This window comes from Notamacropus eugenii, chromosome 4 (genome assembly GCF_028372415.1).
Source record: "Notamacropus eugenii isolate mMacEug1 chromosome 4, mMacEug1.pri_v2, whole genome shotgun sequence".
Taxonomy (NCBI): domain Eukaryota; kingdom Metazoa; phylum Chordata; class Mammalia; order Diprotodontia; family Macropodidae; genus Notamacropus; species Notamacropus eugenii.
In genome coordinates this window covers 242,668,207-242,740,295 of record NC_092875.1, presented here as the reverse complement: position 1 = coordinate 242,740,295, position 72,089 = coordinate 242,668,207, and positions in this window count along the sequence as shown.

Below are 72,089 nucleotides of genomic sequence, written 5' to 3'. Positions count from 1 at the left end.
ATTAAAGGAAAATTTTTAAATCATATTACAATCATCTGTCTTCATTTCTCTAATCTTTAATGTTTGTCAATCATGAAGTTTAGGGTAAGAGTTAGGTGACTATATGGCTAATATGGAAATATATTTTTCATGATTTCACATGTATAATATGTATCATATTGTTACCTTTCTCAGTGGGTGAGGAAAGGATGAGAGGAAAGGAGAGAATTAAAAATGTAATGTTTTTTAAAAAGAATGCTAAAAATAAATGAATATTTTTAAATTAGATGCTAGATGAAAAAGTGTAGTGTGTAGAATGCAAGACAGATTTAACAGGACCTTAATTAAAGTCTTACCTCAGAGCTTTATTATCTCTGTGGCTCTGGGCAAATCACTTTATCTCTCTCACTTTATCTCAGTTTACCTATTTTTAAATTGCTAATAATAGTAGTACTTAGCTCTAATGGTTGTAGCACTTTGAGATAAGTAGGGAAGTTTGATGGAGCAAGTGAATGCTGAGTTTAATATTGAAGAAAGGAAAAGATTTTGTCAAAAATAGAATGGAAATGTTATACATATGGGATACCACATGAGTAAAGACAAAAGCAAGGAAAAGGACAAGTTGAGAAGGGACAACCGAGAGTACCCCAGTTTTCCTGGGGTGAAGGACTATTGTCAGAGACTAAGTGAAAGATATATAAAAAGTAGATTGTGAAAAGCCTTGAATACCAGGATCAAAAGTTTAAATTTATCTGGAGGTGGAGAGTTATTGAAGTTACTTGAGAGGAAAAGTGCAATGACAATGGCAATATATTAGGAAAATAACTCAGTGATGATGTGAATGATGGATTGTAGAGGAACAATATTAAAAACAATAAGATGGGATAGAAAAACATTACAGTAATCTAGTTCATAATGAATGTGAATCTGTACCAGCATGTTTTAAGGGAAGATTTTAAAGAAGAGCCATATATTGTAAAAGCAAACTTTTCATAACTTTGTAACTGGAATACACAAGGGAAGAAGGAAGAGTCTAAGATATTCTATCAGTATTTATGATTTGACATGATTGGGAAGTTGATGATGCCATCAATAGAAAGGGAGAAGTTGGAAGGGAGAAGCAAATTTAATAGACAAAATTATGTGTTCATTTTAGGATCCATTGAGTTGAGGCAGAGCATATACATCACAGTGAACATGTTCATCGAGTAGTTAAAAATACAAGACTAGAATCTTCTGGATAAATGGAGAGTAGATATAGATTTGGGAATTATATTCATAAAAGTGATCATTGACGATATGGAATTCAATTCAGTTTAATAAACATTTATTAAACACCTTCTGTACGCTGGTCACTGTGCTAAATATTGATTATATAATTTAGAAAAAGATAGTAACTGCCCTCAAGGATCTTATAATGCAATGGAGGAAGGCAATGAACAAAGGAAAATGGGGAGGTATTTTTTTTTCCTTGAAGTTGAAAGTGGAGGCAAAGTGGAGTAATCTGGAGAGTGGAGTGACTTGGAAGTCTAATGTCCAGCCTCTAAAATGAAAAGCTTTGGGAGAAGTTTAATACTTCATTCTTTATCTTTCCAATCAGAGGGAAGAGGGGTTAAGGGAGATGGTATCCAAGGCTTGACTTGACAACATGGTGATGAGATGAGAAGTGATCAGTGTATCATCTTATTTCGTGGAGCTGACACATGGATAGGTCTGTAGTATTTCCAAAGCACATACATAAGAGACAGCATGGTGCAGTGAAAAGAATGTTAGATTTGGCATCAGAGCACCTGGCATTGAGTTAAATCATCTTAGTATTTGTGTGACCTTGGGCAAGTCACTTAACTGCATTGGGTTTCTTTTTTTTCCTACTGGCAAAATAAAGATTTATGAGATAAGAGGTCTTTTTTCAATTCTAAATCTATGAACCTCTTTCATTTGAACCTCATAGGAAACCTTTCTACTGCTACTAGCTCTAATCACTGATGCAAAAGAATCTCACTGTTCCTATTTTCCTACTTAGCTCAGGTATGAACTTTGGTTGTCCTTTCATGTAGGTCAGTCAAGTCCTTACTACTTTCTTCTTTCCAAATTGAAGGATCACAGCCCTATAAGTGCTACATTTCCCTGTGTCCCTTGTCTTTTCCAATTTGGAAAAATGTTTCTTTCACCTAACCCACTTTTCTCCAACTTCCTGGCCTTTGAGTCAGGGAATGGTGTAAGGTCACAATTTGCAATGAAAATCTGATTAAAAAAAAAGTACTTCCCTTATCAGTGTCTGAAGCAGCATTTCTTCCAATATGTAAGAGTCCTCTATAATATCTAGTCTTTGAAAGTCATTGCCAGTGTTTTCTTTAGATGATACTGAGTTATAGCAACTATTAGAGAATATAACAGTTGCTAAAATGGATGCCACCATTGCCAAGATTGTTATCTTTTTTTTATTTATTTAACTTTTAGCAATCATTTTCACAAAATTTTGGGTTCCAAATTTTCTCCCCTTTTGTCCCCTCCCCCCACCCCTAAACACTGAGCATTCTAATTGCCCCTGTCTGCCAATCTGCCCTCCCTCCCTCCCCACCCTTTCCCTTTGGAAGGCAAGCAATTCAATATAGGCCAAATCTGTGTAGTTTTGCAAATGACTTCCATAATAGTAGTGTTGTGTAAGAACTAATTATATTTCCCTCCATCCTATCCTGTCCCCCATTACTTCTGTTCTCTCTTTTGATTCTGTCCCTCCCCATGAGTGTTGACCTCAAACTGCTCCCTCCTCCCCATGCTCTCCCTTCCATCATCCCCCCCCCCCCCGCTTATCCCCTTATCCCCCACTTTCCTGTATTGTAAGATAGGTTTTCATACCAAAATGAGTGTGCATTTTATTCCTTCCTTTAGTGGAATGTGATGAGAGTAAACTTCATGTTTTTCTCTCACCTCCCCTCTTTATCCCTCCACTAATAAGTCTTTTGCTTGCCTCTTTTATGAGAGATATTTTACCCCATTCCATTTCTCCCTTTCTCCTCCCAATATATTTCTCTCTCACTGCTTGATTTCATTTTTTTAAGATATGATCCCATCCTCTTCAATTCACTCTGTGCACTCTGTCTCTATGTGTGTGTGCATGTGCGTGTGCATGTGTGTGTGTAATCCCACCCAGTACCCAGATACTGAATAGTTTCAAGAGTTACAAATATTGTCTTTCCATGTAGGAATGTAAACAGTTAACTTTAGTAAAGTCCCTTAGGACTTCTCTTTGCTATTTACTTTTTCATGCTTCTCTTCATTCTTGCTTTTGAAAGTCAAATTTTCTTTTCAGCTCTGGTATTTTCATCAAGAATGCTTGAAAGTCCTCTATTTCATTGAAAGACCAATTTTTCCCCTGAAGTATTATACTCAGTTTTGCTGGGTAGGTGATTCTTGGTTTTAGTCTTAGTTCCTTTGACTTATGGAATATCCTGTTCCACGCCCTTTGATCCCTTAATGTGGAAGCTGCTAGATCTTGTGTTATCCTGATTGTATTTCCACAATACTTGAATTGTTTCTTTCTAGCTGCTTGCAATATTTTCTCCTTGACCTGGGAACTCTGGAATTTGGCCATGATGTTCCTAGGAGTTTCTCTTTTTGGATCTCTTTCAGGCAGTGATCTGTGGATTCCTTGAATATTTATTTTGCCCTCTGGTTCTAGAATCTCAGGGCAGTTTTCCTTGATAATTTCATGAAAGATGATGTCTAGGCTCTTTTTTTGATCATGGCTTTCAGGTAGGCCTATAATTTTTAAATTGTCTCTCCTGGATCTATTTTCCAGGTCAGTTGTTTTTCCAATGAGATATTTCACATTCTCTTCCATTTTTTCATTCTTTTGGTTTTGTTTTGTGATTTCTTGGTTTCTCATAAAGTCATTGGCCTCCATCTGTTCCATTCTAATTTTGAATGAACTATTTTCTTCAGTGAGCTTTTGAATCTCCTTTTCCATTTGGCTAATTCTGCTTTTGAAAGCATTCTTCTCCTCATTGACTTTTTGAACCTCTTTTGCCAATTGAGTTAGCCTATTTTTCAAGGTGTTATTTTCTTCAGCATTTTTTTGGGTCTCCTTTAGCAGGGTGTTTACTTGTTTTTCATGCTTTGCTTGCATGTCACTCAATTCTCTTCCCAGTTTTTCCTTCACCTCTCTAACTTGATTTTCAAAATCCTTTTTGAGCTCTTCCATGGCCTGAGCCCACTGGGTGGGCTGGGATACAGAAGCCTTGAGTTCTTCATTTTTTCCTGATGGTAAGCATTGTTCTTCCTCATCAGAAAGGAAGGGAGGAAATGCCTGTTCACCAAGAAAGTGACCTTCTATAGTCTTATTTTTTTTCCCTTTTCTGGGCATTTTCCCAGCCAGTGACTTGACTTCTGAGTGTCCTCTCCACCCCCACCTCCCCTCCAGATCTGCCCAGCCAGCACTTGGGGTCTGAGATTCAAATGCTGCTTCCCAGCCTCAGGGCTTTGGGCGGGGGCAGGGCTGCTGTTCAGTGTGAGACTAAGTTCAGGTGCTCAGGTGGGAGCAGGGCCGCCTCACAGGCTCTGTTCCCTCAGGGGGTTTATGCAGAGACCTTCAACAATGGATCCAGGATCCTGCCTGCTTGGGGAGTCCTGGTCTGCTCCCGCCTCCGCCGCTGCCTCCTGAGGGGGCCTGAGCTATGGGGGCACCCCACTCCCCTCTCGGCCCACTAAAGAGACCCTCTCACTGACCCTTGTCACCTGTGGGTGGAGAGACCCACGTGGCTGCTGGAGATTCTGTCCCTGAAGCCTGCTCAGATCTGCTCCTTTTGGCACTGTGCTGCCGAGGCAAGGTTGTGCTCTGCTCTGGGTCCCGGACAGGAGGTACCTTTTGCAAGAGGTTTTCAGGCTCTCAGGAGCAGAAATCTCATCCGCTCCATTCTATGGCTTCTGCTGCTCCAGAATTTGCCGGTGTTTCTTTTCTCTACAGGTATTTTATGGGCAGTGGGTTTGGAGGTAGCGTGCGTCTTTCTACTCGGCCATCTTGGCTCCACCCCCCCAAGATTGTTATCTTGAGTGAAAAGAAAAGGTATACTATGGAACTTTGAATCATCTTCTCCTTTGCTGCTACTTCAAATAAGGACCAATATTCAACTCCTTACTGGAAATACTAATCTTTGTATTTAAAGGTAAAGATCATACTTGTCAATATGCAACTGGCACTCTAGTTTTGTTTGCTGTGGTATATAACTATTGAGTATAGGTCTACTAAAAAGAGATGTGAAATATAAGAGTTTAAGAGCTATTATAAATAATTCATATTTAAGGGAAAGAATGGGGTGTATGCCTCTAATATATGTTTAGTACAAAAATGAATCAATACTTTTTCCCCATATAATATCAGAAGGGGAAAACCTTTTACCTTAGGATTATACCTTGAATGAAATTACATGAAGATGTTATTGAGATCACAATATTGTGATGGGGAATAGCTGCAGCATAAACTTGTATATTATTAGTTCAAAGAATTTTGTTTCCTTGGAAACAACTATAGGCTCTTTTGTAAGTCAAATGACCCATGTGAAAATTGAGTGTCTCTGACATTTGGGGTAACAAGGGAAAGGGCATGGTGACAAGCCTATATAGTTGTGCAAACTTTAATGAGGTATGCATTCCTTGAAGCACTTTCTTTTGCATTTTTTTGGAATGTCTGTATACCTCTATGTGAACAAGTTGAACAGGAAACAGTCAGTACTTATCGGGAAACAAGTCAGGCCTTGAAAGTGGTTTTAACTATTGTTGCAATGAATTCTCTATGAATTTTTAAGGAATAAAGAGGGATTCTTATCATGGAAATGTATGTAAATAACCAGGGAAAGCCTGGATAGTCAGCATAGATTCATCAAGTGCATATTATATTCAAAACGCTATGCATGCTAGGAAGTATCTTCACTCACTGATTTTCTCAAAATAATAATAACCACAGAATTAGCAGTTCATATTATACAATACTTGAAGGTTTGTGAAGTGCTTTACAAAGTTTGTTGTATCATTTGATCCTCAGAGCAGCCTTGTGATGTAAAGACTACAGATATTATTTTCCCCTATTCAGAGATGAAGAAACCAAGTTCTGAGTGTTTAAGTGACTTTTCCACAACAAGCAACGAGACACAGGAATAATTTACATTTAGGTTGGATTAACTGTTGAAACCAAGAATTGTATCTTAATCTTGAATGGGCTAGTTTGAGTACTACACAGAGCAATGTTACACAGTGAAGAGACAAATAATTTATGACTCCCCTGGTTCACTTGATGGTCTATTCTTCAGAGTTGCCTTTCTTTTCCTATAATTCATTTACTTTAATATAGCTGTGCAATTGTTCCTTTACACTATCTGCTTTATTAATAAATCTATGATTATGCACAAATTTTATAACTTCTCAAACTCATCATTATTAGTAATTTAAGGTATACATACATTAAGTTCTTGACCGTATACAATAATATGTTCCATATTCATTAAAGGACATGATGTAAATATGTTGACAATCTTGTTACCAGAGGTTTTAGAGTTAGAAGAAATTTTATTTCTTTCAGTCTTATTCCATGGGGCATGCCTGTCTATTTTGAGGCAAATCCAAAATGTTGAGATCCCAAAAATGACCTTCTCATTTTCCCGTTTACTGACCGTTCTTTAATTTAGTTTTCTTAGAAATCTCATGGAAATTATGAGCTGGCTTAACTATATAGTAGGCAAATGGAGGTTAATTTTCTGAATAGCCTGGACTTTAATTACTCTATACCAGTAATTTGCAATGTTGACATTTCATACAAATTCCTCTTGTTAGAAAATGCTTTAAGTTTCTGGTAAGTTGATGAGACTACGAAAGTGGATTGATAAACTCTATTTTCTCCTTTTGTCCAGAACTGGCTGGAGAAGCACAAATGTTAGAAAAGTAGCATTTCAGTGTTAGCAGACACAATATAATGTAATGAGCACCAGGAACTTTGCTTGAGTCTTGGAGTGAGGAGGGGAAGAGTCTTTAAATTTATTTTAAAAGCCTGTTGTACTGATGCATATGGAAAAGAATGAGGTATTTCAGTTGATATGCTTAAATTAATGTGATTAAAGAAGTGGAACTCATTAACTGTGCAGCAAGAAGCATTTTGGCTACAAATTGGGCTGTTTAAAATTCAGCAGAGTTAAATCTGATCTCAGGGGAAACCTTGGGTTGTCATTTTGGGTAACTTTATAATCTTGCATCCTTTGGGTTTTGTGATGAGGATGGCATCAAGGGTGTCTCAAAAGACTAGGCATCATTAAGTTAGCAATTATGACTACCCAATGCCAAAAATTCCAGATGTATTCAGTCCATCATTCATTTATTCAATGCCCATTATCTTCAGAGCAAAGTCTAGACCCTGGTAGACATATAAGATTTTGATAATACTCACCTTTATGAAAATTATAGTGTAGAAAGTAGGATGAAAAACACGTTCAAATACCTGCTTTGTCTTAACAATCACCAAAATCTAACTCATCATTCATGTCACTGAGTGAATGGGCAAAGGGAAGGTAAGGGAATGATACATTATAGGTACTCTGTGTACCCCCAAATGGTTCTGGTGTCTATCAAGGATCATAGGGTCATAAGATTGTAGAGTCTGAGCTAGAATGGATCTCAAATGCTTTTTAGTGTTATAAGGCATGGCAGGAATTTTGAAACTCTGAGAAACTGTACTCTTTTAATACAACTTTTTGGCTTAGGACCTCCAACTTTATGATGCAACTTTTTCTATCACTACAGAGAGCATAAAATCTGTGACTTCATTTATCTAGGGAACTCTTATGCAAGAAATTTCCCTCTACCAATACAGGAGAGTACCCCCTTTTCAACTTCTTATCTTGGAGAATTGTCTAGAATGCTAAAAGTTTCAGTGATTTGTCTGGGATCACACAGCGAGGCTATATCAGAAATGGCACTTGAACCCAAGTCTTCCTGGTTTCAAGGATAGTTCCTTATCCTAAAGCTGCCCTGACCCACTTCCTAGCTTCCTTTACATTTTCTCTTCCTTTATTAGAAAGTAAATTCCTTGAGATTAAGCATCCTATTAGATTATTTGTTGCTGTGGTTTCTTTTCCTTTGTTTTATATTCATGTTTCCAGTTATTAGCATAGTGCCTGGCACATAGTAACTGCTCAATGAATGCTCTATTATCTATCTTTTTTATTTATCTTATATCATCTATCTGCTATGTCTCTATCATCTATTTATCAAATCTATCTATTTTCTGTCATCTATCTATTTGAAATAATGAATCTACTAAAATATGAAAAGAAGTGAGAGACCTGAGGTCACAGAAAATCTTTGCCAGTTTCAAGAAATTCCATTTAAAGATGAAATGGATGTCAAAATACACGGCCAATTTCACAAATAATTTTGAGGAAGAGATGAATATACTTAGACTCTAATTTCAAAAATCCCATTTTAAGTTTGATAAAATGAATCCAGTAAGTATACTAACTCCACTAAAACAAAGTAAATTTAAAAACTGGTATATATTATAACCATCACGAATGAATACATTTTCCCACAATATTTGACAAAAAAATATAAAAATATTTCAGGAGTCGAATAAAATAATGGAAGCTCTGGCCATAGAAAGAAAGGTGGAGCTATCAAGGAATACTGCTTAGGACAGGAGTGACACACTACTATGTGAGAAATAGCATAAGAAAACTACTGAAGACTATTGAAGTCTGTGTAGTGGAAAATTTGGATTTCATCTTTATCATCCTATTAATGGCAACAAAAAAAGTAATGCAGAGAAAAGTACCTAGTGGGGGAAGTACACTAAAATTATTTGTTTACTTTTTTAGCAATTGAAAAAAAATGAAATGTAAAGGTCCTATAAGGATTTAAAGCAGCATAAAGAATAAAACGAATCTCTCAATATTAATCATAATTTTTATGGAAGAAGATTGAGAAACAAATCAGAGAACAGAGAGAATCTTTGAAAAAAGATACGGAAAATCTCTGGTAGCCCATACGGTCAAAAGAAATTCAATATGATGAAAATGCAATCCTGATTTCTTTGGAAAAACTATTAAGTAGTCAGACTGAATGAAATCTATAATTATTGACTCATATTGTTCAAAGTGACACATATATTACAAGAAAAGCACTTTACCAGCTTTCTCTTGGATACAAGCCTGATCATTATTTTTTCTGAAGAAATAAAGAAATGAAAAAGTATTTGTTAAGTATTTACTCTTCTAGACATTCTTCCAACGAAATAAAATTAAAAGTAATCTGCCCTCAAGGAGCTTATATTCTAAAAGGGGAGATAATTCATCTATAAATAAGAGTGATAGCAAGTGGAATGAGTTTCTCTTAAAGGAGTGAAGAACTTGCAGCCTCGAGGTCACATGTGGCCCTCTAGGTCCTCAGGTGAAGCCCTTTGACTGAATTTAAAGGTTCTGTGAAGTCTGGATTTAATCGAAGGTTTCACTTGAGGACCTAGAGGGCCACATATGACCTCAAGTCTGCAAGTTCCCCACCCTTGGTCTAGTATGTTAGAGATATGATGAGCAATCCATGGGGCAGTCGAATGATATGCTCTTTCCAGGTGAATTACATATCGATTTAATTATTGAGCCCATAGAAAGAGTTGGAAATTAAGGATCAGGAGAGTGTCACATGGGATTGTTGTCAGGACAGATAGCAAAATGACTGGGGCAAATGGCTGTATTCCACAATAAGCACATTCTAGTCTGGTAGAATATAGCCATTCCAGAAGTAGGTAGATTACCTCCTCCAGGGCCCAGTGGTAAGGTCTGGAAATGCTGTTTGGTAATTGTTAATAAGATTATGATAAATTATAACTGCAAGTTTTCCCTTTTCCATGTAGAAAAACCAGCACCTGCTCAAAATACAGGTAAATTGTGTGACAGTTACAAAGTTTGACTACTATCTTTGCCAGCAGGTTATAGAAAGTATTCTTATTCAGATGTTTACTAAATGTGATATGCTAAGTAGCTACTCAAGTTACCTCCTAATTCTGCAGTTCTTTGATACTTATGGACCTTGAAATGAAATACCTATTAATTTCCATAGGTTCTATTTGGTTACTTTTTTTGGAAATTTACCTTTCAATTACTTGACTTATACATATTGTCACCCGTATTAGAATGTGAACTCTTTTACTATTGTATTGTAAGGGATGAGAAAGGAGAAACCTAAGAAGACTTGTGTGAAAGACTTGTAGGAAATTCAGAATGAAGTGAGCAAAACCAAGGGCACATTTTATATTACAATAACACTGTAAAAATGAACATTGTTGAAAGACTTTAGAACTTCAGTTAATGCAATGATCATTTATGATTTCAGAGGACCACTGATGAAACTGTATTAAATACTGGGGATAAAAAGAAAGTCAAAACACTAGCCCTCCCTTAAAGCAATTTATATTATAATAAAGAAGTCAACATATTAAAAAACTATGTAGTTACTAGAGATTGGGCAAATGGCAGGTAATTCTCAGTCACCTGACTGAATTATCCATTTCTTGTCTCATAGTTAGAGTTTTCCTATTTTGGTAAGATCTTCTAGAAATTGTGCTCTGCTCTATAACCTTTGAGATTCAAGAGTCACTGTTGCACAGTTATGAGGCATCACAGTAAGATTTCAGAAGGTGCATTGCCAACATGAATGGTATAATCACCTTGTTGGCTGTCTTTCTTCAAGTTATCCAGCAGAGCCATGAGTTAACTCATTAATACTTCATAGAAATAATACATTTAGGCAGATTCTTTCCCAATGAATCACACTCATCTATGTTTTTCTTCTTAGGTAAAAATTCACTTATCAAATGAAAAAGCCAATCCATACATTTATTTATTTGAGGGAGCTATTATCTCACAAACCAACTAACCAAAGCACCAAACAAGTTATCTGTTTGGAGGATTTTACCTCTGATGCAAAAAATTCAAACTCTATTCATATGTTAAGAACTCCTATAAAAAGTAAAGAAAAAAACTATACTTTCAATTAATCCCAGTAGAGTACATGGGTTCTGAGAATGAGGAAAAATAATTCAATCTTGATTCTAAAGAAGTTTTCACATATAACTTATGGCAAAGAGATCTTAAGGAATTTATCTTATGGAAAGCCCATCAGTTTTGAAAATCAGTGTTCCTGAAAGAGTTTGAGCCCTGAAAGTCAGTGAGGTTCCTGCAGCTTAAGTGCTTCTAGATACCTTTAAGCTGGTGCTCATCAAGATGACAAGGTCATAGTAATTGTCCACTGCTTTATTATCTTTATTCCTTTCCCTGACACCTGGACTAGCAAAATTTCATTTCTTTTTCATGCCATTCTCTAAATGCCTCCAGTCCAATACTTATGCTTCAGCAAAAGGTATAACTCCTCTAATTCAAAAGTCAACTCCTTCCACCATCTTGTACTACTACTACAAGAGAAAAAAACCTCAAAAAACCCCCCCCCATATTTTGAGTCAACAAACTGATGGAGCCTTGAAAGATAAGGATCCTTCATAAAATTGTGCACAAGAGAAAAGGATACAGGCTCTGAACTGAGAACCTGAAGGGATCTATTGTGTACGAATAAAAAGCATGAGTTTTAGAGCATCCATTTTGTGATGATGATTTTGGTGAATATGGGAAGTTTACGTCTGTCACATTTTGATGTTTGCAGTGTTGTTATACTTTATATACAACACTAAGGAGCACAAAGAAAGAGAGTTACATATGCATCTATAAGTTAAAAATATTCTTCTTTTAAATTGAATATTCTTATACATTAAACTTTTAAAAATAGAGTTTTTGCTTTACTTCTGAACAATTTTACCTGGTAACTTTCAGGAAATGGAAAAGTTTATTTTCTAGTATTTTGAGGAACAGGTATACTAGTTATAATTCAAAAACAGTATGTGGTCACAGATATTAGGAAATATTAATGAAGCCATTGCTGTTAGAGATATGTTTTCATTAGGCTAGCATAGAGTGTGAAATTAGTTCAAACTGTAAATCGGAGAAAAGCTGCATTGCCAAGAAATTAAGTCTGATATGCACATGGGGTTCTTACTGACTACTTGTATTTCCACCTCAGTTACAAGAGAGTTAAAATATTCAAATTCTGGGAATGACAATGTAAGGAAATATCCAATGTGTCTTGAAAATGTCATCTCCCTTGTCAATGAGTAATTTTCCTAATATGCTATATTTTCCTGCTGGTAATGAAGACTAGCTAATGACATTAGAAACATTCACACTCACAGTGTGAGACTCCATAAAATGAGACAGAGCCCAGCTAAAGTGATAAGGTGTCATAGTGAAAGAAAACCATTGGGCTATTCAATATGATTTCTTAACATGGGGTCTCTCTATTGGCCTGAATGTTTTGGGTTTCTGCTAGTGAACTTGAGAATAACAGGAACACACAAAAATTACTTCAGAATCTCAAAGATTATTTGAGGATAAAATCATAGACTTTAAGAATTTAATGATACTTTTGAGATCATTTAAGGCCTTTTTTTCCCCTTTTTTTCAGATGAAAAAACTGAGGATCAAAGTTTAAGTGATTTGCCCAAGGTTATATGCTCATTATCTGCAGTGCCAAGACCAGAATCCAGATCTCCTAAAAATGTCTTTTACCATAATAGGGGAGTCAAGGGAAAGAAGAAAATTGTTTCGGGGGGGAGAAACACTGCTGGTGTTTTATTACTACCTTAATGCACTCAACATCTTCATCAATTACAGAAAAGTACCACATACAGTCATTTTTCTTGGCAAGTATGTTAAATTCTCTAGGACATAATGTACTGCCTTTTCTGAATTCAGTAACAGATGCACAGGTGTGCTTTCTGATGAGTGTGTGGTAGAGACTGAATCATCGTTAACAATTTTAGTCACAGAGAAATAAAATCCAATAAAATAAAATCTGCTTGGTTTATATCCCCTGATCCCATAGTTTTGAAGGGTTTGTCAGAAGGTCTACAACCATGCTTTAGATTTTCCAGTGGTGTGAACTTGTGTTCTATCTTTTTTGTTTGTTTGCTTTTGCAGGGCATTCGTGGTTAAGTGACTTACCTAGTAATTGTCAAGTGTCTGAGGACAAATTGGAACTCAGGTCCTACTGACTCCACTGTACCACTTAGCTGACCCTGTGTTCTATCTTGAATATAAATGATGATACTTATATTTTCCCAGCATAATAAAGGGTAAAGCTGTGGTTTTCTTACATCTCACTGAGTGTTAGTTGAAGAAAGAGAATTAAGAGAAAGAGGAGATGAAAAAGAAACAAATTTATGGAAGTCTTTCCATTTTATGAAAGTTTCCTTAGAAGAAACCCATGTGTGTAATGCAGCTTTATGATTCCCATTTTACAGATAACTTGTCTGAGGTCACACAAGTAGTAGATGTTGGAATCTGAATTACAATCTAGATAAACTCCAAGTCTAGCAGTCTTTCTAATAGAATATATTGTAAATATAAATTGACTATTTTATAAAATAAAATAGGTACACCATTTTTACTGTGTCTAAAGGACACACAAATCAAAATGAAATGTGAAAAAAATCTAGTCAACCAATATCAGATCTATCTTCATTTTACAAATGAGTAAACAGAGGCTCACAGAGAAAAAATGACTTTCTGAGCATCACTTCAATAATAAATAGCAAAAGTGAGTTTGAAACCAGTATCTGTCACTACAACTAGATGACTCATGGAACAGCATGCCAGGCCTGGATTCAAGAAGATCCCTCTTGCTGACTTGAAATCTGGTCTAAGATACTTACTAGCTGTGTGATCCTGAGCAAGTCATTTAACTCTATTTTCCTCAGTTCCTCATATGTAAAATGAGCTAGAGAAGGAAATGGTAAACCCCTCCAGTATGTTTGTTAAGAAAACTCCAAGAGAAGTCAGAAAAAGTTGGAGATGACTGAAAAACAACAAATGATCTCTCACTCCAAATCCAATATTCCATGTCTTTTGAAAGAGGGGATGTCAAAATTCTTAACCTGCCACTTTCTGGAACCTAAAAAGCTACAAAAATTGATTCTTCATTCATATGATATTTTGGTATTATGTAAAGACATTCATACTTACTAGATTGTAACTATACAATAGTTACATTCATACTTACTAGATTGTAACTATCTAAATGTATGTAGAACAAACATATATTTCTCCCTTTTTTGCTGTGAACTACCTGTAGCATAGATATAATTGCTACTCCATAATCATTTAAAGGTTAAAAAAAAATTGAATAATAGATGAAGAAACTTGCAGTTAGCTTAACATTATTTCAATAGGTACCATTTCTCACTCATTGGCTTAAATGAACCAGTTTATATTACCAAGGTTCTGCTATTATTTTCAAGATTTTTCTTTTTTTTGTTGACATTTGTTTGATGGTTTGGGATAAACTTTCAATACCCATATGTCAGTGTGTTCTCTTTAGAACTTCAATATGTAGCAGAATATCTTGTATACATTTCAAATTTGGAGCATATTCCAAAGAAACTGGGCTGACTTCCTCCTATTAAACTTCCTACAGGTAGAAATGATCTCATCTAAATATGCATCCTCCTCTTGTGGCTGCCCCCTCTTTCCGCCACTGAAGATAGCATTACAGTGGGAGAAACTTTGTAAGGAAAAGAAAAAAAAAATTAATACTATGAGTTTTAGTTAAAGCAGATTTTCTATCCAGAGGCTTTTTCTTCTCATATATTTGCAGCACATAAGCTTGAAACTTACAAGCATAATGAGAAGTTAAAGTTTATAAACCTTAATATTTTGAAATAAGTTATGAGGAAAGATATAATCTGAATACTCTCCTGGGTTCCGTATACTATCCTATTAACTACAGAACAATAATAGGAAGATCCGCTCCCCCCACATAATGTAACCAAAACTCATTTTCATACTGTCCACAGTGGGTTTATTAAATAAATGTTTGTTTTATTCACGTTGATTCAGGCTGAACCCTCATCCTACCCCTCCCCCATCCAACTCACCAAATAGCCCTCTGAATGTTTTTGTCCCCAAATAATTCAGAAATTTCCTGGACCACTGTCAATAAAAGGTTCATAGGAGGTTAGTTATTAACTGATTTAGAGGTTTTAGCCAAGACTAAAATAGCTTCAGAAATCAAGGGATTCTGGGACTGCCTAACTCACTGCACTCTGATACATATGATGCTTTCTCACAGGACTGTGTCTGTAGACCTTAATGTGCACCATACACATGAAACAGAGTCCCTGTTCTCTGGGAATTCTGTAATGGATGACATCCATGCTGACCAATATATAAACTGAAATCAGAGGTCTTTAAAACTACAAGGGCATGGCTTAATAAACAATCCAAGTAAGAAATAAAATACTATATGTGTATGAGTGTATATATGTATGCAATATACAATGTATATTATATGTAACATATATAAAATGTGCATATACACGTGTCTGTCCATGTATGTAATTCTGGAAATTGAAACAGAGTGTCTTTGATAGCTATTCCTCTTGAGAAGTTTATGGCAGAATATTTGCAGGTCATAAAACTTAATCCTGTTAACACCAGCCAAAAGTTCTAAAGAAATCTTAGCTTGAGTAAATAGGGGAAAGAAACATGACACTAAAACGTTCTCTTGTTTCCAGACCATTCTGTGAGATACAAAGTAATCAGGGGAAAATAAGCTTCATTTTAAAATTTAGTATCCACCTATCCACCTATATTTATTACAAGTACCTAGAGTGTGTTACTGGAAGCATGAAGTTATGACACTTTTTCCTTGTTTTACTTGAGGGTGAAACAGGATTAGTCTGTACAAAACTGTCTCAAATTTCCTGGAAATAACTCTCCTAAATGAAATCTGTTGTGCAAATGAGATTTTGGAGTGACAATTTGTGGATAGAACAGAAAAATGGATATCCATTGATATTGGGAATAGAAAGCAGTAAAAAAACAAAGTCTTAATGACTTAATGGCTTCAAAGCCCTAATGACTCCAGGGTAACAGCATTACACTAGTAACCAGCCTTTGGATGAACATAATCTTTCACTCTAGAAATATTTTAAAGCACCTAACGTAATCTAACATTTAACATTGCGCCAGAAACTACAGGTAAATAGACAAAGAAGATGTGGTCCCTGTTCTCAAAGAACTTTGAGTCTACTATGTGTTCTAAAATACATCCACAAATAGGTAGTAAATGAATTAGAACATACATGTACAAGAAAAATATAAGTAACTTTTAGATCAGAGACCAGTGTCTTGATGAGTGTGACTAATAGGAAAAGAACCAAAATATTATCTGGAGCTCATCTCTGACAACCAGAAAGAAGGGAATTTTTAAATAGACTCACTTTCTTTTCTAGATCATTGATCCTATGATTCTATTCTGGCCCTGTTAACTTGCTCTTACCCAAAAGGTGGATTTTTGGAATCTTTCAGCCCCATTGTAAACTCACTCATGCCACAGAGCTAAAATTTAATGAATGCCATAGGCACTGTCCTTCATCGTCACCCTAAGAATGGCATAAGAATTTCTGCAAAGACTAGAAGATCAGACAAATTTCTTGGTGTGAAACAAACATCATATCATAGAAGTAGAGTGGGCTAATTAGAGGGGGAAGAGGAACCAATGGATTAGAAGTAAACATCCTTGATGTTAGGTGGCTTCTGTCATTAACTGTCGTATGTCTTTGGAAAAGTAATTTGCTGTATGTGGGACTCAGATTTTCTATCTTTAAAATTAAGGCACTGGCTGAAATGGCCTCCTAAGTTCATGTTAGCTCTATCATTCAAGTGATTGAGATTCCTTGGACCAAATGATTCTATATTTCAAAGATATAAATTATAAAATGTTTGATGTGTTTTTTTTAATGAAATGAACATTTATGATTGTCTTTTAATATTTATATATAAAAATAATAGACATGAATGGCCTACTCTGTTTCATTTCTGTGCTTGACATATAAAAAGTGGGAATGAGGTGGACTCATTCTCACATAAAATGAAACTCTGGTAACGAATGCATTCCAGGTGTTATGAACATGATTGTGATCTATGAACCTAGCAACAGTGAAACATCACTTGACATCCACACAGCTTGAAGTAGGTTGCTATTTCCACTTCTGATAGCTGTATACCTTTTATCCACTAAACCTTTTGGAAATGGGCTTTATGGCTCAGGACCTTGGGTGTAGCTTAATCACAGAAGCAGAAACAAGGGCAGAAATGCATTAACTAGGCATTGTTGTTGAGCTAAGTTGAAAGTCTTCTGAATTATGAAAACTATGAAAAGTATTGTATATTATACATATTATATATAATATACATATATTATAAAATATACAATTTTATAAATTGTTCTTTGGTGTCTGTTCTAATAGATATTTCTGCCTCTGGTAAGACTCTGGAAAGCTTGGGATTTGGCACCAATGACAAGTAAAACCAATATAGCTTAAGGTGGTGCAATTGCCAAAATGACCAAAGGGTACTAAATTTTTCATCTCTAGCTCCTTTTGAAACCATTCCCAAAGCTGTTGGGGTACTTACTATCTTTGGAAAGGGAGTACCTACCCAAGGGTAGGGAACCTGGGGCCTTGAGGCCATATGTGGCCTTCTAGGTCCTTGGGTGAGGCCTTTAGATTGAGTCTAAGTTTTACAGAACAAATCCTACAATGAAGTTTGGATTCAATGAAAGGGCTGCACTTGAGGACCTAGGGGGCTACATGTAGACTTGAGATCTCAAGTTCCCCACCTCTGACCTACACTAATGAGATTACATATCTTTGAAATACTGATGTGTCTTTTTGTAGTGAGAAGATTTCACAATCCTGTCAGAGAAAAAGGACTTTCAACCTGTACCTGAATAGGAAACTCCTTTTCCAATATTCCCTGAGCTTCTACCTGCAAATCACATGAGTAAGGGGGATGCAAATCCATACTCAGGGCCTACAAAACACTGATCAACTAACAAGCATTCTTTCTTAATGATTTTGGCGTTTCTTAATGACTCTTTCTTAATGATCAGAAACATTGTACTTTGTTTTTTATAGGAGACTCACCCAATTCAGAAGATTTATAGGATTATAGAATTTAAATCCTCCCATCACATTTAAAATATCAAAAGATTAAAACCAAGAGTTAAAAGAGAGTTTTTCTATCAAGTTAGAGTCTTTCTCTAATCTATATTTCATGTGAAATGGAACCAAATTGAAACTGAAATTGATCACACTGTTTGTTATCTAATGAAAATTCTCATACATGCTGACGTGACCATATAAAGATAAAGCAGGATGGATCAATGGACAAATATTGTTTATTATTTTTTTCTGGCATAATTACAAATTGCTTTCTAGAATAGCTGGATGAATTCACAGTTTCATCAATAGTGCATAAATGTGCCTATTTTCTGCAACCCAGCAGGATGATTTGCATGGACACAGACTACAGTTTGAATAGAAAAGTTGCCAGCAAAGTCACCAGAAGAAATTAAATGGAACATTTACAATTTGGGCAAGCATTTTCTGAAAATTCAATTCAATTCCACAAGCATTATTAGAGCTATGATTTAGGCATATAAATCTGGCAGCTGTGTGAAGACGACTGAATAGGTGAGAGACTGAAGAGAAGAAAACCAATTAAGAGCCTATTGTAGAAGCCCAGGTAAGTCAAAGACATAATGAGGGCCTAAACCAGGCTGATGGACTTTTGATTCAGGAGGAAGGAAACATGTGATAGGTGATGAAGTAGAATTGACAAGCTTTGGCAAATGATCAGAGTGAAGGTTGAGGGAGAGTGAAGTTATGAGCATTTGAAAAGGTCTCTGACATTGTGAACCTAGGCAACTTAAAAGAATATCCAAGTATATCAAATAGGCTCTCCAGAATTATATAGGAACCTGAGATAAATGCTCTCTCTTTGCCAGATATGAAGAAATGTGGTGGTGGGTGGGGATTTTTAACATAAGGCATCCATGAGTACTCACCTAGGCACATTGGACATGGTTAATAAATGTTTGATTGATTGATCTTTGACCTGAAGCATCTGGTGCTAGCAAGTCTATGGGAAGATTCTGGTACTTAGAATACTCACCTATAGGATTACTCAGTGATTACAGAAGAAAGAGAGAAAAAATCATAAGGTATTATAATAAACATGCAGATACAGCATTTGTGACTATTAAGGCCATGACCCTCAAATGAGACAGATGAGCTAAATCTTATAGTGAATGAGTCACCCTCCTCACCTTCCTTATATTGACTTGCTGGGTCTGTTCTTTCTTTTTCTGAATTGTCTAAAGAGTTTATTTTATGATATAGTGGAAAACTTACTAGGCTGATTGCTCTGCTCTCATGACTAGCTATGTGACCTGCCCTGGTTTACACATCTTTAAAATGAAGAAGTTGAATGAGATGATCTCTGAGGTACCTTCTATCATTAAAATATTATGGTGCATTACTGAAATAATGAAAAACATTGGAAATCACCCTTATAAATCAGGATAATTATCAAATTACGAGGTTGGGATCAACTTTTCAGCTCTAAGGCTTAATATGAGTCCTTATGGCTAGCCGAAGTTGTCAATTTTCTTAATTCACTTTGAAAATTGTTTAGGGATGTTAGATATATTTTCATGACTATTAAGTTGATATGAGGTAAATAAAAGGAGTTTGGAAAGCTGTCCACTTTCATTCAATGTCAATTCCATATTGGATGTCAATAACATCATACAGAACTCTATCTAATCTTCAAAGTTTAGTAGACAGTAAGCTATTATGAAGCCTGAAAATCCTAGATGCAGCTTTGGTGCATAGCTATTGACATCTATATTTATACCTATGCCTATGCCTATATCTATATCTATGTTTTTACCTCTATCTCTGTTTCTATGTCATTAAACAGATCTCTTTATGCCTTTTTTTCTCTCAATTTGGAAAATACATAATGCCATGCGTAGACTTAGCAAAATTCAAGAAAACTTTTTTTCCAATGCATTGGTTAGTATTTTGGGGAATAGATCACAAATTATTATATAACTAAATGACCAAAACAGCAAAGATGATTATGCCAATGTATTTGTTGTGCTACTCTGCAGGCTACTGATGAACATAAGGAAAATAAAACTGAAGGGGAAAAAACCTTGGATTTTAAGTGATATCTTAGTCCATTGCAATTCAATAAACTTTAAGTACCTACTCTGTAGGTGTTAGGTCTGAGGGAAGACAAAGCAAAACAAAAGAAAACATAGTTTCTGGACTCAGGGCACTCACAATCTAATACACAGGTTTAGCAAGTGATAACATTTGGCCATTTGCTGGTTTACCTGTGGATAAATTTAACTTTTTAAAAAGATATATTGGGAATGAGTAATGATTCCAAACCAGATTTCAACCCATACTCTTTCTCCAACTCTATTTTCTACTGGTATGTAGAGTTGTTGGGGTCCTGTTGCACAATGGCAATAAATAATAAATCTCTAAGAATAACAATATGAATATAATGACATCAACAAGAGCTATCATTTATAAAACATTTTAAAGTTTGCATAGTACTCCACAAGTATTATCTCATGTGATCTTCACAACCACCCTGGCAGATAGGTGCTATTGTTACTCCCATTTTACAAAAGATAAAACTGAGGCAGTTTCAGGAATACAACTATATGGAACCAGCACTAACACACAAGCCTAAAATTGTAATAGAGTACTGTCTCCAAGATAATGCCTATAATATTAAAAGAATATTTTATTAAATACAATGACTTTTGTTTCAGGAAGAAGTTTGGTATCTTTAAAGGAATTTTGTGCCTTCCCAAAGGAAATCTAACTGGCTCACTTCTTGCCTCACATCCAACTCATTGCAGTGTCTTAATAATACACGCCCCACCCCCCGCCACAGGTACGTATGCATACATTTATGTGTAAATATAATTATATATAACTCTAAATATATATTTAAATATATGTGCGCAACATATAAATATATGTGTATATGTGCAGGTAGGGCAGGTAGGTGGTACAATGGATACAGCACTGATCTTAGAGTCAAGAGGATCTGAGTTCAAATCCAGCTTCAGACACTTACTAGCTGTGTGACCCTGGCAAAGTGACTGAACCCTATTTGCCTCAATTCCTCATCTGGAAAATGAGTTGGAGAAAGAAATGACAAAGCACTCCATTATCTTTGCTAAGAAAACTCCAAATGTGGTCACAGAGTCAGACATGACTGCGACTCAAAAACAACAAAATATACGTATGCATATATGTATATGCATAGGAACATTATATATTCCACACAAATATATAACATACTCAAAAACACACATGACTATATGTCACTACTGGAATTGATCTAGTACCATCTGAGGTGAAGACATATTCCTTATATATAGTGAGGTCTTCTAGATGACCCTGCTTTTTGATAACTTTGTGCAAGTGACAGCTGGCCCTGGACCACTCCAGAACTTATTGAACTGTACTTATAGCCATTCAAAAGAAAAAAGTCTAACTATACAGACAAGAAACAAACAAGCTGATGAATAAAATATGTTGTCCAAACTATGACACACAGGTAGATAGGCAACCTATAGAGTAAGTTCATTAGTAAATATGTACAAATAGAGAGAGGGAAAGAAAATAGAGGCAGGTAGACATTCTATATATAGATACACAGATATATGAATATATTACATAGATACATATTTACAAATATATATATATTTCTATATCATTATTTTCAATATATACTGATGGATGAGCTCTATACATTTTTACCATTCAATTACATGCACAAAACACTTGCACAAAACACAAACACATGCACAAAACACAAAACTCACTTGTGTTTTGTTTGATTTTTCCCCCTTTTTTGGAGCAGTGTGGTATACCCCTATATAGTGAGAGATAGAGAGAAAGAGAAAGAGAGAAGGAGAGAGATCTCTGTATTCCAGGTGACTCTTCAATGCTCCAGATCTAGATACCACCTGCACAAATTATCCACAAAGAGTAACATTTAGAGTACCTCAGTATCTCTAAAGAAGATCCAGAAAAAAATATCTTGGAACTCCCTTGTAAGTGAAAATGAATGAATGACTGAAGGAGTGAATAGGTTAGTGAACTGAGAGTTGGATGGATGGATAGTTGGATGGTTGGGTGAATGAATGGTTAAATGGTTGGAAAGATGCATGGATGTATGGCCAGCCTAGGTCCTTCATCTATTATCGTGCTCTGACTCTGATAAAGGAACAGAAGCCTGGTGCCTCTGCTTCTGCCTGACCACTCTGGTCTGTGTGCTGTGAAGGAAGATAACAACCTGACAATTGGACTTGTCCTTGGGTTCTGAGGTTGACTTTGGGAAGGTGAAATAGATTTTACCTTCCAGTTGTTCTTGCTCTTCCTGTACTCTCCACTTGCTACCAAAAGTGTTCAGGTGCTTGAGTATGGATGCATGAGGTGGGTGATTGTGAAGGGATATTTTCTATGGAGTGATACCTGGATTATGCCTTGAAGGAAGTCAGGCATTCAATGAGGTAGTAGTGAGGGTGTAGCGCATTACTGACAAAAGGAATGATTTGTGAAAGATTACAGACTTGGGAAATGGAATGTTGCAAATAAATCAGCCAGAAACAACATACCTGCCTGCAATAGGACAAGCATATTTTCAGGAGCAAAAGTCTCTGGTAATAGAAGTTCTTGGAAGGGACATGATGCTCTGAGTAGACAGAACATTTGTTACACACCATGTGCCAGACACTATGAAACGCCATATTAATGCTAAATGAAAACACAAGCAAAAGTAATTCTCATAAAGGAAACTATATTCTATTGGGGAAGATAGCACAAAGAGGGGATCTAGCAATTGGGGATGGGGTTCTAAAGAGTTCATCACTCTATCAATTAATTCACAATTCTTTTCTGGGTGTAAATTATTGATGCTTAAAGTATACAGTGATGATACATACCATATGGCTCTTGGATGCCTACCAATGAATGTCCTAGGAGATGTCATGTTTCTGTAGGAAAAGCATTGGATTTAGAGTCAGGCACCTGGGTTTGAATACTGGCTTAGATTTTCACTACTTAATTGTGTGACCTTGGACAAGTCACTTATCTGCTTAAGATATAAATTTCCTCATTTAAAAAAAATTAGAGAATTAGACAAGATACCAAATAAGATACCTTCTAGCTTTAAATCTATAACCCTATAATAAACATCATGGGACATTTTGAAGAAAGGCTTCCAGGAGTTAGTTGGCTCAGTCAGGACTGCAAACTGATATAAAAGACTCATGAACGTTGGGATTTCCACTATTTTATATTGAAGAGATTTTGCTTTAAATGCAGGGTTGGATTAGTTGGAAACGTACCAATATATACGGCAAGCAGGTCTCAATCACCTTTAAATAAATGAGTAAGCTGGATTAAAAGACATCCAGGGATTAATTTCAGTCTTTTGGTTCATTGGTTACACCTATAGCTTCATCAACTACTTTAGCAATTTCTATTTTCCCTTATTCCCAGTCCACTCCATTTGGGCTAACTTAGTTTTAACTCAGTTAAGAAACTTAGTTTTAACAAGGAACTTAGTTTTAACAAACTGCCTCACTGGCAAAAGTTATTGAGAAATTTATCTCCTTTCCAGTAAGGTCTGTCATCTAATTTCTTCCTCAAGGCAGCTCTGGAAATTTTGTCAATTTATTTTGATAATGAGTACCAGTGATATAATTAGAAAATTTGGAAAAATTGGCAAAATTTTCAGAAGATAAGATTCATATTTTCTGTTCATTGCAAAACAATCCATGAATTTCTCTTGTAACTCAGGATGTACTTGAATGTTGGGTTTCTTGTGTTCATATCAAATGTTGCCCCTCAACGGAACTTTATCTTATCCTTCCATTGATATCTTTACCCCTTATAACACACATAACTTTTTGTTTTCTTTTTCAACTCTCTAGTTTTCCATGCTTGTATCATATCACACTTTTAGGGTTTTTTTTACCACAACCTCCCTCAGTCTTCCCTCCCTTCTTTCATCCCCCCTCCTTTTGAATCCCCTTTCTCTTTACTACTTCCCTTCCTTTCAGCCTCCCCTCCCTTTTCTTCCCCCTTCCCCTCCTACTGCTTATAGAGCTAGTTGTGTTTCTATACCGAGCTGAGTTTGTTGTTCCCTCCTTGAGTCCAAGATGAGAGTCAATCTCAAGTGATGCTCATATCCCTTCTCTCTTTCCCTCTACTGTAATATATTTGTGTGCCTCTTCCTGTGATGGAATTTACTTTTTTTTGCCTCCTCCTTTTCACATCTCCCATTACAATCCCTTTGCACTCTTAAATCACATTTGTTATCATCACATCGTTTAATTTATACCCACTCTCTCTATCTATGTATATCTCTTTTATATTTCATAATAAATATACAGTAATCAAGACTAACAAGTATCATCTTCCCTTGTAGGGATGTAAACAGTTTGCCCATATTGAGTAACAATTTTTCCCCTGTTTACCTTTTCATGCCTCTCTTGAGACCTGCATTTGAAGATCGAATTTTCTATTGAATTCTGGCCTTTTCATCAGGAAGGTCTGGAAATCCTTGATTTCATTGAATGTCTGTCTCCTTGCCTGAAATATTATGCTCAGCCTTTCTGGGTAATTAATCCTTAGTGTAGTCTCAGCTCCTTGGCCTTATGGAATATTGTATTCCAATTCCTTCTGTCTTTTAATGTTGAAGCTGCAAAGTCCTTTGTGATCCTGACTGTAGCTCCTCAATATTTGAATTGTTTCTTTCTGGCTGCCTGTAGTATTTTGTCCTTCACTTAACAGTTCTGGAATCTGGCCAGGATAGTCCTTGGTGTTTTTAGTTTGGGAACCCTTTCAGGAGGTGAATAGTGGATTCTTTTGATGACTATTTTGCCCTCTGGATCTAGGACTTCTGGGCAATTTTCCTTGATGATTTCTTGAATGATACTGTCCAGGCTCTTTTTTCCATCATGGCTTTCTGGTAGACTAGTAATCCTTAGATTTTTCTCTCTGGGATCTATTTTCGAGGTCAGTTGTTTTTCCAATTAGATATTTTACATTTTCTTCTATCTTTTCATTCTTTAGGTTCTGTTTGACTGATTCCTAATGTCTCATAGATTCATTGGCTTCTACTTGCCCAATTCAAATTTTTATCAAATTGTTTTCTTCAGTTAACTTTTACATCTCCTTTTCCATTTGTCCAATTGTTCCTTTTAAGGAGTTGTTTTCTCCAGTTACATTTTGTACTTCCTTTTCCATTTGTCCAATTGTCCTTTAAAATTCTTCTGTGATTTCTTTTTTCATATTTTTAAAGTCATTGGTCATTTTTTCTTCTATTTCTCTAATTTGGCTTTTAAAATTCTTCCTGAGCTCTTCCAAGAAGGCTCTTTGTGCTTCAGACCAGTTCATACTCCCTTCTGAAGTTTCAGATGGGAGTACAGTCACAATGGTAACCTCTTTGGTATTTGTGTTTTGGTCCTTGTCCCCATTGAAAGATTCTATGGTCTTTTTTTTCTCTGCTTTGCTTCTTACTTATGATAATCATCCTTTTCCTGGCTTTTAAAGTAGATCTCTGCTTCTGTGGCACAGGGGCCCTATCCCACAGTTATTGTGCCTAAAATTTGAGACTTTGTGTGTTGTGGCCTCTGGTTTTTCAGCTAGAAGTTAAAATGCTGCAGTTTACTTGGTGCTGAACTGGTTGGTGTTGGAAAGCAGAGGCTAGATGTGGTCTTTTGGGGTTTACCCAGAGTTTCCCTGGAACTAACTTGTTAAGTGTGGGGGAGGGGCAGTCTGACCACAAGGAGTCTCCTCTGCTGAGCTAGAGGATAGGCAAACTCAGCAGTTGGTGATCCCATCTGCGCTAGTGTCTTCCCAATTCCCCTGGGTTGCTGAGATACGCCTGGGGTCCTGGTGTTGGCAGTTGCTGGTTTCAGCCTCCCCTGGGGCTCAGGATCTTCTCCCAATTTGTTGAGGTGGGACTGTCTAGGACAGCTCTGATTTTGCACTGGTCCCCTTTGGCCACAGCAAGAGGAACCCTCCTTAGCGATCTTTCTAAGCTTACAGCTAAGAGTCTGTTTACCCCTTCTTTTGCTCTGTTCTGAGTTTTTTTCCCAAGCAGACATTCTCTGGGCTCATCAAGGTCAACAAGGGAAGGGAGATAGCAATTACCGATCACTCCTGTATCTTGGCTCCCAGAACTGGAAATCCTATATCAGCCTTTTGGGATTTAAGTTGCATAAAAACAATGGACTTGTCTTAGCTAAATTGTCTATCTTTTCTATTGCTCAGCATTATACATTATGGGTAAAGAGAGCATCTTATTAATATTTGTTAAGAGTAATGGCCTTGGGGCAGCTAGGTGGCACAGTGAATAGAGCAGTGACCCTGGAGTCAGGAGGACCAGAGTTCAAATCTGGTCTGAGACACTTGACACTTACTAGCTGTGTGACCTTGGGTGAGTCACTTAATCCCAATTGCCTTGCCTTCCCCTCTCCAAAAAAAAAAAAAAGAATGGCTTTGAGTAGATATGTGGGATAAAGGGAGAAGTGGACAATTCAAAGATTATTTCTAAAAAAAAAATCACCTTAATGATTGGAAAGATGATGGTGACAAGTGAAATAAAAATCCAGGGGGATGTATAATACCTTTTGGGGGGTGGAGGAGGGAAATGTTTTGGATAGGTCAGGTTTGAAATTTAGAGAAGATATCCAGGTTGAGATATGCAACATGGAGTCAGAAATATAGGTTTGGAGCAAAAGGGAGAAAATTTGGGGTGGAATTGTACATTTGAGAATAATGTATCATGATGATATTTAAAACAGGTAAGATCCACAGGGAAGATAATGTAATAAGAATTGAGTAAATGTCTCAGGACTGGAGAAAAAGAAGGCACCGGCAACATAATCTTTCTTGTTTGCTATGTAGATAGTAAATTTAGGCCTTAACTAATTAATTAACCTTCAGCAGATTTAGTAATCTATCAATTCAGCATGACTGTTTGATGAAACAAAAACTACATTTTGAAAAGCAAGATCATAGGAAGGAAAAGTAATTCAGGTACTAAAGAACATACATAATGACTTGCAATGTTTTACTGCACAAAATTTTAATTATCTTGATCCAGTGACATGCTCTATTTATTGTTAGATTTTCTAGATAAATCAAGAATCTCACATGCTTCAAGGCTTTCTATGACTAATGCTGCCTCACCACTAGTAGTAAGATGGAACATCGAGCTGTGTATCCTGGATTCTGATGCTTTAATAGATATTCAGATTGTTATTGGAGAATACAAATTTGTATGACCTTACTTAATCCAACCTTAATATATCCTTGTATATGCCCCCACAGGTTGTCACCCCCTATTCATTAACTCATGCACTTATGCCAATTCCTAGGGTACTCAGGAATTTAAATCATTTTGATTGAATATATTTTACTCAGATTCAATAGCTATAGTTTCAAGAGGTAACAAGGCTGTGCAGCAGATAAAGAGCTGGACTTGGGAGTTAGGAAGACCTGTCTCAACTGTGACCCTGGTCAAGTCACTTCATCTCAGTTTTCTCAATTGTAAAATTAAAATAATAATAACACATGCTTTCTTGAGTTTCTCTGAGAATCAAATGAGATAATTTTTGTAAAGCTGCTTAGCACAGTGCCTGACACAGATTAAGTGATTAATAAATATTTTTTCTCTCCCCTTTTCCCATTTCATGATGATTGAATAGAAACACTGTAAGTACTTTCTCTGTGCCTGGTACTATACTAAGAGTTGGAGATACAAGTGTGAAATGCAAGTCTTGTAATAGTAAGCACCCTGGCATCCAGGAAGGCCTGCTGCACAGGTTCTTAGATCTGCTTTTCTAAAAGGAAAGCAACTTCAAAAGGGGTGAACAATCTTACTTTAATTAAATATACCAACAGAGAAAATACAAGCAGGACCAACAAACAGGGCTTCTAACTGTCTGACCACATGCAATGCAAACATCATTACCAGAGAGAGAAGCAGCAACATCTAGGTTTTCAAAGGGGGTGTGGTGGTGGGGCTTTTTAAAATGGCTGACCAGTCTCATCTGACACAGGAACCTTATGCCAAAAACCAAGCCGCAAAGCAAAACTTCACCTCAAAGTATATATGTACATATATGCATACATGTACATATGTATATATACATGAATATATGTGTATATGTGTGTATATATGTATGCATACATACACACATGCATACATGTGTGTATACATATGTGTGTATATGTATGTATATACATATATATGTATATCTATATACACATATAAATATGTGTGTGTGTGTGTATATGTGTGTGTGTGTGTGTGTGTGTATACATATACTTTTCTCAGAGCCTGAGGGCAGGACTCCTAGTGACTCAGTGCCTCATTAGCAATCAGCAAAAGGTGTGGGCCTTCATAGAAAACAAACCTCCCACAAACAAGCCTCCCTCAATAGCCCCACCTGAGGTCTATCAATGGGCCTGGAAGATTTTTAACTACCACTACAAGTCTCTATCCTCAAAGACAGTGCATATAGAGAAATGGTAAACTGGGGGAATAAGAGGGGAGGGGTTGATGTTTTGGTTCAAAAAATCACTGAGTTAGTGGGTGGGCTTACATGGTACTTAATTGTTATTTCCTTTCCAGGAATGGTAGTGTTGATTTCTTTACTGGACCCAGAGTAAGAAGTGGGCAGAAAGTAGGGTGGTGGGCAGTGGAGTAGGTAGGGCTGAGATCACAACTTGGCAAAAAAAGTGCAATGTGGTAGTTCATTGAAACACTAGATGTGGTGACTTCTCAACAATTCGAAGACAAGGCCCCAGTGAGACTAAGGCGTAAGTTAGTGTGGCAATGTCGCACCTTTGAATTGTGTAAGGTTGAAGAAATCACACAACCTGTCTGGGCCTCATGTGGATAACCAGGGGTTAAGACTTTTGATATTTGCATAGGATTCTTCATTTTGATGGAGAGAATAATCTCCATGCCTGGGTGGAGTAGGGGTGAAATGTGGAATTGGCTTAAGAGTTTGGGAGGGAAAAGAATTCTGGTTTCTAACTTTGAGAAAGGAGACATGAGAAATAGAAAAAAGGTTTTGAGAGACAGGCATGTTGAGAAGCCAAGGTCTCAGAATGTCACTGACGTTCAACCTGCCTCTCCAGAGACTTTGGGAACTTTCTCTTGGACATTATTGGGCTATCTCTCTCCATCCCTCTGTTTTTCTCTTTTTCACTCTTTCTCTTTGTCTTTGTCTTTCTGTCTGTCTCCTTGTTTCTCTGTCTCTCTCTGTTTCTGTCTCTCTCTCTCATCCTATCTTTCCTGGTTTTCTGCCTCTATATCTATCTCTCTATCTCTTCTGCTCTCTCTCTCTCTCTCTCTCTCTCTCTCTCTCTCTCTCTCTTTATGTGTGTGTGTGTATCTCTTTCTAAGATATCTCACTCACAGAAGGAAAGTTCGTTAACTCTCTATAGTCAGTCTCTATAATGTCAACTAGGTGGCACACTACAGAGTGCCAGGCCTGAAGTCATGAACACCCAAGTTAAAAGACAGCCCTATGGAAAATGGATATAGACCAATGTCTGACACTGTACACAGGAATAAATTCCAAATGGATACATGATCTAGGTATAAAGATTGATACCGTAAACAAATTAGGGGAGCAAGAAATAGTATATTTGCTAAATTTATGGAGAATGGAGAAATTTATGACCCAAGAGATAGAGAACATTATAGAGTGCAAAATGGATAATTTTGATTACATTATATTGAAAAGTTTTTGCACAAACAAACCCAATGCAACCAAGATTAGAAAGGAAACAGAAAATTGGGAAAGAATTTTTGCAACTAGTGTCAGTGATAAAGAAATCATTTCTAAAATATATAGGGAACTGAGTCAAATGTACAAGGATACAAGTCATTCCCCAACTGATAAATGGTCAAATGATATGAACAGGGAATTTTCGGAGAAAGAAATTAAAGGTATATATAATCATATAAAAAAATACTCTAAATCACTGTTGATTAGAGAGATGCAAATCAAAACAACACTGATGTACCACATTGCACCTATCAGATTGGCTAACATGACAAAACAGCAAGATGATAAATGTTGGAGAAGATGTGGGAACAGTAATTCATTGTAGATGGAGCTGTGAGCTGATCCAACCATTCAGGAGAGCAATTTGAAACTTTGCCCAAAGGGCTACAAAAATGTGCATATTTTTTGACCCAGCAACATCACTCCTTAGACTCTATCCCAAAGAGATCATAGAAATGGGAAAGGGTCCCACATGTACAAAAATATTTATAGCAGCTCTCTTTGTAGTGACCCAAAACTGGAAATGAAGGGGATGCCCATTAACTTGGGAATGGCTGAACAAGTTGTGGTATATGAATGTAATGGAATACTATTGTGCTACGAGAAACGATGAACAGGAAGACTTCAGAGAAGCCTGGATAGATTTATATGAACTGATGCTGAGTGAAAGGAGCAGAACCAGGAGAACTTTGTACACAGCAACAACCACAGTGTGTGAGGAATTTTTCTGGTAGATTTACTATTTCATTGAAATGTATTGACTTAAAAAATTTCCAGTGGACTCCTGAGGTAAAACCCCTTCCACATCAAGAGAAAGAACTATGGAATTGGATCACAGACAGAAACAGACTATTTTCTTTTGTATTATGTTAGGTTTTGTTTTGTTTTATGGTTTCCCCCATTCTTTTTAATTCTTCTATGCAACATGCATTTAATAGGAATGCATGTGTCAAACCTTTATATGATTGTATGCCATCTCAGGGAGAGAGTGGGGAGGGAGGGAGGAATAAGGGGAGAGAGTGGAAAAAAAGTCAAAGATATATGGAAGTGATTGTCAAACACTGAAAACAAATAAATAATTCAATTTAAAAAAAGAGACAGCCCTAGATACCTAATAGTTGTGTGACTCTTGGCAAGTCACTTAAACTCTGTTTACCTCAATTTCCTCATCTAGAAAATAATCTACAAGAGGAAATGACAAATCACTTCAGTATCTTTACCAAAAAACCCCAAATAGGGTCACAAATTGTCAAATATGACCGAAGTACAACATAGCTTCTCTTATGTCCTTTTGCTCTATGAATTGAATTTATTCACTATTTGTGATAGTTTTATTTTTAACTATTGTTAATATAAAATATTAACTATACTTTAGCTATTTAACTATTTTATTGGTGCTAAAGGAGTGACACCTTAGTCTACATGTAACTTGGACCACTCCTTTGCCTTTAAGGAACAGTGACCAAGAAAGAGTCATGAACCTAAAAAGAAAATAATTTCTCCTAGGCTAAAAATATTTTGGGGTAGCAGACAGATATAGTTGTAATCCTGTTATACTTCTCAGAATAGATTGAGCATCCTTTAGCCTCAATCTCCTATTCTGGTATATGCAAGTTAACAAAGCCTCTCTTCTAGAGAGGTAATAGAGATTTCAAAAATATTTTTATACTTCCAGAAGAGACTCATTTAGACAAACCCATATGGACATATACATAACTTAAATAAGCAACACGTACTTTATATCTCTAAAATGGGGAATGGCGTAGAAGATAAATTATTTACTAAGCATATACATGTGCTAGAGATTATGCTAAGTGCTGATGGCACAAATATAAGCAAATAGGACAGTCCTGGACTTCAAGTACCTTACTTTCTAATGGGGGAACCAATGCATAAAGGGGTGCTAGAGATGATACCCATGTAGGAGCATAGCAAAGACAACCCAGGAAATAGAGTGATAGTCTGGGTTCCATAAGGCAGAAAGCTCAGCTAGAAGATCTTGAAAGAGTTAGGGTATGGAATTCACATTTTAGTGGGGGTGGAGACAATCAAGGATGAGGACCAAGGTAAAAAATGAAAAGATTGTAGAAAGTAGCCATAGTTGAGGTCAGTATCAATTCCATAATTCTGTGAAATGAATTTAACTGTTGCCAGGATTTGTATGAACCAGTGATTTTAACAGTATAGAGGGCTTCCAGTGTTGAGACTCCCTTCAAGAACTCATATAATCAATTAGTCTGCAATGTACCATCTTAAGGGAGTTGTCTAGGGAGACTAAGTGGGAAGAATAACTTGACCAGGGTCACACATCCAGGATATGGCAGCAGTAGGACTTGAACCCATAGCTTCTGACTCCACACAGGATTTTCTATCTACTATCCCTCTTGCTATTGCCATATTTGTTGTAGCCTTATGAGGTAGAACCTGTCTCTGGAACTTTTTCAACAATGCATCCCCAGTATTGCTTAACTTCTCTTTGACCAAGCCTTGATCTTCAAGCCTATTCCTCCAAATTTACTAAATTGGTTTTCTTCCAATTGATCTCATTCCCCTCACACCTGTAACAGCATTTAAATTTATTGCTGGCAAGTGTACCTCTACTCATTAACAAATGGTATGAATTTATGAATGTGGATTTTTTTTTCTCTTTTTCTCCCTTTGAGATGTTTAAAGAAAATGCTTTCTAACACAGTATGAATTGCCTTATGAACCTTTCTCCTCTAATCTGCTACACAAAGTCCATCCCTGTTGTAGTAGTTTGTCTTTCTGGAAATTCAAGAAATGCTTAGTGTCTTCTGTAGTCTTTTTTATCTAAAGCAGAACAATTCAATTTCATTTTACAAGGAGCATTTGTTAGACGATTTTCATAATTGAGTCAAATTATGAATCTCTTCCGTTTTAGACATCTTTAGTAACAATGACCTCAATTTTTTTCTTTCTGAACTTATCCTTCATCCTCTATATTCCTTTTTAAATATGATAGTTTATTTTTTTTCCTTCCAGGATTATCTTTCCAAAAAATAGTACCTCTAAGCAGCCCTATCAACTATCACAAAAATGTCTTCCTTTTCGCAGGTAGGATACAAATTGGCTTTGAAGAGTCACTCCTTTCTTCTGCTTCATGAATGCTGAAGGCTGTCATTCTCCATGATTCTCTATGTTTATTGCTAAGAAATTGCTTTCATGGAGACTATTTCTTTCTCACTTTCATTTCTTTGGGTAGTATTTCTGGTATTTATAACATCAGAATAGTTTCCAAGTTTAAGAATCCCTCTCCCTCCAGTTTATTTCTTTTAATGTATATTTACACAGGCTGAAAATGCAGTGCAAGATAAAATGGAAAAACTTGGTTGCAGAAATGGTAAAAGGTAGAATGCACAGCAATAATCTTGTGCCCTTTAATATCCTTCCCTGCTTTGTGCTATGATGACTCTGCTTCCTGTTCAAGGAAAAATGTGCTGAAAACCCTTAAATGTCTCCTTTTACTGACTTTAAAGGTTAATGAGAGAAATGATCTTTTTCAATTTATAATAAAGGCCATTGAAGCATAAGGCACAGCAACTGGTAAGGTTGTCAGATGGTTGGATGATAATTTGCATCATTTACAACATACTGTCACCCCTTGTCTCTCACCATCAGCTGACCCTCATTGCTAGCTACTGTTTACAAGAACTAGGGCATATAATGGCTTTGTGGCTCAATCATGGCCAACTCTTTGGGACCGCCTTTTGGGGTTTTCTTAGCAAAGATATTGGAATGTTTGCCATTTCCTTCTCAAACTCATTTTAAAGATGAAGAAACTGAGGCAAACATGGTTAAATTATTTACCCAGGGTCACAGAAGTAGTAAGTGACTGAGGCTGGATTTGAACTCATGAAGATGAGTCTTTCTGATTCCAAACCCTGTACTTTACTGGTCACCTAGTTGCCCATATAATGGCGTCAGTACTGAATCAACATTCCAGGAGGTTTTAGTTTTACAGAAAAATGCACCTTATGGAGTGGATTATTTAGTGGACAATTTAAAGAGGCATTTGCTTAATGTTTTCTATGTACAAGTTAAGGCATTGTGGCATAGTAGATAGAATGTTAGATATGGGGTCAGAAAGATCTGTGTTTCAAATCCTGATTCTAATTCTTAGTAACTATGGGACCTTGGGCTAGTTCCTTAACTATTATGCTGAGATTCAGTTTCCTAATTGGTAAAATAAGTGAATTGGACTTAGTGATCTCCTAGGTTCATTTCAGCTATGAAACTATGATCCTATAATTTATCATATTAGATAGACTGCAATATATGTTAGAGGAAAGTATTCTCACAGTGACAAAATAACAGATCTTTGATGCATTGATGCACTGATGGTCCTTGTGCTACAGGGAAGAAATCACCTAGTCCCTCTCCTGTACTTATACCAACCCAGTCCTTTCTCTCCCTAATACAATCACCCCAGCCTTCAATCTTGGTGGTACTTCTGACTCCTGTCTATCTCCTCTCCATTACTTCTGAAATATTTTTTAATGTGGTGTTCTAAGCCTGTTAATCTTCTAATCAACATCCTTCAGTGGCCTCCCATTGCCTATCAAATATTGGACAAATTTCCGTCATTCTAGACACTAAACAATTTGCCTCCAATCTCTCTCTCAAGCCGTATGTATTCTTCATGTGGTCTATATTCCTGCCAAATCATATTTCTTACTACTCTCCATTCACTCCCTACTCTTTTTTTATCATTTCTCATGTGAAATTATATGTCTATATAATACTAATAATTATATGAAATATATGCACATATGCATACATTATATTCATATACTGTGGCATGCTGGCCATATTTAGCAACCTGAAAATAAAAATGTACACATATCACTCTTTTAAGGTGAATTTGCATTATTAATATTTTCCTCCATAATTTTCTTAAGTCTGAATAATTAATGAAATTAAAAAAAACTGGACCTTGATTTCTAGAGTTTGTTCACTTTGAAGGTATAAATGCTGACACTGGGAAATTTTGAGATTCAGTTTGTCCTGGCTATTTACACTGATCAGAGATGTGTATGTGTGTATGTGAATGTGAATTGTACAACAGTATGAATCTTTTACAGACTCTGGAATTATTGTCCTGTTTGACAGATATGCTACTAGGTTGAGTCCCTGTAGAGCAGCTAAGTCTCCTCCACAGATCTCTAGGGATACATGATGTTTTCTCTTTAAAAAAGAAAATGATAAAAATGTCATGACCTTAATCTCATATGTTCTCCTCGGCATAAATTGCCGGTTACAATTTGTATTTCCCATATATCATTGATTGGCCTATTGATTCATGCTCCAATATAAGTTGACCAAAAATCAGTTGGCTTTTATAAAAGGATATCTCCTGAGCAAGAACAGAAGTGTCTACACATCTTTCTTACAAGTCCCCAGGGGAAACCCATTCTTTTCTCTATCAACTCTGTCCTTGGGGAGAGTGGGTTCAAACATAATGCATTCTTACACAGAATTTGTTTCACCAAATTCACTTTTGAGTACTACATTAATGAGTGACAAGTTACATTGTCTTCCATTTCATGCTCATTCATGTAAGAACAGAAAAGAAAAAAAAAAAACCTGCCACAATAAAGACAGATAAGTGTAGTAGGTGATTCACACTGAAGCTCTACCACACATTATCATCTATTCCAGAACACTGAAATGGAAATTCTTTACCTTGATGACAATATTTCTGGATGAGTTATCCCCAGAGATTTTTCTCATGTCATCCTATAGATTCTATTCATCTACATCTTGTCCTTCAGTTACAGGACTTCTTGGTAATTTCCAGAAATGTGGTATCTAAGATTTTGTTTCTTCTGTGTTTTACCCTAGGAGACCACTAATCCTAAAATTTCCTCAGTGAACTGTCTAACGTCAGGGCATTTGCCTCTAAAAGATCCCATGCACTTTCACAATGTTCCTATCTCTTAACTTTGTCTTAATATTTCTTCTTGAATACTTGCAGCCTTTTTAAAAGTTCCTTCATCTCCATTCTAGTTTTATTAAAAATTTCCAGCTTCTATCCCAAAGCATAGTTTCTCCTTTCAACTTAAGTCCGCTAAATGCACTCCTTGTCTCTTTCATCATTTATTTTTTTTAGATCATCCAACTACTCTAAGTTTATGTTACTACAATTAATACTAAATTATTCATTTTTTACAATGCTATCTTTGCCTTCTTTTACACTGATTTTTCACTGGATAAAGAAAATGTGGGTATGTTTGTGTGAGTCCACCTATATTCTTCAGTATTTCTGTGGATTTCTTTGAGGATATTCTGTTTCTTTTCTATTCTTTTTATTCTTTGTCTTTTACTGTATTTGGTATATTTCTTGCTGTTTTGAAATGAAGGAGAATTATGCTTCGACATAACTTCACACTTAACCATCTTGTCAGAAATCGTGCCTTGCCTGTATTTTTTTAATCCATTGTAACTCAGCATGAAGTACATGCTTTTTCACCCTATTGAGAAGCTGGCACCTGCCCCCAGCATGTCTCTGGGATAATTCAACGGGTTTGAACAAATCATCTTAACTCCCTAAGTCTACATTTCCTCATGTGCAACCTGAGGATAATGATACTGGCACTAGCTACCTAAAGGTACCTTCCTGAGGATCAGGTAAGGTTATGTATACAAAGGTTGTTTAACTCTATTGTGAATTATAAGTGTAAATTATTCTTCTTCTTCATATTTATCTTCCAAAAATCAAAGGTCTCTGTGTAAGCTTTCATTGAGGTTCTTTAGCTATTTTCAACTTTACTTTTCCATTGCTATTATTGCAGATTTTATCATCACTCTTTCACAGTTTAGGACTTCCCCTATTCCCAAGTATATGTTTGACAATTTCCAGAGCCCCCCTTCTTGACTATTAGAAATTATAAAATGACACTATCACTTGAGCCTGTCCAGGCATGGGCAAAAGTTTTTATCAAGAGCAAAATAATCAGATGATTCAATGAATGACATTTTTTGAGGGAAATTAATGAATATAAACCTTTAAACATTTCAGATTAGAAGAGTCGTAGAACTTCAGGGTAAATTATCGATTGCAGTGACCATTTAGTCTTTTACATTGACATGAAATAGTAATAGCAATAATAACTAAAATTATCATTATTTAACATTTACATAAAGCTTTATATCTTATATTATTTCATCTTCAAAACAGTCCTTGAAGGGACATGTTATTATTATCCCCATTTTATAGATGAAGAAATTGAGACTGAGAGAAGTCAAATGACTTGAGGTACCAGAGCTAATGTGTGTCTGAGGTGAGGTCTGAATTAAAATCTTCCTGACTCCAAATCTGACATTCAATCCACTATATCACATACATAACCACCTAGTGGTCTTCCAGCCTCTGCTTGAAGGTCTTCAATAAGGAGGAACACACTATCTCCTGAGAAAATCCATTTCCCTTTAGGTTAGCTCTAAATGTAAGGATTTTTTAAAAATTCCAAACACAATATTTTAGATGTGGTTTGATTGAGGTCAAGTAGAGCAGAACTTTTACAACCTATTCCTAAAAGTTAGGTATCTGATAGTGAGTCCTAAGATTGAATTAGCTTTATTGGATATTATATCACACTGCTCAGTCATATTAATATTTCAGTCCACTAAAAACTCCAGTTATTTTTCAGACAGAATTTTATCTATGTCTCCTTCATTTTATATTTCTTACATAAATTTTTAAACAAAAGACCTTACATTTATCACTGTTTAATTGGACCTTATTTAATCTGGATAGCATTGAATTCAAAATCAGAAAGAACTGAGATACAATCCAATCTCAGAAACTTATTAGTTATGTGACCCCCATGGCAATAACTTTTTATTTTGTTATATGTCAAGATATATTGTGTTGGAAATGAACACAATAAGGGGTAGACTACAATTTTCAAATTTTGTCTAAGACATACAAATTTCTTGTTCCATTCCTGATTTTCAATTTCTTTCAATATTACCATTGTTTCCAATTCATTAGACTTGTGTTGGATTAGTCATGTGACTCTGTCTTTCTATGTATACAAAATGCTTTGAAAACCTTAAAGTCATTTATTACTATTATGAAGACCAAATGAAGTCACAATTGGTCAGATGTCGGGCTAACTTGAACAACACAGGCAGCTTAACTGGATAATGAATATATCATACTCTGTTGGATTTATGATTAGATTATGGTACCAATTAATCACCATGGCTACTGGCGTCCATAAGATTTAAAAGGACAAGGTGTGATTAGGTTTTACTTTCCACATTGTTCACACCATTTGTAGAACTTGATTATAGTTTTCTTCACCCAAATGATGAGTTATGTTGGACAATCCATATGTTCTTACCTGGGTCTTATGACTAGCATAGAAAATGGTTGACCAGGGCTTGGAGTACAGTATGAGGCTGCAGTAATAATAAGTATCTCTCTCTATCTTCTTCAGCAAAAGCCAACTTACATGTCCTCCTCTTGTCTCTGTGCAATTACTGAAGGAGGCACACTCATGCAAGCTACATGTGGTTGGTTTTGATTTCTACTGAATATTATTCAGTGCGATACTTTGGCATAGGCAGGAGCTCTGGGTTCAAATCCTAACTTTGACACTTAATTGTGTGACTGAGCAAATCACTTAAACTCTGAGTCTCAGTTGCCTCATCTGTAAAAAATAATGCAGAGTACAATAATTATACTACCTATCAACTCCTATGAGGAAAGAGCTTCATTAAATGCAAAGTGCTGTAAAAATAACCTATTGATATATGAAATTGTGACAATTTGCTATTTATTTTCTGATTTTCACTTGGTTATAGATTACAAATTCTTTGGCAAAGCTTTCAATCTGTCTGAGGGCTACTATTCTTGAGCTATGAGTGCCTTTTTCTTTAACAGGCATATTAACATGTGTTGCCTAGAAACCAGAAAAAATTATTCAGGAGAGAAATGAGGCCAGGGGAAATGAAGGGATTTATCATCTGTAGCAACATTTGATGTATGATAGAAACTAGAAAAAAATTTTGATCAACCTGAATTTATGAAAATATCATTATTTTAAATGTAATAACCAGAAAATTTTGAACTTCCTTTAAGAACTTACGTGAATTTAATTGTTTATGGATATTTTCATAATAATCTGATTTCTAAAAGTCTATGCATATATAAATATATGTACACATGTAGCTCTCTCTATATACACACATATATTTAACCATTTTTTCTTAGAATGCATTTGATTATGAAAGGTCATCCTTTATCTTAAAGATGTTAAGAAACATTCTGTTCTCTAGTCTCTGAAAATCTCAGGTCATAAGTCATTTGATTTTCATTTGAAGTAGAGTATATTGATGGAAACATCAGTTCAACAACTGAATGAGATTTGCTGTGTTTTACATAATGATTCATGTTCAGATTAAATATACTTGAATAATTTGAAAGACCTATGATTTCATTGTTCTGTGTACTCTTTCTGTTGACACAGACCCTCATGTCTCCACACCCTGTTAGGTATACGAGTTATCTTGATCAGAAAAATGTTTTCTTGGTTTTCAAACTTCAACTGATGAACATCACTCTAGTTATTTAGGGTGGTCATTGAGGAATAGATCCAATGCAACACCAGGTCTGTAATTAAAACATTTCCAGCTTGGTAGGGCATATGAAAGCTTTTGATTTGCTGTCATAGATAGCCTTTGAAGATTCACAGGGTATACAATCACACAATGATTCCTATTAGTAGGATTTTATTAGAAGATTATATATACATATATAATCCTTAGTCAATAGTCCATTTAGCTTGACAAATTAAACATAGAACATAAAGATCTTAAACCACACAAGCTTATTTGTGTAGCATGAAACAAATGAACCTTGTTTTCATGGTCTGTTTTTTAGTAATTGCTCTAAGTCTCTGACATCAAACACCTTGCTTAGTGCCAAGATCCCCCTGAAATGCAAATCAAAGTTCCTAAGTTTGAAAGCTTCACCTTGCCTGCAAATTTGTAGGATCCAATTTTATTCTACTGCATACAAGTCATATCCCTTAATGTGATGCTTATAACTTGAGGGCATAAGACCCAAAAGAATTTTTGAAGTAGTTCTGCCTGATGTTATACATTTTTCAAGAGCCGGCTCTTTATATCATTCTTGTTTGTTTGGGTTTTTTTCTACCTGATGTAACTTATTCTCAAGTATTTCTAGAGTTGTTGCTTCCATCTGATTTTTGATCTGCTCCAAAGACTATTACAAACTTTAAATAGCTAAAAGTTTTCTGTCCTTCATTTCTAACTGAGAAAAGGGTACTGACTAAAGGAACAATGTTCTATGAAAAACAAATAAACAAACAAACAAACGTTAGTTTAAAACTGAACACTGTAAACCACACTGTCCACTCCCCAGATTCCTATAGCAGGGGTGGTGAACCTGTGGCCTTGAGGCCACATGTAGCCTGCTAGGTCCTCAAGTACAGCCCTTTGACTGAATCTACACTTCACTAAAGTGTTTATTAATACTTAAAATGATAGCCAGCAATCACTGTGGCACTATAGACAAGGTAAGTAGTGATGTAATATTGATCCCTAAAAATTAATATTAACTCCTATGATATTCCTTGCTTTGAAGACTAGCTTTCTTTCAAGATTTCACCTATATTGAATTTATTACAATTTTCTCCATCGTTTGTCACAATATGTGTGTTTTTATTTTCATCTATTCTTACACCACTCACTGAAAGATATGTTAGTCTAAACAAGTAAATTAATTGCTCTACCTTGAGCAAATACAGAGATAGTTGAAATTCCTCATTTTTTTGTGTGTGTGCATTTGAGTATAAACAGTTAAGGTCATGCTTTTATTACCCTCTCCTTTCATGAACTTTGTCTCCTCTGTAATTAAAAAAAAAATCTCATCATTTTGTTCAGTAAGGGGAAATTAACCACTGGCAAATAACTGGAGGAAAAAAATACACCTCACTACTAAAGAATTCATAGGAGAAAGAAACCACATAAATGTAATGAAAGTGAGGACATGTCAGGGAACTCAACTTTCTGAGAACCATTAACATACTGGAGGGAAATTTTATGAAAATATAACTATCACAATAGTAAATGTGAGGAGGCATTCAGTCAGAACACACTTCTAATATAGTATTGGTGAATCCATATAATGTTGTTATTATTTAGTCATTTTTCAATTGTGTCCTACTCTCCATAGTTCCACTTAATGTTTGCTTGGCAAAGATACTAGAGTGGGCTTGACATTTCCCTCTCCAGTTCATTTTACAGATGAAAAAACCAAGGCAAATAGGTAAAGTGATTTATCCAGGGACACATAGATAATAACTGTTAGAGGTCAAATCTGAACTCCTGACTCCAGGTCCATTCTATCCACTGTGCCTCCTGGATGCTTTATATAACTTAGAAAACCTACTGATATTCTGACTCCTAATCTCCTTTTCCACTATAACTGTACCAAACCTTTTTTTCTCTACCTTAATGCCTCAAGCCAAATCCATCCCATCTAGCAAGAGACTAGTCTTCCTGCTTCACTGAGAAGATTAAGGGTAAGTGAAATTATTTTCACTAAACTAATCTACTTCAAAGAATCTCAGTATTATAAAATCATGGAATTTCAAAATTGGAGAAGATGTGATTGGCATCAGTTGCATGCAGTTTTGTCAATACATATAGGCAATTTTCTTCTTTTTAAAATTTTCAGTTTAATGCTATCGTTTTAATAGGGAGCATTTTTTTAACCATTCCCATGATGATGTACAATATTTCACATCTGACCATGGAAAGCATTTACCTTCATTGTCTTTCCCTTTCTTATTAATTTTAGCTTTTATTTTGATCTTTAAAAATGCCTTATAGAATGAGAATTTACATATATAGTAGAATAGAAGAAGGATTTTACATGAAACTGCAAATCTCTATTAACATATAGTTTTCTTTCAAGTATATAATAAAATCAGCCTGTGTTTTACAAAGCTATTCTGAGAGAAAATGAGAGAGAGAGAGAGAGAGAGAGAGAGAGAGAGAGAGAGAGAGAGAGAGAGAGAGAGAGAGAGAGAGAGACAAAGGGGGGAAGGAAGAGAGAGAGAGAGAGAAAGGGAGGGAGAGAGAAAGGGAGGGAGAGGAAGAGAGAGTTCAGTGAGCTACTTCTCTCTTTTCTTCTTTTTCTCTCCTATTCACATCATATTTTGCTCTTCCATCACCCCCTTAGAAGAGGGGAATAAGCTTTTTGCAATAACTGTGCACCACCAAGAAAAAAAACAAGTTCTCATATTGAGTATATTTTAAAAATATACCTTCCATTCTATATCTTGAGTCCGCTATGTCTCTTTGAAGAAATGGAGATCAAGCTTTATAATTAGTCCTCTGAAGCTGTCAATGGTCACTGAGTTGAGTTCTCAAGTCTTTTTTCAAAATTATCTATAATGTTGGTATAATTGTATAGATTGTTTTACTGCACTGACTTTTTATCTCTGGGAGGAGATAGAATCAAAATGAATCATATAATGGAGGTTACTGACCAAATGTTATGTAAAGGAATAACTAATTAGCAAACGTGAAAGCTTTTATGGTTGTCCAAATATTGCGGGAGAAATATTTCCTATTGTATGGATTTTATGCCAAGATCAATCTAGAGACTTTGAAAGCACACTTCCAGAAATGGTCAGTGTGGGCTGTCATTAAGGAGTTAAACACAACTTACTACCCCTTAAGGGAACTCACAATGTTTCCACTACTCTCTGATAAACATGTTAGGTATGCTGAAAAAAAAATCTTAATGGTACTAATATATAGCTTTCTTATTACATGCATACAGCTCCAAAGGAATGATGCCACTTTGGGCTATATTTGCTGAGGTTTGGGTATGAGACATGCTATCCTGTTGATTTGCATTTCATAGTCTCTGAAAATAATCAGCTCCCAGACATTCAAAATCAGTAGCCCTCAATAAGAGAAAAGTTAAACGGAGCTAGTCACCAATCTACAATTTCATGCCAGAAGAACACTAATATAAATGAGACAGTATGATGCCAATTTCACTGTCATGATTTTTTTAAAAAAGTAACAGAAATTATGGTGTTCTTTTTAATTTAATCTTTTTTTGTTTTTGATTTATGGAATAAAACAAGCACTTCTATAACATATTAGAATTTAAAAAAAGATGATTGTACATGAAACTGCAAACTGATTATGTACAACTTGCTCTTTCTTTGAAATATACAATAAAACTCTCATGTAAATTTCTTTTTTCTTTCCCTTTCTCTTCTCCCCCCTCCTCAAACTAGCTATCATTAGACACATATGTATACAAACTCACACACACTATATACATATTTATTTATATATGAAATATATATATATACCTATATATACACACATATATACACGTGTATGAATGTATATGTGTGTATGTAGGTATACATGTATATGTAAAATTGTTCTAAGTAGTGTTATTGCTGGGCCAAAGGTATAGGTAGTTTAATGACTCTTTGGGAATAATTCCAGACTGTTATCCAAAGTGGTTGGATCACTTCATAATTCCATCAACAGTGAATTATGTCCCAACTTTTTCACATCCCCGCCAATATTTTATCACTCCCCATTCTATCATTTTAGCCAATCTGGTAGATGTAAAATTATATCTCAAGTTTGTTTTAATTTGCATTTCTCTGATCAATAATGACTTAGAGCATTTTTTCATATAACTATAAATTGTTTTTATTTCTTCATTGGAAGACTGCCTGTTCATAATCTTTGACTATCAGTTGGGGGATGACTCATATTCTTATAGATTTGCAAATGTTTTTAATATATTTTAGATATGAGACCTTTATCTGATAAACTGTCCATAAAGTTTTCTTCCTAATTTTCTGCTTTCATTCTTGGCTACATTTGTTTTATCTGTACATACCCTTTTTAATTTAATATAATTAAATGAGTAGGTTAAAGAACAAATAGAAACAATCGATAATTTAATTAAAGACAATGACAATAATGAGACATATTAAAACTTATAGGATATAGCAAAAGTAGTGATTAGAGGAAATGTTATATCTTTAAATGAAGTAAAATGAAGACAGAGCAATGAATTAAGTACAAAATTTAAAAAATAGAAAAAGAACAAATGAAAAATCAATTTTAAAAACATCTCTTGAGGCAGAAAGATTACTAGATACATAGAAAGCTACTCTGTACTTTTTGTTGTCATGTCCAACTCATTGTGACCCCATGTGGCTAAGATATTTGGAGTGGTTTTCTTCTCCAGCTCATTTTGCAGATTTTACTCATTTTACAGGATTAATTGACTTGCCCAGGGTCACATGGTTAGTAAGTGTCTGAAGCTGGATTTGAACTCATGAAAATAAATCTTCTTGATCCCAAGTCCACTGTTCCATCTACTGCACCACTTAGCTATGTTTTGTTGCAGAGAGACTGGAAACCTGCCTATTTACCACATAGCCCTAGTGGTTGATGGGGAACCGGAAAAGAAAACCTACCACAACCCATTATTGCCAACAGATGGGCTAGTTATACTTCCTGAAGAGCAATTTGAGACTAAGGGACCCTCATATCTGTAATCTTTAAGCAAAATATACTGCTTAAGCAGTTATGCAATGTCTACCTGATCCAGACAAGGGTTTAAAAAAGAAATTTCAAGCGAAGGGAACTTTGTATGCTATATCTTAGCAATTATGGGAGAGGATAGAATCCAGAAGTAACATTCTATTTACCAAGCAGTTCAGCTGTGTAGACTTAAAGATTACAGATATACTCACAAAAGAACATATTCATACTGCTAGTCAATTGCCTGAGACTACTTTTTCTGGATCTCTCCTTTGCTCCCATCATACCTTTTGTGATCATTATATTGACTTGTGATATTCCCATCTCTCCCCAACTGAACATCTCAAAATGTAAACTTCTAGAGGGCAAGGACTATGTCATTTTTTTCATCTTTCTATGGCCAGCACCATTTTTTGTTCTTAGTAGGTACTTAAATGTTTATTGAATTCATCTGAAGGATCTTTACAATTTTTAAGATTCTGTGGTTTGCATAGTTGGCCCTCAGAGGGAATGGATTCTGAACCTCACAGCTTCCTCTGACTCTTTTCCTTCTCCCCCTATTTTCCCCAACACACTTTTTGTATACATTTTAATCCCATATGGTATTGTTGTTGTTTGTCCTTCTTTCTGGAAGAGGACCAGTGACATAAGGAAGGTGATGTCTTGACTTGCAAGTGAATTGGATTTAAATGAGACTGGGTTGTACAAAGTCACCAGCCTCACTCTCTCCTCCAGAGACATCTGGGTCTACTGGCAAGATATAGGTCAGGCAACCAGAGACCTCGGCCCTTTTAAGCTAAGGTCTCTCTCAAGTCTCAGTTTGTTGGAGGCAATGATTAAGGCTAGGTGAGAAATGAGACAAAACATGGCTTCTTCTACCTAGTCAAAAAAAAAAAATGTCATTCTGGGAGGGGAAGACCCTTAGAGTTTCTGACCAAATTGGAAACAATTGTTATTTAGACTCACTCTGAGCTATCAAAACCCAAACAATGACCAAGTTAGGCTTGGGTTGGAATCTATTGTTGGTCAGATCTTGGGAGAAGATTTGGGTTTAAGGCATGGTTAAGTAGTTCCATTTAAATCCTAATGGGCTTTATCAAAGCCTGAGTTTCCAATGCTGTATTTCAAGAAATCATAAATGAACCTACATGGTGCAAAAGAGTTAATTGTGTCAGTTTTTTTAGATGATAGAGTAAATAAAGAAGGAAAAAAAAGAAATTTAGCCCACGAGCTGCAAAATATCTTGTGAGGTTTCAATGATAAAAGTTTATATTCCTTTGGGTAGAGCACCCTTAGGTAAGGGGATTAAGGTTTAGAGGTGCTGGGACCCTGAAAAAGAGACATAGTTCCTGTTATAAAAGAATTTGACCCAAGCCTTCTTTCAAACAAAGACGAGGTTTCTTAGAACACTGGTCAAGGTGGTTATGATTCTAAAAATCTGATATATTGGCCAGACCCTTAAGGAATCTGAACACTTTAATGGAAGCAAGATGGATCTTGTATACAGTGGTTAAGGAGTGGAAAGACCTGGATGGAATGGACAAGTATTCTGGGGAGACTGCGAGAAGGGATCTCGAAGGAATTAAGGGTGGGAAGTGGTGGGGGAGGGGAGGATATCTGGCAAGTAACAGACAATGAAGGGCTAAGCTAGGTTAATGGCAACAGAGAATTAGAAATTTGGCCATGGGACCACAGAAAAAAGCAAGATGACTCGGATGGGTCAATGCCTTAGGCAAGCACAAGAGACGGGGCCATGTAGGAAAATTCAAGGAAAGTTCAAGGTGTGTGCATGTGGATTTCCTAAGGCCCATACCCCACAAAGGCTATGATTCCCTGTATGAACAGAGGGAGAGGAGGGAGAGAGGGAAAGGAAGGAAGAAATGAAAGAAGGAAGGAAGGAAAGAAAGAAGGAAGGTGGCAATACTTCTTTGGACCACATAAAATATACATTACAAATGCCCACATGTGTGTTATGAACACACATACATTGCCATGATTTTTCAATTTCTCCTCTTTACTTTTTGTTCTTATGCCTGTGGACTCATACTATCAAAATTAGAGAAGCAATAGGGAAAAATAAACAAACCAGCCCAAATGGTTATTTTCTTTTAGTGTCTCTCATATTTTACCACTATTCCCTGTAATCACTAATATCTAGTTTAAAGTCTACTGAGTCTCCTCTACTCCCCTTTTTCCAAGGGAGCTTTGCTTCTTGCCTAAAGAAGAAGTAGCACGTTGGGGACAGAGACTGGACACTCTACACTCCTCAGAGAGATGGGCTAGAATTTTATCTATCTGCATAGATAGCTTCTACAAGTTGCTTTCACTTAACAGAGAAGAGTCCCTACTTGTATGTCCAAGGCTTGACTACCTTCCTATAAGATGCTACTTCCACAATGAGTATAAACAGAGCAAGAAGAAAAGAAACATTTGCTATTATATATGTGTTTATGTACGTATGTATATATATATATTTATATGTATGTGTATATATGTGTGTATACATGTATGTAGGCATGCATGGATGCATGGATGTATGTATATGCAGAGTTCTCTCTTCCACATTGCAACTTTCCTTATCACAATTTTGATGTATCACAGGTTGGCATAATAAAGTAAAAGGGAATTTTTGGTAGTTTTGTGGAAGACATAGGTGACATATGAAGGCTAGCAGACAATATAAAGCCTATGATCAAATATTTAACTCAAATTTTACAATGAGGTACTATAAACACCCATAGACATATACACATACACATTTTATATATGCACATGCATGTGTGTTTATGTACATAGCTATGAATATACACGTGTATCTATACTCACATGTACAAACATACATATATATATTTATACACACATATGTGTGTCCATGCATATAGCAAAAAATAAATCAGATAAAGTGTAAGTAGGAGAATTTAGACCAGGCAATACACAAACTGAATGAGCTCTCTCTTTAGGAGTGAGATAACAATTCAACCGAGAGACAGTTCCAGATCTCACCCAAGGGGATATGCCTTGCAGTCATTAAAAATGCTGGTTGTTGTACACATCAACTTCTTACCAGAGTTCTTCTTTCCTTTTAAGTGGAAGAGAAGTTGGCATTGGGTGTCTATTTTGCTCAAACTATCCTCCAGAAGATCAATATCTCTCCTCTCGGGCTCCCACCAACTCTGTGCCTCATGCAGGTATGTAGTTTTGAGAAATTAATCTCTGCCTTCCCATACAAATGGGCTTTGAGGCATGGGTTATAGAAGTATAGATAGAATATAAACAAATTAATACAACGTATAATTTGAGAAGCTGTCAAAATAAGGAAAGGTTTCCTGTAGAAAGTGATGGTTGAATTGAATCTTGAAACAAACACTTTCATAGGCAACTATTGAAGGAAGGAAAGAAAGAGATGATGTATAGATAAATATGACATTTTTATATGGTAATCTCCATAAGTAATCCTCAAATCTAGAAGAATCTTACATTTCAGGTTGCTACAGCATCAGATTTTCATTTTGTAACCAGAAATATGAGTAGCTGAGCTTCCTTTCAGCTTTTGCCCAGATGCTCTATTAGTACCAGAGATACTTGGAGCTGTCCTTTGCTCTTCCCCAGTTAGTGTGTTGGACACCTTCTGACCTGGGAGACTCATCTTCTGCTGTCATATATCATTATAATACTATCCAAAGGGTTGTCCTAGAAAATATACTGGAGTGGTTTGTCATTTTGTTTTGTAGTGGATCATCTTTTGTCAGAACTCTCTACTATGATCTGCCCATCTTGAGTTATCCTGCAGAATGTAGCTCATAGTTTCATTGACTTTGCAAGTTTCTCTGCAACAAGTCAGATGTGTCTGATGAAGAAAGGAAAATCCAGTGTTATAAAGATTGATATTGTGTGGGAACCTGGAATCTAAAGTATATGAATCAAGAAAAAATGGATGTTGTAAAACAGGAGATGGAAAGATTAAGTATCAACATATTAGATGTCAGTGAACTTGAATGGACAGGAATTTGGTAATTTAATTCAGGTGATCATTACATATACTTCTACAGGCAAGAATCCCTTAGAAGAAATGGAGTGACCCTCATAGTGAATAAAAGGGTAAGAGAAGAAGTAGTGGAGTATAATCTCAAAAATGACAGAATATCTGCTCAAGTCCAAGGAATACCATTCAATATCAGAGTAATGCAATTCTAAGCTTCACCTACTGATGCTGAAGAGGCCAAAGTTGATCAGTTCTGAGAAGATCTACAACATTTTCTAGAAATAATACCAAAAAAGATGTCACATATATCACAGAGAATTAGAATGCTTAAGTAGGACATCAAAAGATAATTGGAATAATAGACAATTTTGGCCTTGGAGTACAAAATGAAGCACAGCAGAAACTGATAGAGTTTTGTCAAACGAACTCACTAGTTATAGAAAACACAATTATTCAACAACCCAAATGGCAGCTCTAAACATGAATATCATTAGATGGCCAATATAGAAAATTAGATTGATTATATACTTTGCAGACAAAGGTGGAGAAACTCTATAAAATCCATTAAAATGAGACTTGGAGCTGACTGTGACACAAATGAAGTGCTTTTTATTGCCAAATTCAGATTAAAATGGAAGAAAATAGGGAAAAAAATCAAACCATAGAGATATAACCTAAATAACATCCCTTATGAATATGAAGTGAATATGACAAATAGAATTAAAATTGTGCAGGGGATAGCAACAACAACAACAAAAAGAAAACATTCCAAAGAAAAAGAAAAGCAAGAGAGCAAAGGAGCTCTTGAAGAAAAGAGAAAAGGTAAAGGAAATGAAGAACATGAAAGATGTACCCAACTGAATGCATTATTTCAGGGAGTAACAAGGTTATTAGGACTTCTTAAATGAGCAATGCAAAGAAATATAAGGAAAAATAAAATGGAAAAAGATATTTTAAAGATAGAAATATCAAAGGAATGTTTCATGCAAAAGTGCCCATGATAAAAGAAAAAAATGATGGAAGTAGAAACAACCAAGAAGAGATGGCAAGAATATACAGAAGAACTATAAAAGAAAGATCCTAACATCACTGACAACCATAATGGTATGATTATGACCTAGAGTTTGGACAATGAAGTCAAGTGGACCTTGGGAAGCAATGCTATCAATAAGGCTAGTGGAGGTGATGCAATTTCAACGGAGCTATTTTAAAATCTTAAAAGATGCTACTGCTAAAGTCCTACACTCAATATGCCAACAAATCTAGAAAAATCAACAGTGGCTGCTGGACTTGGAAAGATTAGTTTACATACCAATCCTAAAGAAGGATAATGACAAAGAATATTCAAATTACCCAAAAATTTGCTCATTTTACATGCAATCAAGGTTATGCTTAAGATTCTACAATCTACGTGTCAGGAATGTTTGAGCCAAGAATTACCAGAAAGGAAAGACAGGGGGTGGAGCCAAGACAGTGGAGTGAGAACACGGACTCACGTTAGCTCTACCACACATGCTGTCAGATACCTCTAAAAAGAGAATCTGAACAAATTTTAGAGTGGCAGAATCCACTAGGAGACAGAGTGCGGCAGATTTCCAACCCAGGGCAGTGCAAAAGGTCCACAGGAAGAATCTGTTACACGGGGCTGGGGGAGTGCAAAGTGTGCAGGCTGCACCAGTGCAGACTCCACCATAGCAGAGTAGAGCAGGACTTGCCTGAGCAGACTGAAGCAGAAGCAGCAGTGCAGATTCTCAAACAAATCAGCCCAGGAAAGGAGTCCAGCAAAACTGAGTGAGAGAGAAGCACAGTACCCCTGGTAACAGCAGCAGCCCCTCCTGAGACTTGTAGCCCACAGATTAAAGGTTTAAAAATCACCTACTTGAATGGTTGAGTAAACTGTAAGTGCTCTCCCCCTCCCGTTATTGATCCTGAAAAACACAGAGAATACTGCCCCAGGAAAAATCCTGGAATGTTGGGATCAGCCAAAGGGGTAAACAGTCTCTCAGCTTGGGAGGTTTGGGGATTCATCAAGAAGAGTTCCTCTTGCTGTGGCTGAAGGGTATGAGTGCAGATGTAAGTGTCCCAGACAGGCCCACCTCAGTGAACCAGGAGGAGATCCCGAGCCCCAGTGGTGTGGAGCCCATGAGTGTCAATTCCAGGACCTCAGGCATGCTTTAGAATACCCAGGGGAAATAGGGAAGACATCAGTGAAGACAGGAGCTCACTAGTCACTGAGTCTGCCTATGCTCTAGCTCAGGGGAGGAAGAGACCTCCTGTAGACAGAATACCCCTCCCCCACATGTCACACCAGGATTTTCAGTATAATCCCAGGGTAACTCCAAATAGACTTGAGCTGGCCTCTTCCTTGGCACACACCAGTCAGTTCAGCACAAGGCAAACTGCAGCATTTTGTGTATACTCGTTCTTCATTGCAGAAGAAGACCATGCCATCAGAGAAATGATGACATGACTTCCACTTGACTTTGTTTTGAGTGAGGGAGGGCTGTGCAGTTCACCAGTCTCACTGCTCCTCCAGAGTCACCTGAATCCAGTGACCAGATATTCATCAGGATGACTGGAGATGACCCAAGATGAGGTAATTGGGGTTAAGTGACTTGCCCAAGGTCACACAGCTAGTGAGTATCAAGTGTCTGAGGTGAGATTTGAACTCAGGTCCTCCTGACTCCTGCACTGATGCTCTATCTACTGCACCACCTAGCTGTCCCTGCAGCATTCTAGCATCTAACTGAAAGAATCATAGGCCATAACACACAAAACCTCAAGTTCTCAGGAAGAGAAACATGGGACAGAACCCCCTGTGCCCCAGAAGCAGAGATCCACTTTAAATGCCAGGAAAACTGTATCACCTTTAGCAAGAAGCAAAACGGAAAATCAAAGATGATAGAATCTTACTATGGAGACAGAGAAGATCAAAATATGAATACAGAAGAGGCCAGGATTGACACTGTACTTATATCTCAAATCTTGAAATGGAATTCGAACTGGTTTCAAACCCAAAGAGTATTTTTGGAAGAGCTCAAGAAGGATTTTAAAAGCTGAATTAGAGATGTAGAAGAAAAATTGGCCAATGATTTTAAAAATTTGATTGACAAAATGAGAAAAGAATTCACTGAAGAGAACAGCTTCTTAAAAGGAACAATTTGAAAAATGGAAAAGGAGGTACAAAAATTAATTGAGGAAAACAATTTATTAAAAATTAGAATTGGGTAAGTAGAAGCTAATGACTCTGAGACATAAGAAATCAGTCAAACAAAATCTAAAGAATGAAAAATAGAAGAAAATGTAAAATATCTCTTTGAAAAAATAACACAACTGGAAAATAGATCCGGGAGAGAAAATCTAAGAATTATTGGTCTACTGGGAAGCCATGATGAAAAAAAGAGCCTGGAAAATATCTTCCAAGAAATCATCCAGAAAAATGGCTCTGAGGTCCCAGATCCAGAGGACAAAATAATCAATGAAAGAATTCACCAACCACCTCCTGAAAGAGATCTCAAATTGAAAATGCCAAGGAATATTGTTGCCAAATTTCCACACTATCAAATTAAGGAGAAAATACTGCAAGCAGCCAGGAAGGTGATATTTGAGCAATATTGAGCAATCTCAGACAAAGGAAAAGCAGAAATAGATCAAATCAAAAGAGATAAGGAAGGAAACTATCTCCTGCTAAACAACACCATAGACAATGAAGCAATATCATTACTAAAACACATATGCACTAAGTGGTATAGCATCCAGATCCTTAGAGAAATTAAGGGAGTTACAGGAAGAAATAGAGAGCAAAACTACAGTAGTAAGGGACCTCAACCTCCCCCTCTCTGAACTCGAAAAATCTAAACTCATAATAAACAAGAAAGAATTTAAGGAAGTGAATAGAACTCTGGATAAGGTAGATATGGTAGAATTCTGGAGAAAACTGAATGGGGATAGAAAGGAATATACCATTTCCTCAGTGGTTCATAGGACATATGCAAAAATTGACCATGTACTAGGGCATAAAAACCTTACAATCCAGTACAGAAAGGTGGAGATAGTCAATGCAACCCTTTTCAGATCATAACTCAGTAAAAATTATATGTAATATATGGTCTTGGAAACATACATTAAGAATTAATTGGAAACTAAGTAATCTAATCCTAATGAATGAATGGGTTAAATGACAAATTGTAAAAACAACCAATAATTTCATTCAAAAAATGACAAAAATGAAGCAACCTACCAAAGCGTTTGGGATGCAACAAAAGCAGTTCTTCGTGGAAGTTTTATATCATTGAATGCCTACATGAATAAAATAGAGAAAGAGGAGATCAATGAATTGGGCATGTAACTGAAAAAGCTAGATAAAGAACAAATAGAAAATCTCCAAGTAAATACCAAATTAGAAATACAGAAAAACAAAGGAGAGATGAATAAAATTGGAATTAAGAAAACTCTTGAACTAATAAATAAAACTAAGATTAGGTTTTATGAAAAAATAATAAAATTGATAAACCTTTTGTCAATTTGATTTTAAAAATAAAGAAAACCAAATTACCAATATCAAAAATGCAAAAGGTGAACTCAACTCCAACAAGGAGGAAATTAAAACAATAATTAGAAATGACTTTGCCCAACTGTATGCCCATAAATTTGACAATCTAAATAAAAGGAATGACTATTTTAAAAATATAAATTGCCCAGATTAACAGAAGAGAAAGCAAAATGCTTAAATAACCCCATCTCAGAGGAAGAAATTTAACAAGCCATCAAGAGCTCACTAGGAAAAACTCTCCACGGCCAGATGGAATCACAAGTGAATTCTATCAAATATTTAAAGAACAGTTAATGCTAATACTACATAGACTATTTGGGAAAATTGGGGAAGAAAGTGTCCTCCCAAATTCCTTTTATGATACAAATATGATTTTGATACCTAAACTGGGAAGAGCCAAAACAGAGAAAGAAAACTATACACCAATTTGCCAAATGAATATAGATGCAAACATTTGAAATAAAATATTAGCAAAAAGATTACAGCAACTTATGATGAGAATACTACATTATAACCAGGTAGGATTTATAATATAAATGCAGGGCTGCTTCAATATTAGGAAAATTATCAGCATTATTGATCATATAAACAATAAAATGAAGAGAAATCATATGATTATCTGAATAGCTACAGAAAAACCTTTGACAAAATACACCACCTATTACTATTGAAAATACTGGAAAATATAGAAAAAAATGGAGTCTTTCTGAAAATATTAAGTAGTATCTACCTAAAACCACCAGCAAGCATCATATAAAATGGGGACAAGCTAGATGTATTTCCAATAAGATCAGAGATGAACCAAGGATGTCCATTATCATCACTGTTATTCAATATGGTACTAGAAATGTTAGCTTTAGCATTTAGAAATTAAGGAATTAGAATAGGCAAAGAAGAAACTAAGTTATCATTCCATAGAAGATATGATGATATACTTAGAGAATCAAGTAAAAGATTACTTGAAATAATAAAGTACTTTCACAAAGTTGCAGGTTAAAAAATTAACTCACACAAATCATCTACATTTCTCTATATTACTAACAAAACCCAACACCAAGAGATAGAAAGAGAAATTCCATTTAAACTTACTTTATACGCTATGAAATATTTGGGAGTCTACCTGCCAAAATATACTCAGGGATTATATGAACAAAATTACGATACACTTTTCCCACAAATAAAGTCAGATCTAAGTAACTGGAAAAACATAAGTTGCTCACGAGTAGGCTGAGCTAATATAATAAAAATGATAATTCTACCTAAATTAATTTACTTATTAAGTGCCATACCAATCAAACTACCAGAAAATTATTTTCTAGAGCTAGAAAAATAATTTCAAAATTCATCTGGAAGAATAAAAGGTCCAGAGTATCATGGAAATTAATAAAAGGAGATGTTAGGGAAGGTGGCCTAGCTATACCAGATCTCAAATTGTATTATAAAGCAGCAATCATCAAAATCACTTGTCTCAGAAATAGAAGGGTAGATCAGTGGAATAGCTTAGGTTCTCAAGACACAGTAGTCAATGTTTATACCAGTCTAATGTTTGATAAACCCAAGGACCCCAGCTTCTTGGATAAGAACTCACTGTTTGACAAAAATTGCTAGGAAAACTGGATAATTAGTGTGGTGAAAACTGGGCCTATACCAATGCCTGACACCATATACCAGAAAAAAAATCCAAATGGATATATGATCTAGGTATAAAGGCTGATACTATAAACAAATTAGGGGAGCAAGGTATAGTGTATTTGTCAGATTTATGGAGAATGGAGAAATTTATGACCAAACAATAGATAGAGAACATTATGAAGTACAAAATGGATAATTTTGTTTACATAAAATTGAAAAGTTTTTGCACAAGCAAAGCCAATGCAACCAAGATTAGGAGGGAAGCAGAAACTGAGAAAAGAAAACTAGTGTCTGTGAAAAGACCTCATTTCTAAAACATATCGAGAACGGAGTCAAATTTACAAGAATACAAGGATTCTCCAATTAATAAATGGTCAAGGGATATGAACAGGCAGTTTTCAGAGGAAGGAATTAAAGCTGTCTATAGTCCTATGAGAAAATGCTCTAAGTCACTATTGATTAGAGAGATGTAAATCAAAACATCTCTGAGGTACCACAACACACCTCTCAGATTGACTACCATGGTAAAACAGGAAGACAATAAATGCTGGAGAAGATGTGGGAGAGTTGGAACATTAATTCATTGTGGGTTGAGCTGTGAGCTGATCAGCTATTTTGGAGTGCAATTTGGAATTATGCTTAAAGGGTTACAAAAATGTACATACCCTTTGACCCAGTAATATTGCTTCTAGGGCTGTATCCCAAAGAGATCATAGAAAAGGGAAAAGGTCCCACATGTACAAAAATATTTATAGCCACTCTTTCTGTGTTGGCCAAGAACTAGAAATTGAGGGAATGCTCATCAAGTGGGAAATGGCTGAACAAGTTGTGGTATATGACTATAATGGAATACTATTGTGCTATAAGAAATGATGAACAGGAAGACTCCAGAGAGGCCTGGAAGGACTTATATGAAGTGATGTTGAGTGAAAGGAGCAGAACCAGGAGAACTTTATACACAGCAACAACCACACAATCTTCGAGGAATTTTTCTGATAGATCTAGCCCTTCACAGTAATGCAAGAATCTAAAACATTCCCAAAGGACTCTTGAGGCAAAATGCCATCCACACCAAGAGAAAGAACTATGGAATAGGAACACAGAATGAAACAGAATATTCTCTCTGGTGTTCTGCTTTGTTTTGTTTTGTTTTTTCTCATGGTTTCTCCCATTCTTTTTAGTTCTTCTATGCAACATTTGAAAAATGTGTTTAATAAGAATGCAAGTGTGGAACCCACACAATATTGCATTCTGTTTTGGGGAGGGTAAAAGGAGGGAGGGGCAGAAAAATGTAAAACGTATGGAAGTGATAGTTGAAAACTGAAAATAAATACATTAATTAAATTAAAAAAATAATTACCAGAAGGATAAACTGGTTTTTGAAGATGCAGAGGAACCAGAAACCAAATTGTCCACATTTGCTCGATTATAGAGAAAGTAAGGAATTTCCAGAAAAAACAAAACAAAACATTTACTTCTGCTTAACTGAGTACATAAAGTCTTTGACTATGGGGATCACAACAAAATGTGGCAAGTTCTTAAAGATATAGGAGTACCAGATCATCTTTCTTGTCTTCTGAGGAACATGTATAGAGTCCAAGAATTGACAGTTAATACTTAACATGGAACAACCAATTAGTTTAAGATTTGAATGAGAGTACAATAAGGCTTTATATTGTCATCTTACTTATTTAACTTATATGTAGTGTACATCAGGTGAACTGCCAGACTGGTGGAATCAAAAGTTAGAATTAATGTTGCTGGAAGAAATACAAATAAATTCAGATATGCAGATGATTCTACTGATGGCAGAAAGTGAAGAGAAATTAAGAAGCCTGTTGATAAGGATAAAAGAGGAAAATGTAAAAGTTGATTTGAAACTTAACATAAAAAAACCTCTAATATCTTGGCAACTGCTCCCATCACTTCCTGGCAAATAAAGAGAAAAGACATGCAAGCACTGTCAGATTTTGTATTGTTGGGCTCAAGGATCATTTTAGATGGCAACTACAGCCATGAAATTGAAGGATATTTACTTCTTGGAAGGAAAATTATGGCAAATCTGGAAAGCATACCAAAAAAATCAGAGACATTACCTTATTGACAAAGGTCCATATAGTCAAATCTATGGTTTTACCAGTCTCAATGTATAGCTGTGAGAGTTAAACAGTAAAGAAAGTGAAGTGCTGATGAACTGATGCCTTCAAATTCTGCTGCTGGTGAAGATTTCTGAGAGTACTTTGGAAAGCAGGGAGATCAAATTTGTCAGTACTGGAAAAAATAATTCAGACTTCATTGGAAGGTCAAATACTGAAGCTGAAACTTAAATACTTTGGCCACAATGAGAAGATGAGACTCATTGGAAAAGACCCTCATGTTGGGAAAGATTGAAGGCAATGCAAAAAGGGGACATCTGAAAATGAGATGTACAGATAGTTCTATGGAAGCAGCAAACATGTGCTTGAACAGACTTTGGCAGATAGTGGAGGGGATCCATTGGGACCACAAAGAGTCAGATGTGACTAAATGACAAAAAACAATAAGAGGAATCTAGAAACTAGAGAAGATTAAGTAGAGGATATTGGGGGAAGAAACTAACAGACTGGCTTCAGGTTGATTTCAGTTTGATTTTTTTCCTATCTCACTTGAATAAAAAGTATAGTGCTATTGGCCCCCTTTTAGAATGTGAAAATAGAAACTTAACAGTGGTAAGCATATTGCAAAAAATTTCACATGTAATCTTAGGTGAAAATGACATTTTCTTCCTATTCCATTTAGTGTGAAAAATATTCTTGGCCTCTATGAATAGTTAAACAGTAGTGATAATGGACTTGATATTTTGAAGAACCCCATGATGCTAAATTAGCCCCAGGGAGTCTCAGATTTGGGTTTTTGGCTTAGAATGAACACATTCAGAGACAGACACATTAATTTTTCATTACTAAGAATCATTCAAGAATACAGGAATCAAGGATATGCAATGCAAAATTGAAGCCAACGGCAATTGTAGTCAGGGACACTACAAGCCTACCTCTGACCATCACAGTGAAGCTAGTCATAAGCCTGAATAACAGTAGTCAAAGAAAAGTCAAAGTTTCATCAGGCCAATGGACTAAAGTTTTCTCCCAGCTTCTTTGCGATTGCTTTTGTCTCCAAAATTTGGAGAATGTGTCCATTGTTAAGTAATTTCAACTGTCTTTCACTGCAGCAAGGTAATTCTTTTACATTTGCCTAACTCACATTCCTACTCTCCATAGTAGCTCTCACAAACTTGTTGATCCCTCCTCACACCTCTTGTTTACCTTCTTAATTGTAAACCTTGCCTCATATTCATCTCCCAAAGTCGACACCTTTGGTCAAAGTTCTCTTCTCTCCTACTCACATTCCCTAGGTGTGTTCTGTTTATAGGAAAAGGGAATGGGAGTAAGCATTTTAAGCACCTACTATGTGTCAATAACTATGCTATAAATATTTTTTCATGGAATGGCACTATCTTCTCCTTCACCTGCCTCAGATGAAAAAGTGATCTCTCTCCTTGACAAGGTAAATTCCTGTGTATACACAAGTGACCTCACTATGTGCCATCTACTCCAACAGATTGCCTCCTCTCACTTATCTTCAATCTTTGCTTGTCTACCAGATGCTTCCCTACTACCTACAAGCATGCTCATGTCTCCCTTGGTCCTTCCATCCTAACTTGCTATCATGCCATATCTCTTTTGCTTCTTGTGGCTAAAGCTACCTGAGAAGGGTATCTACAATAAGTGCTTCTATTTTTTTTTCCTTCTCTACAATTTGGCTTCTAACCTAATCATACAACCAAAACTTCTCTCTCCAAAATTACCAGATATCACCTAATTTCCAGACTTAATGGACTTTTTTTCCCACTACTCTTCCTTCTTGACTTCTCTGTAGTCTTTGAAAATGTTGATCATCCTCTTCTCTTAGATATCCTTTTCTCTCTAGATTTCTCTAGAAATCTGTTCTATCCTGGTTCTCCTCCTATTTGTCTGACCACTCCTTTGTGTTATTTGCTAGAATTTCATGTAGTTCATGTCCACTAAAGGTAGATACCTTTCAAGGGCTCTGCCCTTGGCTCTCTTCTTTTTTCCTTTTATGCAATTTTGCTTGCTGATCTCATGAATTCAATTATTCTCAATGCTAGTGCTTCTCAGATCTACTGAATGAGTCTTAAACTCTTTCTTAACCTTCCTACTCAGACCTACAAATGCTTATGTCCCATAGACATATTAAATTAAACATGTCCAAGATGGAATTTAATCCTCCCCCCCTAAACTCCTTCTCTCTTCTTAACAGTACTATTATAGTTAAAGTTAAAAACTAGGTGTCATCCTCAATTCCCCCCTCTCTCCCCATATCTGTTGCCAGAATTGCTGATTTTACATTTGCAACATCTCATGTATGTTCCCTTCTTTCCCCTGATTCTGCCACCAATCTGGCAAATTCCTGTCATCCAGTCATGTGGGGACTACTGCAATAGCCTAAGTGGTGCAGTGGATAGAGCACCAGAGGGGGTCAGGTGGACCTGAGTTCAAATTTCACCTCAGACACTTGACACTCACTAGCTGTGTGACCTTGGGCAAATCACTTAACCCCAATTGCCTCATCCTGGGTCATCTCGTCATCCTTATGAATATCTGGTAGTAGATTCAGATGGCTCTGGAGGAGAAGTGAGGCTGGTGACCTGCACAGCCCTACCTCACTCAAAACAAAGTCAGGTGCAAGTCATGTCATTATTTCTCTGATGGCATGCTTCTCTCCTGCAATGAAGGACGAACACACACTGCAATAGCCTGCTTGTTGGTCTCCCTGCTTCATCTCTCCCCTCTCCAGCTTAGTATCAACTAAATTGTCAAATTTATCTTTCTAAAGTATAGTTCTAAGCACCTCACCCCATCTATTCACTAAATGCCAGTTGTTACCAATTATCTCTAGCTTCAAGCATAAAATCCTCTGTTTTCCACTCAAAGCCCTTTACAACCTGGTTCCCTCTTGCTTTTCCAATCTTCTTACACATTATGGCCTATACAATGTATTTAACAATCCAATGTCACTGCCTTCCTTGTTTTTTCTTGAATGATATACTCTTTCTCCAAGTTCTAGGCATTTTCACTGGCTATTCCTTATGCCTGGAATGTTCTCCCTTTTCATCTCTACCTCCTGATTTCCCTGTTTTCCTTCAAGTAGTAACAATAGTAAAATAGTAGTACTAGTAGTAGTAGTAGTAGTAGTAGTAGTAGTAGTCGTCATAGTGGTAGTTGTAGTGGTGGTGGTGGTGGTGGTGGTGGTGGTGGTGGTGATAGTGGTGGTGGTGGTATAAAGTAGCAGCAGCAGCAACAACAGTAATAATAGCAGTAATGGTAACAATAAAAACAAATAACATTTATATGGCATATCACATTTTGTACAGTGCTTTACAAGGATTATTTTATTTTACCTTCATAAAAATCCTGTGAGGTAGGTATTTCCCCATTTTGTAGATTAGGAAACAGAGGCACACAGCAGTAAAATGACTTACTCAGGGTGACTCAAGTAATTAGTGACTGAGGTAGATTTGAACTCAGGTCTTCTTATTTTCAGTTGTAGCACTTTACTACAAAAATTTTATCTTCTACAAGAGGCCTTTTCATGCTAATCCTTTACAGATTATCTCCAATCAATCTGTATTTATTGTATTTTAACCTAGTAGTTTTCATACTGTCTGTCTCATTAGATTGTGAACTCTTTCAGGTAAGGGACTTTTACTTTTCTTTGTATTCCTAGGGCTTAATTTACTGTCTAGCACAGAGCGGGTATTTAATAAACACATACTATTGATTTTTTTACTTTTCATTTTTTTTTATTTCTCTCACTTTCAAGATTTATTATTTTGTGATTTATTGTGATTTTGCTCGTTAGGTAATATTTTATTTTTTAAAAAACAGCAACTTGATAATTAATTTCCTTTTCTCCAATTTTTTATACTCTTTCATGAAAAAAAAAATTTTCCCTAAAAATTTACCTTTGATTTTAATTGCATCTTCTGCCTATCCTCCTCCCAACTGGTCATTATTGTTTGTCTTTCTTTGTGTCCACAGCACTTAGTACAATACCTGGAACTTAGTAGACACTTAATTAAAGCTTATTGGCTGAGCCTTCAGTTGGTATCTTGGACAATTGTCAAAATGTGAATGAAGGTGACATGGCTTTCCCCTACATATTTTATGATATTGTTTGTTTATTCTTATGCTTTTTTTCCTTTAGCCTCATTTCATCGTTCTGTTGTTTTACCTAGTTAAATTCTTATTATAACCTTTTCATAATTCTAGTAATAGTAGTAGTAGTAGTAGTAGTAGTAGTAGTAGTAGTAGTAGTAGTAGTAGTAATAGTAGTAGTAGTAGTAGTAGTAGTAGTAGCATGCATCTAGTAATTCCTCATTCCCAAACTGCAGGGATTGTAACTGACATGGAAGTGGAAGAGGAAGATCTTAGTGGGTACTGATTAAAAGTCACTATAAATACCCTACTAATTTCTCTGTACTTATAAAACTCTTAGAAGTGTTTCACTAAAAAGGAGACTGAAGTTACTATCATCTAAGATTTATTTGAGAAAGTTTGAGATACCTAACTCAATTAATTCAGCAGGTATAAAAATAGATACAGTAGTATTATATCATCAGTGTCATAGAATTTTAATTTGCTAAGATCTTAATTGCCCAGTGCTTACAATAGGCTCATATATAATGCTACTGAAAGTACAAAAAATACTTATGTTCTTGTTGGTTGAGAAATGTTGACCCAGTGTGTTTGTTTTCCTCTTAAAATGATAGAAAAAATGGCAGCACGTGGTTGATAAAAAGAAAATGGTGCAATAGTCTGTAATGACTGTCATTAATATTCACGTTAATGCAAATCATAGAATCATATAATTTAGAAATGGAGAGGACTTTAGAGATAATCCATTGCCTACCAGTAAGTCCCCTTTCAAAGAAGACATAAAACTCAATTATATGTTGATACAGGTTAATTTTGTTGCTTATACAAGAATAGTATCTTCTCATTAGTTAAAAAAGAACAAAAAGATCTTTATTCCAGTTGTAATTTTAAAAAAAACACTCCAAGGAGGATAATGCTAGTATGTTCCTCCCCCACCCAAGTAATTGTTAAAGAAAAATTTCTGAAACGATTCTAAATTTGGCAACTGGACAACAACAACAGCAGTAACAACAACAAACTAAATACGTTCCTTTTGAGAAAAGGTAATAGATATCATCTAGATTCAGATTATTCTGTGGTGACGTCTGAATAGATTGAGCTAAAGAGTCTGCAACAATAGGAGTTGTGATCATGAGAATTTTTTTAAAATCATGGAAATGAAGGTAGAGAAGAGGAAAAGAAGAGTTAGTCTTATTATCTGGTAAGAATAAACTCCTAAAAATCATGGCCTTCTTTGACAATAGGTTAGCTAAGCTATTTATTTTACTTAGATAATACTTTTGACCTGGGGTGCATTTTTAATATGTATTGTTACGTTATTGCCTCTTAGACTTTGGCAGTTAGAGTAGCTGCCAAGGCATTTAACATTGCCCAGTTTCTATTAAAATGCTCTTCACAAAATCACAGTTTGACTTCCCAATCTTTAAAAATCTAGACTACCATCATCCTTCTTTCAAGTCCAAATGTCCCTTCCAATGGAAATGGTTGACATCAACTTTACAAGTTTGGTATTATTAAAGTCACCTCTTCCATCTTCAGTTCTTAATGCTGATACTTCTTATTGCAAGGTTTCTCAGCTTAGGGTCTTCAGGAGCTGTCTAAATATCCACTACATACTTCCCAGTCATCTTCTCAACCGTCTATCCAGAAGCATTGCTGCCTGGATGTAAGCATAAACAAAGTGAATTTTTGATAGTATTTTGTGGAATTTGTTTTTCCAGGATCCATGGCCATAACAATCTCTTGTTCCCAGGTGTTAACTATGTTTCAACAATTTCCACCTTGACTCAGGTAGATTGTAAGGGCCAGGTGTCACTTGTTTAGATTGTAAAGGTCAGGACCCTGGAAGGGTGGAATGTAAGTATAAAGCAGATGGGCATTGGTAAGTGAGTGGGGAAACTTTCAGGTTGAAATTCACAAGCTAGGATGCTGCATGTGGCTTGATCGGTCCCCATCAAGGCTTGGGAGTAATCTGTGTTTCTTCAACTGACTACCATTGAGACTTGAGAGGATTTAGGGGAAAGTACACAAGTGTCTTTTTTTTTTAAATTTATTTATTTAACTTTTAACATTCATTTTCACAAAATTTTGGGTTCCAAATTTTCTCTCCATTTCTCCCCTTCCTCCACCCCAAAACACTGAGCATTCTAATTGCCCCTATCACCAATCTGCCCTCTCTTCTATCATCCCTCCCTTCCCTTGTCCCCATCTTCTCTTTTGTCCTATAGGGCAGATAACTTTCTATACCCCTTTACCTGTATTCCTTATTTCCTAGTAGCAAGAACAGTACTCGACAGTTGTTCCTAAAACTTTGAGTTCCAGCTTCTCTTCATCCCTCCCTCCCCACCCATTCTTTTTGGAAAGGCAAGCAATTCAATATAGGCCATATCTGTGTAGTTTTGCAAATGACTTCCATAGTAATTGTGTTGTGTAAGAGTAACTATATTTCCCTCCATCCTATCCTACCTCCCATTTCTTCTGTTCTCTCTTTTGATGCTGTCCCTCCCCAAGAGTGTTGACTTCAAATTGCTCCCTCCTCCCATTGCCCTCCCTTCCATCATCTCCCCCACCCTGCTTATCCCTTTGTCCCCCACTTTCCTGTATTGTAAGATAGGTTTTCATACCAATATGAGTGTGCATTTTATTCCTTCCTTTAGTCGAATGTGATGAGAGTAAGCTTCATGTTTTTCTCTTACCTCCCCTCTTTTTCCATCCACAAAAGTCTTTTGTTTACCTCTTTTATGAGAGATTATTTGCCCTTTCTCCTCCCAATATATTTCTCTCTCACCACTTAATTTCATTTTTTTAAGATGTGATCCCATCCTATTCAATTCACTCTGTGCTCTGTGCTGTGTGTGTGTGTGTGTGTAATCCCACCAACTACCCAGATACTGAAAAATTTCAAGAGTTACAAATATTGTCTTTCCATGTAGGAATGTAAACAGTTCAGCTTTAGTAAGTCCCTTATGACTTCTCTTTGCTGTTTACCTTTTCATGCTTCTCTTCATTCTTGTGTTTGAAAGTCAAATTCTCTTTTCAGCTCTGGTCTTTTCATCAAGAATGCTTAAAAGTCCCCAATTTCGTTGAAAGACCATTTTTCCCCTGAAGTATTACACTCAGTTTTGCTGGGTAGGTGATTCTTGCTTTTAGTCCTAATTCCTTTGACTTCTGGAATATCATATTCCATGCCCTTCAATCCCTTAATGTAGAAGCTGCTAGATCTTGTGTTATCCTGATTGTATTTCCACAATACTTGAATTGTTTCTTTCTAGCTGCTTGCAATATTTTCTCCTTGACCTGGGAACTCTGGAATTTGGCCACAATGTTCCTAGGAGTTTCTCTTTTTGGATCTCTTTCATGCGGTGGTCTGTGGATTCCTTGAAGACTTATTTTGCCCTCTGGTTCTAGAATCTCAGGGCAGTTTTCCTTGATAATTTCATGAAAGATGATGTCTAGGCTTTTTTTTTGATCATGGCTTTCGGGTAGTCCCATAATTTTTAAATTGTCTCTCCTGGATCTATTTTCAGTTGTCAGCTGTTTTTCCAACGAGATATTTCACATTATCTTCTGTTTTTTCATTCTTTTGGTTTTGTTTTGTGATTTCTTGGTTTCTCACAAAGTCATTAGCCTCCATCTGTTCCATTCTAATTTTGAAAGGACTATTTTCTTCAGTGAGCTTAGCATCCAAATTCTTAAAGGAAAAATTAAATGAATTACAGGAGGTAATAGACTGTGAAATTTTACTAGATAGAAAACTTCAGCTTTACTCTCAGAAACAGATAAATCTATGCATAAAACAAGTAATAAAGAAGCTTAGGAGTTTAATGGAATCTTAGAAAAGTTAGATATGAGAGACCTCTTGAAAAAATTGAATGGGAACAGAAAGGAGTATACTTTTTTCTCAGTTGTGGATTATACTGTCACAAAAGCTGACCATGTATTAGAGCATAACAACCTAATAAACATTTGCAGAAAAGCAGAAATCTAAAACCACCCTTTCCAACCACAATGAACTAAAAATTATATTCATTAAAAGATTGTAAGAGTTTACATGAAAAATTAATTTTAAACTAAAGAATCTAATCCTAGAGAAGGAGAGGTTCCAAGAACAAATCATAAAAATGATCAATAATTCCATTAAGGGCAATGATAATAAGACAACATACTAGAGAGTTATATCAACATAATGAGACAACATACTAGAATTTGCGGAATGCAGACAAAGTTGGATTTAGGGGGAAATTTGTTCTTAGAGTTGTTTATTAGTTCAGCCATTCTGGAGAACAATTTGGAACTATGTTCAAAGGGCTATAAAGGTTTGCATACCCTTTTAGACAGCAACACTACTATTAAGTTTCCTCAAGAGAGTTAAAAAAGGAAAAATGACATGTTTTTTACAAAAAATATTTATAGCAATTCTTTCTGTAGTAGCACAGAATTAGAAATTGAAAGAATGCCCATACATTGGGGAATGGCCAAACAAAATATAGCATATGATTGAGATACAATATTATTTTGATACAATGATGAAGCAGAAATGATAAGCAGGATGGTTTCAGAAAAACTTCAGAAGACTTACATGAACCGATACAAAGGGAAGTGAATAAAATCAGGGAAATATTGTACAGCATAACAGAAATAATGTAGTGATGATCAACTACGAAAGACCTAGCTACTCTGATCAAGACAATGATCTGACACAGTTCCAAAACTGCAGAGAGAGAACTGATGAACTTTGAGTGCACATCTAAACATACTTTACTTTTTTACTTCATTTTTCTTGTCATGTCCATATGTGTGTGTGTTCTTCTGCTGCGTTTAATATGGAAATATCTTTGGCCTGACTTCATATATATTATTAATATTACTTACCTTCTCACCTAGTAAGGGTGAGGCAGGAGAGAAAGAGGATTTGGAACTATAGATTTTTTTTAAATGAATGCTATTTTTTTTTTACATCTAACTTAGAAATATTTAGCAAAAAAATACTTTGAAAAAACAATCCAGCTGGATCAAGCCTTATACTTGTTGAGCTATTAAATCTGCTGCAAGCAAAACTTTTGTGGGGCACTTTTGACTTCATCTTGCCCTTGAAGTCCTCCATGGGTGAACTGACCTACACTGGCATTCCCTAGCCTTCAATCCAATTGATTCTCTAACCATACTTTTCTATTTAAAATCTTGAGTTTTCACTTCCACTTGGTGTTTCCTGATCTCTCTTTTAGTTTTCCCTCAAAGCGTAATGCCCAGATCCCTGCTTTGTGTAGGTCACTACTGTTCATAGCTCTCTAGTCAAACCTATAGCAGCTCTCCTCTTCCTGGCTGGAAGTCAGAGTGAAAACAATTAAACCATAAAATTTTTAATACCTATTGTAGTGGGAAATTGTAACAGAGTCTAGCATAGTGTTTGCCAGAAAGAATTTAATAAATATTTCAAATGTAGTTAATTCTTCTTAGTAGCAGATAGGAATAAGCAAGTCTACTTTCTCTGTTTTTAGAAGTTGTGAAAAATGAATAAATAGCTTCCTCCTTTAACTCTGAGCTCCCAGTCAGAAATCTTAGTCTGTAAGATATGATAGTTTAAAAATCTCTCTTCTGACTTATTTTTATTCACCTTTCTCAATATTGCATCAAATAATAGTACAAACTGCTCAACAGCCTTCTCATATTTTATGGTCTAAGACAGAGAGCTTTTAAACTCCAAAGGGTAAAGACTTTGAAGAAACAAGAATATCTCTCAAGCTCCAGTGGAAAACAAAAAAAAACATCTCAGAAGGAAAAGAGGATTAAGCAACAAATTATGGGCCTCAGTCTTCAGCCTTGAATGGAATTTAGCTTCATGTAATTTACCTCACAGTGATTCATGTAATTCATGCCACTTTGCTTCCAGAATTCTGGTGCCTGAGGTCCCATTCATGGAAGCAGCAACTTTGTAGGTTTTGTTTCCCCCAATCTCACTACCCTTGCTTCCAGCTTCTACAAGTTCAAAGGTGGGAAAGATGATATGAAGGGAAAAATCAGATACTCTTGGAGGAGGAAGCCATTTAGGAGGATGCTGAGAAGCTTCTGCCCAACCTATCAGACATCTATTTGAAATAGCAACATAGCAATGGATAAACACTGAGCTTAGAGTTCAGAAGACCCAATTTCAAATTCTGCCTTATGCACAGCCTAGCTATATGACCTTGAACAAGCCATAATCTCAGTTTCCTCATCTGTAAGATGGGGACAATAATAGCACCTACCTCCCAATTATGAAGATCAAATGATGCAGTATTTCTAATGGGTTTTGGAGATTTTAAAGTGCTACATAAATGCTAGCTAGTATTATTACCCCTAACTACTTGCTGATCAACCTCGCAAGAGGCATTTCCAAGAAAGTGCTTCAATGGGACCTTGGAAAAATCATTTTTGCTGAAGAGGAGAGTGGACTGAAATGATTAACGATGACTAAAAGTGCAGGAAAGAGGCTAACATTTCATAGACATGAGCAATATGCTGATTTGTTTTCCTCAATGATATTTATTGATTATAAAAGTTAGATACTATTTGGGGAAAGGGCAAGTTAGTGGATAATGGAATTGATGCAGAAAAGGAGAAAAGGAGAAAAACAAGAACATCAATGAAATGTTTCAAAAATACACAGAAGAGAACAAGCAAAAATTCAGATGTTGACACTGACAAGCAGGCCAATTTTGTCACTGTCATTGAATTTAATATATATTTTAACTCTGCCTCATAAATGATCACAGTTTTATATAGAAGTATATTTCCTTGTCTTTGTTTATTAAAATATTCATCTTTGTAAATATTTGAAATTCATAATAAAAATATTTTTTTAAAAAATTTAAGGAATATTGATTTTTTTCTAGCTTTGGAAAAAAATTTAAGTTTAAGCCTTCTCACCCTTGTGACATAGGAGTTGTTTTAGTTACTGTTTTGTTTTGTAACCAGATGGAATAAGTCACAAGAGAGATGGGCAAAGGTTTGTTTATCACAAAGAAAGAAATAAAAATGAGATCTTGCTTGGGGGTAAAAAAAAAAAAAAAACAAACTCCTCACCATCCAGAGATTTTTGAAGGTTTCAGTGGAAATACAAATTATATTCCAAGGGCAATTGTAACCTATCGAGGACATTGGACAAAGGAAGTTTGAATGGTTTTCAATAGAATAAACTCTTGTTGATTTTTCCTGAAAATAAGATGAATTAGATTAGTATTTGTGGGTATTCAGGTGTAGTTTTATCATTTAATCAAAAGTTCATCTGTAACGTCCAGAAAGATTTAAATGAAGGGCTATGATTTAGGTCACTGGATTGTTTACCCAGAAAAAATGGACTCAGTTCAAGTAATAAATTAAATTTTAAACATTTGTGTAACAAAATTTGCAATTATTTGAGATTTCCCATACACACAACTGAGCAAAAAATAGCATTTCCCTCTATGTCCTAGAAATGGTATTCTTTAATCAATTTTGATCTTCATTTACTTATCATTATCACCTCTCACTTTATAATTTTTAATGAATCCTCTAAGATTGAACTATAATTCAGAGTGCAGTAGCAATTTCAATTATATGGGATTATAATCAAGATGCCTATCTTAATGATAAAGTAAATGCTTTTTAATAATAGTTCTCTAAAATGAAGTGTATGAAATTATATTAAAGCCATTTCAGATAAAATAATTACTAATCATAAGTAATCAATTTTTAAGAATTTATTGTCTATTCAAAGGTTTATTTTATTTCACCTTTAATTTAAAAAAACTTGAATAAAGATATTAACATTTTGTGTTTAGATTTTTAGAAATAAGCATGGATTAGTACAACAAAGAGATCAATTAATACTTTAAAAAAAGTTATCAGTGTTTTCTGGTGGGTATTTTGGAAGGGTAATAAAATCAAACTGGCTTCCAGAAGACTTGTGTTCTAATCTCAGTTCAATTTATATTTATGTGATCATAAATATTCTTAATGTATTTTAGTCTCAGTTTTCTTATCTGTGAAGAAGTCAGATGATATATAAAATCACTTTTGGCTTTAAAATTCTATTATTCATATTTTCTTGATTTTTCATAGATTTGGAGGTTGGAGAGACCTCAGTACTTGCATTTTACAGGTATGAAAACCGAGGCCAAAAAGATCAAGTGATTTGCCAAAGGTCACATGCCAAACTTCCACCTAATTATTCTAACTCCAAATCCACCCTTCATTTCCCTTGTATTTCTTCATTTTAAAACAAGAAACCATATAGTGTTCCATAAGAATGAATTGAATTCTTTGAGTCCTGAAGATCACATAATGCTTAGAGGATACTAATGTAACTCAATAAATTGTCCTCTTTTTTCAGTATTCTTATAATTATTGACTCATTCTTTTATTCCTCTACCTTTCTGACTAAATTTCACAATCTGGGAGGACAGATGATGTATAACACACTCATATTTTCTTAGAAATTTTCAGTCCACAAATATCACCATTTTAGGGTTAGGTGGGAATAGAGATAATGGTGCGAGTTTCCATAATGTCAAGATACAAAAGAGCTCTCCTCTCATAGTTTTTCTGAAGGAGGAGTTTTGAAATTTACCATGATTTATGGATAGAGAAATACTGTGGCTAATAGAACAATGCCAGAGTAACAGCTTTAGTTATAACTTTTACATTTTATTTTTAATTTCCATTTAAAATTATTTTTGAAGTATAAAATGCCATTGTCAAAAGTGAAATGAATTTAGTCTTTACTCTCCGACTGAAATGAAACATTGGTCAGGTTGTTCTCACTCTTCCTTGAAAGGCTTTTCAAATAAAATAGTATTTGAGCTGAGATCTATTAAATTCTCACACTTTTTTCCCAGTAGGACATCTTCTTTTAGGAACTTGTAACTGGTACTGACAAATCACTTTAAGGAAGATATATCTAATGTATCTAATAGCATTAGTCCTATGTGTGTGTGTGTGTATATGTGTGCATATATATATGCACACATATATACATATATATGTGTGTGTATGTGTGCATGCATCCTTATATATGATATACATAATTATGTCTATGCATGTAGACATATATATGTATGTGTGTGTGTATATATATATGTATATATTGTGCTGTGTATGTGTGTTTGTTTAATCACTCCATGGACTAAAAAAATTGAACGATAGAATTTTGAATTGGAAGTTTGGTGAAAGTGATTAATTGAATGGTGCAGTTAATTTAGAATATTTTATGGTCACAATTCTTTGTGAAAGAAATGGTGTTCTTTACTGAATATAGAGATATTGGTTTCAAAACCAAATTTGCTATTACTGTCTCAGTAATGCAGAATTACCAGTGATGCTTAATCATTTCTCAAAAGCTTCTCTTGGCTTCTCTCTGTCTTTAATTTTCTTTTGGATGAATGTTTATGAGTATTCTTACAAGACTTCAGAGCTCTTTGTATGTGAATATCTTCCTTTTATTTAATTCCTTCCTTTCTTTTTTCTTTCTTCCTTTCTTTCTTTCTTTCTTTCTTTCTTTCTTTCTTTCTTTCTTTCTTTCTTTCTTTCTTTCTTTCTTCCTTTCTTTCTTTCTTTCTTTCCTTCCTTCTTTCCCAACCAATTAAACTGGGTGACTCTATTAGGAACATGTCAATAACCCAATTGTCAGAGAACCTTCCAGCCTTGCAATAATAGGCCCTTGGTGAATTTACAGAGATAAATGAAGTGACCCATGTCAAACTTTTAATGAAAGCAAATCCTCTCACAAAGAGACAGGAAACATAGCCTCACCCCTACACAGAGTAATGAAGCTATATGGATAAATTAGGTAATGCCATTCCAGATTTTCAAACTGCTGACTCAATAAATCATACTTAAGAAACAGCTGAATAACTGCCAGATGATACTTGAAGCCTTACAAAACTTATTTGCATATTCACAGACATTTATAGTCATAATTCCTGTCATAGACTGGTTAAGGTTAAACATGATTTATTCCACTAGTGATTCAGGCTGACTTCCATAATGAATAATAAAAATACATTTAAATGACTGAAAATAAATATTTCCTTCACCACCACAAAATGTGCAGTTCTTAATGATGCAGTATGGGGATTAATTGAAGAAACTAGGGATATTCAGCCTGGAGAGGAGATGTGAGAGTAGGGGGATTTGACAGCTGTTGTCATGTCTGTCTTGATTACTCCCTCTCGGTCAAAGATCCAAACAACTGCCACCTATTGTCACTTCTACCTACATACCATCTCTTGAATCTGTCCTTCTTTTCACACACATAACCACTATTCTTGTTCAGCCCTTCATCACATTTCAACTAGAGTGTTACAATAGCCTACTAATTGATTCCCTGCTTCTAGTAAATCTCTTTCCAACTGATCCTCCACAATGTGAAATTAACACCTGACCAACCAATTCTAATTGTCTCCTTTCTTCACTAAAATACCTTTGCTGGTTCTCTGCTGTGTGTGTTCATCCTTCGTTGCTGAAGAAGACCATGCCATCAGAGAAATAATGACTTGACTTGCACTTGACTTTGTTTTGGGTGAGGTAGGGCTATGCAGGTCACCAGCCTCACTTCTCCTCTGAGCCATCTGAAACCAGTGACCAGATATTCATCAGGATGACTGGAGATGACCCAGGATGAGGCAATTGGGGTTCAGTGACTTGTCCAAAGTCACACAGCTAGTGAGTGTCAAGTGTCTGAGGTGAGATTTGAACTAGGGTCCTCCTGACTCTTGCACTGGTGCTCTATCCACTGCACCATCTAGTTGTCTGTTCAGATTTGACTACAGAAGTATCAAAAGAATAGTATCAGAGACATGTGTGCCCAGAAAAGGTGGTACCATTATGTAATGAAAAGGCTAACCTATGGATATCCTATGTGTTTTACTGTTATTTCAATGTCAAGAGAGCTAAAAGAAGACTCACATCATGAATGAAAGGCCTGTGAAGGATTTTATAGGAGGACATAGACAACAGGAATACAAGGATGAGTTGTAAATGGGTCATCATTTCAATTAAAGATACCTATAATGATGTAGTCAAATATCAAAAAGTATTCTATAGGTTCTCTGCTATCTCAAAGAAAATGTATAAACTTATTGTGATATTGAAAATCCTCCACAATTTGGCTCCCTCTTACCATTTTAGTCTTACATCATATTATTATACTTTCTAGTTAAACTGGTGGATTAACATTTCTTCATGCACAATGATTCCTTTCCCATCTCCACACTATTCTGTACTCCTAAAATGCACATGATGCCCATCTTCACCTGATAGAACCTCTTGTTTATAT